The 60,948-nt window shown below is 36.2% G+C and overlaps 1 protein-coding gene across 1 annotated transcript; it reads right to left on the reverse strand.

Moving 5' to 3' along the window:
• Window positions 1-18,108: 18,108 nt before the first annotated feature.
• Window positions 18,109-60,654, reverse strand: LOC134543294 (probable ATP-dependent RNA helicase pitchoune). The gene is made up of 12 exons (XM_063388205.1): window positions 60,389-60,654; window positions 53,711-53,812; window positions 47,928-48,086; window positions 46,078-46,338; window positions 45,160-45,309; window positions 44,597-44,761; window positions 43,322-43,462; window positions 26,871-27,031; window positions 26,378-26,530; window positions 23,237-23,407; window positions 20,308-20,485; window positions 18,109-18,334 (listed from the first exon to the last, which is right to left on the reverse strand). The coding sequence occupies exons 1-12, from the start codon at window positions 60,486-60,488 to the stop codon at window positions 18,165-18,167; spliced, it is 1,911 nt and encodes a 636-aa protein (XP_063244275.1). The 5' UTR covers window positions 60,489-60,654; the 3' UTR covers window positions 18,109-18,164.
• Window positions 60,655-60,948: the final 294 nt, after the last annotated feature.

Below are 60,948 nucleotides of genomic sequence, written 5' to 3' on the forward strand. Positions count from 1 at the left end.
AGATATGATAGTTTTTATTTCGATTAATGGTCAATAATTTATAATTAATAATAAACTGATTATCAATGTTGATTGGTGTTTAAGCCCGGGAAACAGTGGGTACTTCGTCTCCATGACAACGTTGCGTGCTCGAGAGTCGGGAAACCATCGGTGCGATTCGTTTTCTCTTCGGTACATTACAAAGTATTGTATTAAGTTTTTGTCAAAATTAATTAATTTTCATTTTATTTCATTTATTATAACTGTAAATAAGAGATTTGGTCTCATTTCTCCCCCCCCCCCCCCAATTAATACAACCGTGCGAAGCCGGGTCGGGCAGCTAGTATATATATATATATATATATATATATATATATATATATATATATATATATATATATATATATATAGGAATGAAAAACCCGGTACAGGTCAAGGGCCTTGAATTACACCTTTATATTCATTTATCCGCCGTGCAATGGTATGTATTCATAGTTGTCTTAAGCAAGATGAGATGACTGAGCGCCAGTTAAGAACCTTGCGCTTAGAGGTGATACCGCGCTAGAAACACCAGCGAGCGTCACCCCTATCATCCCGGCTCAATAACACAAGTACACCCCTGACTGGGCGGTAGCGGCGACATGCAAAGCACGGGTGGTCATACTCTGTAATAAACAATTTGAAAGAAAAAAAAATTGCATCCTATAGGAGCGCAACGATTAATAACAGCACGCTACAAACCTACCTACACTAAAATAATGCGTTAATACTCACTAAACGAAAAACATCCAAATTACAGTTTATAAACAAGAAAGACCACTTAAGTGTGAGTCACGTTTAAGACTTGGGACACGAGCACCAGCAATTAACCGGTTTGGCATACAATTTGTAGGTACTGATTTTGACAAACTGCTTCATTTGCACGAAACCAAATTGGATTGATTAAAGCTTAAATGTAATCCTGTTGGTACCATGTTTTAATTTCTTGTCTGGCGAATTTATTCATGACGTTTAAGATTGTAAGATTTATCTCTCGTTGAAGACCGTCTTGTAGCTTGTCTCGAATTGGACTGTCCCCAAAAGTAGAAACAATGGACTACGTATCATTCTGCTACGGTGGTTGCCATTAGTGTTCGTTAAACAACTTCGTGTGATTTGTTTCGTCAGGGCTCTTAAACAAATATATTTTGCCTTGCAAATGATAGTAGGGGAATGGATAGCTTAACACTGGTGCTAGGTACTTTGAGAACTAATTTGAGACACGTTACATGACACAGAATTTAATTAACTGTTCTGATGACCAGTAGCGGCCATAGACTTTGCGGGGTTCCTGGGCTATTAACCTTTTTTTTGGAGGCCCTCTCCCGGAAAATTGATAAAACTTACTCTTTCAAACATTTTTAACCCACCCTGGAACTTAATTTTCGTCGAAGGCTTTGTTAATTTATATTAAGATATTTTGATAAATTTTTTGTCTGATAAATTATCCTCGGGTCAGTTTTATAAATGCTTAAGAAAATATTTACGGTATAATCACATTACAGCATTTTTGAAAGTTTTTTTTCTAATACGAAATCATGAATTTAAATCGGTATTGACCAGTACATTAAGTTACAAGATAATAAAAATTAAATAATCCTTTCCCCACGATTGTCCGTATTTTAAACAAGCACTAGACAAACAAAAATAAATAATTAAAAGCACCGGCGCGGGCCCCGGGTGACTTCCCGGCTTTCCCTGCCCTGGAATGCTACTTCAGTATTATTGCAAAAGCTAGAGTTAAACACTAATTTCCAGCAATTCCAAAACAATTGTGAAAGTTTACATAATAATGTTTTTTTCCTCTATGAATTATGAAACTCTGTGTGATGTTTTTTTTTTTAAGGTTTTGTTTTGTTTTTTTAATTAATTGAATACACGTTTTCAATCTATGATTTTAAGGAAGTGATACAAAATAATTTGTAACTATGTGTTTACTTAAAGAACAAAATTTAAAGCAAAGTCAATATTTTGATTATCTTATTATTTTGTTGTTGTGAGAACTGAAGTTTGGTCGTCGAGGTGAATAATAAACAAGAAAACATTCTAGAAAAAGAACAACAATCTGTATTGAACCATCCTAAAAGCAAGAAGCTTTTCTACTATTGTGAATAGTTTAGTATAAAGTTATTAAAGGATGTGTTATCAAGGGCGGATCCAGAGTAGTGTTCAGGGGGGGGGGGGGGGCAAGTAATTTTTTCTATGACATTTTTAGTACATTTATAATTTAAATACAGACCAGTTAGTTTAATTAGCTTATTGTTGTATTTGACAGTGGAATATAAATAATTATTTTGTAGTTCTTATTTCACTTTCTTTTTGTAGTTCTTTTACACCATGAAACAATTAGGTAGGTACATATACATATATATATATATATATATATATATATATATATACATATATATATATATATATATATATATATATATATATATATATATATATATATATATACTACAATTTTTACAAACAAAGAAGAATTTTTGACAGTTATTTACATTTTGATGACAAGTAGTCAAAGTTAAATGCATAATTTAAATATTTCACTTGAAATGTACAATTTTTCCACTTAGATTTTATAGCAAAAAGACATAATTTTATTTACAATCTCAGTAATAAGGTAACATTTAATGGTTAATTTCTACTCAATGATAGAGTTTTATGCTAAAAAAAAGTAACTTTAACTTCAAAAACATGTTTTCTTTAATAGTTATACTCATGCTACTTGCATGTAAACTATATCAAAAAAGGAATTCTTCGGTTTCCTGTTTTCGCAAATCTGTCAATAACACTGTCTACATTCACTGGAATGTCTCGATGCACATGTAAAAGAGCAAGGCCTGTGAGCCGATCTTCTGACATTCGTGACCGCAGCCAAGTTTTCAGTCTTCGAAGGGCTGAAAAACTCCTCTCAGAACTGGCGTTGCTGATTGGAAGAGTAGCAAGGATATGAAGCAGCTTATGAATCAAGGGATATACATCCTTGTCACAGGCATTCAAAGCTTTCATCACACTCTGTGGAACCTCAGTTGATTCAGAAACCACACTCCATTTCCTTTTCCACAGAAAAAATTCGCCCTTAAGAAGGATAGGTGCAGCGTCCTTATCTACCTCCATAAAAGGTAGAAAAAGCTTAGTAATGGCATGAATATTTCCGTCGTGGAATTCGGTCTTTACTTGACTGTTAATTGCACTTGGTGTCAGGAAAGATAAATGAAAAACATCAAGGGTGGCAGGTGGAAACCTTCCTTGAAGATCATTTAGAATATAGTCCAATAATGGCCTGAAATAACTTTCTTTGCTTGTATCTCCTGTCTGATAATTTGAACGATTTTTCTGGCGACCACAAAAACGGGGAAGAACTATTTCGGTGCCGAGATCATTTACAAGGGCCTCAATTCTAGACCACACTTGATGGAAATGATGCTCTGCTTCTTCTCTACGAGATGACAAAATACTAATTGTGTTTGAAATTGCTTCTGACGCACCAACCAGATCGAATGACGGTTTTTGCAGCAGCCTGCTGAGTGGAAGTGTAATGGATAATATGTCGCTCAGAGAAGACATAGATACTATGAACTGGCTGTCACAAAGTGCTGTTGAAAGTGCATATGCTTTTCCAGCAGTAGCAGGGTCACGCCATTCGCAAATGGTGTCCAACGCAGATATTATTTTAGGCAGATCAACAGAGAACTGCACTACCCCGTCATGACGTTCCACCCATCTTGTTTCACAAAGACCGGATAACTGACCCCCTAACTTCCGTAGAATGACAATGTTTCTTTTCCCAGAAGAAGAAAAAAACGAAATTGTTTCTTTCATAGTTCCAATCGAATTTCTTATGGCAGGCACCTCACTGCATTTTGAAATAGAGTTGTTGAGAGCATGATTAAAGCATGGGGTTCTTAAAGCATTTTTAGCTTCTTTCTGTATTTCAGCGACTGCCCCTCTTGTTTCTGATAGCATTACTGAGCATCCATCTGTGCCAATACCAACACACTGTTGTAGAGAAAGACCCATACCTTTCAACAGCCGCACAACTATACCTCCCAAATCTTTTCCTGTGAGTGAAAGCTCTTTATTGCCAGTCATATGTGTTTTTATTTGTGTGATTTGATGTGATTTATCCTCCACTGTTTTTCTTTCGCTGCATAAGTCTCCACTATCTTTAACTTGAACTCTTTCAAGATCTTGGAAAGCATCTACAAAACCAATAAAGTCTTCTCTTAACTCACCCTTGTGTACATACCGCAAAACCAGACTAAGCTGAGATTTGTGTGATAAGTCTGTAGTTTCGTCAAATATAATAGAATAAATTCCTGCCTGCAATACATTTTTCAGAATTTGGCTTGAAATCTCTTTACCACAACAGTCAATTAGATTGTTTTGAGTGGTTTTGCTAATGTATGTAGCTCTGGAGGAAGTATGTTTGAAATGATGTTCAAGCATTGTATCTCCTGCAGCTACTCGAAAACGCAAGAGCTCCCTGAAATTACCTTCATTGCAAATGCTTTCATTTGTCTCTGACTCTGACATCATGAGCTGACCATCATCTCGATGTCCACGAAATGGAATATTTTGTCGTCCCAAAAAAAATAGTGGACTCCACAATGGGCTTCAGTCTCAGCCTGTTATCCTGAATTTCTTGTAGGTGCTGCTTGTTCACTTTATTGAGAATATTGTCTTCAGGCGAATGGTAGTTTTTGAGAAAATATTTACCTGCTTGCACAGCTTCCTTGTGGTATCTAGTATTATTGTGTTCCTCTAAATCACCTTTTTGCCCTAGCAACTTAGAAAATGTTGTTAGAGGTTTCGTAACAAGTTTTTGCAGTTTTACTGTTTTTTGGCCTCCTGCAACATTCCCTACAGTAAACCATGGACAGTACTTGCAATAAAGTCCCTGTTTAGATGGGGAGAAAACTAGCCAGTTATATTTACTGAGGTGGTTGTGGCCCAGAAATCTTCTCACTTCTTTCCCATTCTTGTTGTGTGTCGAATGTGGAAATTTGTAATTTGGAGGAGCTTGCCAAGGATTGGCTAATAACTCCCTCTTTTGAATGTCATCTATAGTCTGCCCAATGAAAATTCCAATGTCATTGACAGCTGTTTCTGATAAAAATGTATCAGCTTTGGTATTTTCATTAGAGGTTGAAGATCCAAGATCTTGTACTGAAGAACTTTCAGAATTCACTAAGGTAGGGTCTGCTATTGAAAGTTTACAGGTATCTGTGAAATCGCCCGTCACTAATGGTGTCAGTTCCATCGAAAGTAGTGGAAGATTGTTTGAAATAATGCTAGAAGAAGTAGGGTCATCCTTTAAACAATTCACTCCTAATGGCACTGATAAATCCACTTCAGAATATGATGATGGCTTAAGAGGTGGTGCCGCCAAAGAAGTTTGCACTAATGAATCCGCAACAGAAGACTTAGGAAGTGTTGGCAAGAAAAATGAATTAATTGTTTTCCTCCGTTTCTTCGCCGATCCTTGTCTTTCCTCGAATGCCTGTAAAACCAAGCAAAGAAGTAAAATAAAGTCTTAAATTGGGTGAAATGAAATGGTTCCTTAGTATTAGTTAGACTTGTGTAAGCTAGTCACATCCAAATTAATTTAATATTAACTTTTATCATTACGACAAAGGCTTTATCCACAATAATGCTATAAGCTTAATGAGACTGGGCAATCAGTTTTTGTAGCAACCTTGATTTAAGCTTGTCACAGTAATAGCAAGCTTGCAGCAATCGGTATGCGCGGAGATGTGCAAGCCTGAGTCAAGTATAGCCAGGCAGCTGCAAGCTTAATATGCTATCAGAGATTATTAAAAACGTTATTTCATAATATTACAGTGTAAACTAATATTAAACTTCAGCTGTAAATAAGCAAACTTTTTTTATTTGTATGAGCATTAGTGTTATTAGAGATGAATTAATTCAACACAGTTCAAGGAAATTGTGGATGGACTCAGCCATGACCTGTAGCAATAAAAGTTTTTAGCATTTGCCTGGAGTGATTTAGGCAAAACATAAAAAGTATTAAGATGCCCCTAACGGGGTACTGAACCCGGGTACTCCAAAATACAAGTTCAGAATCTTACTTCCCCTTATTTGTTGCCAGTATTACCAAAATTATATAGAAGTCTGAGATCTGAATTGGGTTTAATATCGTATAATCCTTATCTTTTTTTTTGTTGCATAATTGTACTATCCAGGTACAAATCCGTGATCGCAAGAAATTATATTCATCACAATTTTAGAAACTGGTGTAATAATTCCAAGTTTTGATACAAATATATAATTTTAATGTAGAATATTCTATTAAGAAGCTAAATTATAAAGTGTCATTTCCTGATTCATTCTAGAACTATGCACGGGAACAACAGTTTAAAAAAGTAAATTATACAGTTTTTAGTTTGAACACAATTATCGTGGTCAGGGCGGTCAGGCTGTGTTTAAATTCTTACATTTAATTTTCCCAGCAGTCATAAGATTCTATTTCGCATAAAAATATGAGTATATATTTTAATGTATTATATGATCTAGGTACGTAACAAATTTTACCAAAACTGACGAATTCGCATAACAAAGAAAATTATTTTTGTTGTAATTAACTACAATTTAGTGTGTTGGTAATAAACAGCACTGAAATTAATATGTGTATATAGGTACCACGTCTCTAGAGGTGCATCAAAATAGTTCCCAAGTATTGCCCCTTCTCGTGCGTATTTTTCGAAAATAAAAATTTGAACATGGCATATAGGATGATACTGTAATTATTTTTAGGTGAATTACGGACGTTCTTTATAATGTTAGCTGATTTTTATTGAACCAATCCACTAAAAAGTGTGCTTCAATCGCAAACCATAGCCAATAAAATAAATCACTATCTTTATCCCTAACAAAAAAAAAATATAAAGTAGGCATTTGAAACACGAACACATTTGCATATTATATACATTTTTATATATTCTGTACTCACCATTGTTCGCCCTTTATAACAATGCACATCTGCAAACAATAACTACGAGAAATCCATTGGTTTACTTTCATTTTACGAATTATCAACAGCCCACAGCGCTCTCAAAATGTAAACACGATAGCCATAGTAGGTAGTACTATCATATGCCAGAGGAACGCTGGCATTGCTGTTTTTGAAAGGTGGTGCTTTCGTCCGCCGCTAGATGGCTATAGTACCATATTTTCTTCGACGGGCTTTACAGCGTGTTCATTTTGCAATACACTTACAACACTGACACTTTGGCTAACTAACTAATTACAATTAAGTTGTTACTAACACATTTGTTGTGCGTTATTTCTGATTCATAAATGTAATATTATTTAGAGCATGCAGTAAAACAATACTTTTGTAAGTTTGGAAAACTATGATTAGGAATTAAGAGAAAAAACAGAAAATTATTCAGAGTTCAGGGGGGGGCCATGCCGCCATGGCCCCCCCTCTGGATCCGCCACTGTGTGTTATTGATTCGTAAAATATTATTCCGGACTGAATTGAAGTGTCCACGCATAACAGTACAAATCTAATGTCAATTTAGAATAAACACGACATGCCAGTTAAACTTAGCTGCACAGTTCTGAAGAGGTGGCGAATTCAAGACGATGGGTTCACCAGTTCCGAGCGAGTTCAGGACCTAGAAGGAAGGAAGAAAGGAAGGGTGGAAGGAAGGGAGGAAGAAAGAAAGGAAGGGAGAAAGGAAGGATGAAAGGAAGGAGGAACGTCGGTTGGTGTGATCGTCCCAATAATCCACCCAACCCAGCTGAAGTCAACGTTGGACCACTGCATCGTCCAAACCTTGGATTCCAGGAACAATCAGATGACCCAGCTTGTGACGTGGATTACCGTCATGTGGAAAGCTGTTTAACACGCTGATGTAGGCAAGGAAATATCAAGTTAGTCTGATACTATAATGTAATACTAGAATGAGATACCATAATTTTCCTGAAATTCGCTGTCTATTTAACAGAGAGAATTTTGTATCACTGTCCGAAATTCAAATGAAAATTCACTCTAAAGACTTATATTCCAGCAATTGTAATTTTGTTAAAATATTGTTTGAACGCTGTTACTTTAATTCAAACCGTTGCATGTAAAGACATTCAACTAATTAACTTTGTGATCTTACAGTTTCTAACATATTTTATTTACTCACTTGTTAAGTTTGGTTTAATCATGAATTTGGGTTAATTTGATCACAGAGGTATAGCTCTTAAAGCACTGAGTTCAAGTCAGAGGAATGTCTTCGTCAACAATTTCGTAGGATGTTTCTAACACCCCCCTCGATTCGGTTTACCCAGTCTGGCCGGGCGCACGAGCTCACAAAGCGGAAGAGGGCACTAAGGTCGACACTGGCTCGCGCATAACATGCCTTTACACCTCTACGCGCCGGTCACCGGACTGGCGTGCGGTATTTGTGTCAGTAACGCGCATCTCATGTATTTCAAACGGTTATCCTATCATTGTTGTAAGGTGAAATATTAACAAGGTACTTGTCCTACTTAAAATACTGTGTACCAAACTGTTATGTTTAAATACGCCAGTGAAAACACCTGTTTTAGTTTCTTTCTTTTTTTTTGACGTGACGTCTAATAAATCGATGAACGCCGGCTGCACGCACGAAAAAGTGTCCCGTTACGCACATTGTCCCGTTACGCACATTGTCCCGTTTCGCTCATTTTATATTGCTCTTTGCTAACCTGAACCTCCTAGCATTGTGACCGAGTCCGTGGCGTGATTCTGTTTTCATGCATTTCAATGTAACATTTTCATTGCTCTTTGCTAACCCGTTCCTCCTAGCATTGCTGCAGAGTCCGTGGCGCAAATATATTATTTTTGACTGCATCTTGGTGTTGGGTGAGCCATTTTCCTTCACATCATCCTTGAAACACTCCCATTCGTTTCCTACTTATCCTATCATCGCCCTATCCTTAAAAGAATAACACAGATTGGAAGAAGTTAAATAGCAAACATGTATAAAAGTTATAGTTAAAATAATCTCTTCGTTAAAGTAATAAACACATTTGAATTAATGAGTGCAAATAAAAGTAAATGTATCAATTAAATTGTAGATTTCAATTCACTCCTTCTTTGTATCCATACAAAATAGTGATAATTCAATAAAAATTATTCAATTTTATTCATAAAAGTATGCAATCATTTCATCAATCTTTTGTTATGACGTCACGTTAAACTATCGTCCGTAAACCGACTTTACAGTCAACCAATTGTTTTTTTTTTTTTTTTTTTTTTTTTTGCTGTTTAAAAACGAAACCACAGAACAAAACTACCACAAAATAGCGCAATCAGTAGTTACCTGCAAAATTCACGTTATCTTCCGGCGCCATGTTAGAATCCACGATGTTGTACATTGCAGGGCAGTTTTCGCTTGCTGACTGACTGCTTCCACACTTGTACCTTCTGTCCTGGTTCCTCGTGACTACAGGTGACTTGCTTATTGCAAGTTTGTCAGTCTACATGCTTGCGAACGGCGTGGTAAGGGGAGATCACTCGGGTAGAGTACAAGGGATAGCAACTAGAGCAAGTGAGCAAGGTCGCGCTACTATCCTCTTGCGGTCAGTTCGGCAAGCACTACAGCTGCTAGCTGTCGGAAGATTCGAGTGGGACAGCACACGTGGACAGTAGCACGCAAACTCCACTCCCCCCACCCCTGCACGCTCACCAGCCCGGGTACTACAACGGTACATTGACGGTGTACATCACAGAAACAGGAACATGGAACAGGCAGCACATGAGGATATTGTTTTCACCCTTACATATATCCTCTTTTAATATTCCGGTACCTCTTGCAACGACGGTTAGTACATCTTTTTTGACGTGACAACGTCTAATAAATCGATGAACGCCGGCTGCACGCACGAAAAAGGATGACTCATTGTCCCGTTAAGCTTTGTCCCGTTACGCTCATTGTACGCTTGCGCCGCATCTATATCTCTTCTACTCGATTGGAACAACCATCGATTTGACTTTTTCGAGGCACATTAAACTTGATAACACTCCCGTTAGTTTCCTACTTTTCCTATCATCGTCATATCATTAACAGAATAACACAGATTGGAAGAAGTTAAATAGCAAACATGTATAAAAGTTATATTTAAAATAATATGTTCGTTAAAGTAATAAACATATTTGAATTAATGAGTGCAAATAAAAGTAAATTTATCAATTAAATTGTAGATTTAATTTCACTCCTCCTTGGTATCCATACAAAATAGTGATAATTCAATAAAAATGATTCCATTTTATTCCTAAAAGTATAAAATCATTTCATCATAGTTTTGTTATGACGTTGTCACGTTAAACTATCGTCCGTAAACCGACTTTACAGACAACCAATTTTTCCAAACACGGTTTCTTGGAACACACAAGTTATGATACATACATTTGACCTCCTTCCCCGCACGCGTTAGAAGCTTGTGTTAACACCGACGTAACTATAGAAAGTTAAGAAAGGCCTTTAAGACGAACGAACACTGGAAGAATTGAAATATATGCGTGATCACACGGCGGATGGATATTTCGCAGCCACTCGCTTCCTGTAGATAGGCTCAAAGGTGGCTCGAGCCCACGAGCGAGTTGGCGCAGTGGTAATGCGCTGAGCTCTTCATCTCGGAGGACGTGGAGCTTCGCATACCGGTCCAGTCTCTGTGCATCCGATTCTTCTCCGAGTGTGCCTGGTTGGTCGCCAGTGACGGTGTGTCACTCGTGGGCCCCGCCTATTCGGGCGCACACACAGCGTAGCCAGCTCCAGGAGAAACAACGCGATCAAAAAAACTACTCAAGATATCTGAATTGTTGTGTATGTATGAGAATGTGTATGAATTATTATAATAAAATGTATTACTATTTTTAAAATTGTTTGACTTGATTAATTTTTTTAAATTAAATATTTCTGTTATAAAATATTTTAAAACTGTTAAAACTATAGACAGCATTAGATAGATTAAAAAAAACCTGTCTTTAATATCTTATACTCAAGGTAGGACTAGTTCATGTTTATCTTATGTGCTCTTTTTTTGTTATTTGATATTTGATAGTGATATTTTTTATTCTGCTTGTGAGTACGTTTCATTTTTTTAGCTATAGTTTTTCTTAAGCTTATCTTGCATGTATTTACTTAGTAAAGGTGTATGTGGTTAAGTGTAAGAGAAAGCGGCACGAAGAATTTCGCCACTTAAAATAAGACAATAAAATAAATAAATAAGAACAATAAAAGAGTGCGTATAACTCAGTACACGTGATAGAAATGAAACTTCTTTGACAATTAAAACTTCCACTCGTAAGTACATAGTATGGGGTAAAACGGCAGAGAAACAGAGAGAGAGAGATAGATAGAGAGATAGAGATAGAGAGATAGATAGAGAGAGAGAGAGAGAGAGAGAGAGAGAGAGAGAGAGAGAGAGAGAGAGAGGGAAATACAATTTTATAAATAATGATGAACAATATTATTACTCTCTTCAAAATAAGCTCAAACCCCGTTGTGTTGCCCTCTGCCCAAATACTCCCTAAAGTCGGGGTGGCGTCAGGCGCAGGCGGGTCCCTATCCCTGCAGCATGGCGGGGTTCAACCTGAGCCGCACGCCGCCACGTGGAGCCCGCCCAAGAAAGCGAGGCCCGACATGTTGTAGGATTACAGAAATCTGCCCAAAAAAAAAAGCATTGGCTGAGATAGCAATTTTTTTTCAGCTTATACACTTTTTTATTAGTGCATTCGATGCTGCGTTTTGTGGAATGATTTGGCTTGGAACGGTTTACCGACAGCCAGATCAGAAATCGTCGGGTTAATGTTGCCGTGGTATTGTGATCCTACGCTGGTAAATATGACGTGCTGGAATGCTATACGACGGCTTGTTGGGTTTGTCGTGGCATTGTGACTCTAGCTTAAGGGGCCCGCCTCGTCAGGGGTGTATGTGTGTTAGTGAGGCGGGATGATAAGTGCGACGCTCGATGGTATTTCTAGCGCGGTATCGCCTCTAAGCGCAAGGCTCTGAATTGATGCGTAGTCTTCTCGTCGTCACAGGATAACTGTTCAATTTTAGCGGTGATCGCAACATTATAAATGGCCGATAAATGAAGATAAAGGTGTTATGCAAGGCCCTTAAGTGCTTTCAAGAATCTGTACTGATTGTTTTATGCCTAAAAATTACTCTGAAAACACGCGTTTTAGCCATTTTAACTCTTCTAGAAATGCAGTTTAAAAACATGTTCCAAAATTAAAAGTACTTTCCGGGCCTCAGCGAACTCTTTAAATGCTTTTCGTAAACATACCCCACTCGGATATCTCGAGTAGTTTTGGAATCGCGTTGTTTTTCCTGAAGCTCTGCGCACCGTCTGTGTGACCAGGTAGGCGGAGGAGGGAGCCCTTTAACGTTCTTAAAACATTATTTCACGAAAACGTTGCCTTGACACTTTATCTCCGATCGAGCCCAAAAAAATAAGGTTTCCAATTCAATAAGGAATGCAGGGATACGATGGAAGCCGCCACTTCTGTGCCCGTGTGTGCTGAGTGTAGCGCGCCGTCCTTGGCGGGAGATACTCGCGGAGCGCGGCGACAGGTTGCCTCACCGCGGGGCAGCGGGGCGGAGGCGGCGGGCAAGGCGCGGCCCTCGACCCACGCGGGGAGGCGCCCCGAACAGCTCTGCGCCGCTGCTCGCACGCGGTGCACGAGGTCGGTGCTCTCTCAGAAACTCGCCATCCAACCTCGGCAACTGACACATTCCTGTGTTTTCATGTCGCAAATACGAAACTCACAAACGCGAAATTTAACGTGGAATTCTTTAAAACAACGCCGGGCGTCATAAATACACGAAAAATTACGCTGTCAAGTACATTTGTCGACGTAGTTTCCGCACTCGCCAACTAGAATTCGTTGCCGGAGCAACTACGTCGACTAACGAATCATTTGATTTGCAGTCCGAATTTTTGAAATATACAACGAAACGGCTCCGATAGAAGCGAAAATAACGTGGTAAAATGACGTAGCTCCTGCTTTGGATTTTATTTTCGATAAGGAATTTGATTAAAATGCTACCCGTCTTGGTCAAATTAATAATATGAAGTTTCCCTTTGGCTCGCTACATACGCTACAGATGGCAGCACCGTGGTTACATATTTCGGTTCCATTCACGAAATTACTCCTACCGAGTGTCGTTAAACCGAGAGCTACGATGTTCGCACATCAAGAATAATGCTACGAACAATTTGGGTTCTGGATTTTGCCTCGGAAGAGTCGTCCTAACCGCACGGCGAAACACGCTCGGAGACCTAAAGCGCGCCAGACCTCAGCGGGGAGGCTTTCAAAGCCACGTCATGGGCACCGACCAACTTCTTGTATTCAGATCTGGTGTTCCGACATGCGGGGTGGATTTGACGGGAACTTAACGTTATGCGCCTTGTTTCCTCAAAGACCGTTCAGAGAGAGAGAAGCCTCTAAGATGTACATCAAGTTCTGTCCCTGCCCGAACACGCCCGAATATTCACCTTCGGACAACCTCGGGTTTTGTTTTACTTTTGCGCAGGAAAAATGAATTCAAATATTAAAAGTGGTCGGTTATGTTAGCTACGTTAAAACACTTTAAAACACTATGGACGGTTAGTTAGTTTAGTATAGCTACATTAAAATAAACAGAGAAATATAAATATACAATAAATAAACCCGAGGTTGACCGAAGGTGAATATTCGGGCGTGTTCGGGCGGGGACAGAACTTGATATACATCTTAAGGCTTCCCGTTCAGAGAACACCCACGCGGGCTCTCCCGACACCGCGGATTGACGGTCGCCGATGAGTCAACGGTCCGAAATGAGCACGCAACTACTAGACAGTCTTCCAAAAGTCCAAGTTTCCTTGGAACGCCTAAAAAAAAGCGCGCGAGGTTATTAACATCTCTCTCTCTCTCTCTCTCTCCATTACACGGCTGGATCGAGGGCAGGTGGCAGGCCACGAGGCCACGCGCAGTCTGGGCGCGTCCCCCAGGTCCCCCGCAGGCCCGCTCCACTCCAGGCCGATCCGTTCCCGAAACCTGTTTGGCGCCGGATCGTCCCGCCGGTTCCCGCGCGGCGTCTGCGCTCTGCGGCGCGTTCGCAAGTGGAACAGAAGTGTTCGTGAAAAAATAAAAAAATAAATAAATTGGTTGTCTGTGAAGTCGGTTTACGGACGATAGTTTAACGTGACGACGCCATAACAAAACATTGATGAAATGATTGCATAATTTCATGAATAAAATTGAATCATTTTTATTGAATTATCACTATTTGGTATGGATACAAAGGAGGAGTGAAATGAAATCTACAATTTAATTGATAAATTTACGTTTATTTGCGCTCATTAATTCAAATATGTTTGTTACGTTAACGAAGAGATTATTTTAACTATAACTTTCATACATGTTTGCTATTTAATATCTTCCAATCTGTGTTATTCTGTTAAGGATAGGACGATGATAGGAAAAGTAGGAAACGGATGGGAGTGTTTCAAGTTTAATGTGCCTCGAAAAAGTCAAATCGATGGTTGTTCCAATCGAGTGGAAGAGAGTTAGATGCGGCGCAAGCGTACGAGCGTAACGGGACAATGTGCGTTACGGGACACTTTTTCGTGCGTGCAGCCGGCGTTCATCGATTTATTAGACGTTGTCACGTCAACAACTGCATCACCATTAAATAATGCTCACAGCAATACTGAGTCCGGATTCTGTGGTGTCCCAGTACCTCCGGTAGTTCAAGTTATATGTAAACTGTTCCCTGAATAGCTCTCCAGTATTAACTGTGCGCATTGATAACCACAATGAAACAAGTATTGCATACTTAATTACCTTTTCAATTGTTTAAAAAAAATTATGCTCAAATGAAACATTAATTAAAATATAAAATTATGCGCCATTTTTCGTAAGAAACAAATAGTATTATCTTGAAAACCCTATTTCATATATGCAAAAATTACCATAGCCATGTATTGTACAAATTTACAGTATCTCGCTTGTAGTAGTATAAACTACTTCTTGACAACTGGTTGCCAAAGGAATCTTTTGTAAAAGTACAGAAAATCATTTTTTTCTGTGTGCACGATTGACGTCGGTACAGATATATATATATAATTTTATTGGAGGCCTCTCGTCTCGTCCACTGCGAGGTCATTACAGGCGGTGACACGCGAAGGCACATTCTAGTGAAATTGGCGACAGGAAATGACCCTGGCCTGTAAGTAAGGCATCATCCTAGAATTTGCCTGAGTGATTTCGGAGAATCATGGAAAGCAGAAATCAGAATGGCTGTTACCAGGATCTGAACTCGTATCCTCCAGAATGAGATTCTGGTGTTTAAGGGGCCCAGCTAGTCATCAGGGGTGTATTTTTGTTAGTGATGTGGGATAAGTGTGCTTCTAGCTCGGTATTGCCTCTTAAGAGCATTGGGCACTTTCGACTAATTTCTAAAATTATCTCGTAATGTTGAGACTGATTATAATTTTAAGAAAGTTCTCTCTAAGATATCTAACTAAATGTGTGGTGCAATAAAAATAGGTAATAAATGTTGATTATCTATAAAATCTGATTTTTATGCATTAAATTGTAACAAAGTGCCCATTCCTCCCCTACACATGTGCATGTTGTAATGTTCGTAATAGTGAAATCAGCCAGCATATACAATGGCAAGTAAAATAGGTATAAAACCGTGAACCGACACATACATTACCTTTCTACTAAGAGGCAGAGAGAGGATCCAAAAGACCAAAACATATTAATTTCAAATGTTTTTGTGCAATAATTTTTTTTTTCCCGTTTAATTTTTGAAAATATTACCTTCTTTAGGGCAAAGATCACGCATTAAGTAATTTTTCAACGAACCATAACATAACATCTATCGACAGTATTATCACAGTGGTAATCTTTCACAAAACAATGAATTCAAAACTTAACACCAATGACTTTACAAGGAAAACTATTTGTGGCAATGTAATACCTTTAGGGATTGCACTGAATTATATACTATGCTTTAATGAAGCCAAATTTTTAAAATTATACAATACAAAATTGTTATGATCCAAAAAACTATATAAACCAAGATGGCATCTTATGGTTCATATCACTCCCTATATTTATTCATTCAGTCCACAATTTCAACTTCAGGTCACTACGGTACCGGTACATATTTTATGGCTTAAATTTTTATGTAATTATATTTCCATTCAGTTATTCAGTATAGTAAATTCCAGCTAATCTGAACCCTGACCCACATTACAAGACAATTTGCTAAAAAAAGTCTGGCTTATACCGGTTTCAAAAGAATTTTAGTGTCCCATAAATAAAAAAAACACCAACAATTTTACAGTACCAAGTTTATTACATTATTAGGGTTGTGCTATAAGAAATATTGCTTTCTAAATAATATCAAATACCAGGGTACCTATAAATACCTAGTAAACCAATTTAAATTTTCCTTAATTTTTTTTACATCACACGTAAATACATAATGTATATAAAAAAATAAAACATGAGCAAATGTAATGCAAACTACATCTACGTAATGTGGCAACATGTCAATTTTATGTTAGAAAGCTAAAACCTTTTTTAAAAAGTACATTTCACATGATCAAATGGACAGTCTCTGCTACTTATATATAATATGTAGGGATGTGCGAGTATCCAATATTTTCGGGTACGGTTCGAATCCACAATTACTCGAACCCGGAATTGTTGTACGTACATGGATTCGAACAGTATTACGAATATTCACAAAAGCTATAAATTAATTTAATACGGCTCAAAAATACTAGCAGTGAAAAATAAAATTAGGCTACTATTATGTAAGTATTTATAATATGATGTATCAAAGTAAGATATGTAAATTAAATAATTAACACAGTGACATTAAAAGAATTTCGAGATTTTGAGAGCTTAAACTATAATTACGAATTTCGTCGTATAGCAAACTATAAACTAAAAACAATTACATAACTACAAGAAAAAAATGTCTTGGCTATTTATTGGAGAAAAAATGGTTTTGTTTGCTGAAATGTTTATAAAACTTGAGATTTCCCTGTGGCGTGCAGTTTATTACGATTGAGTTGGAGAATCGAATATGTTTTGGTTTTCATATTTTAAAGTGTTTATTATTAAGTTTACATAATTATAAACATTTCAATCTCAGTGTAGTAAATAATTGCCAGTAGTTACAGTTAGAAAAGAGAGAACACACATTATTTCTAAATTAATCAGTTATTTTTAATTATTTTGTGCTTAATATTCGGAATCTGATTTATATCTCCAATACTGCCAGGGATTCGAATCGGATTTGAACCGAACTGAAAATCAAGGATTCGCACATCCCTAATAATATGTGGAACTATCAACTGAAGTGAACACCGATAGTATGCGAAAAATAACAGTTTTTAAATATTTGACCATATGCATGTATGTATGTATCTTTCAATACAAACAATTCAGTTCATCTGCCCTCCAACATTTTGTTGTGTTCTAACACTATGATATTCAAGTAATACTCATATATAGTAAAAATTACTCTGCCAAATTAATCCCCCCCCCCTAACCCAAGGCCCTGTCTGCCCTCCTCTAATTACAGCCCTGGTATTCCTCCACTGTTAGGATTCATTATTATTTCAAGTCATCAATCTAAGAACCCTGCAGTAATCTTATTTTTCCCAAATAACCAACCCATATTACATAAACTATCTTGATCATGTCTCTCACATAAATACTATCCTACCAAGATAATCAATTTTAGATGTCTTAAAATATTTCAACAAAATATTTCAATGCACTCATTTTGATACCATAAATACTTACTGATTGAATTTGTACAAGTAGATAATATTAAAATTATGTAGTTTAGAAGCAATTCTAATGTTAGGTCTTGTATACTCCAAAACTAAATTGGTGTGTGTGGGGGGGGGGGGGGGGGGGGGAAGAAGGCAATATCTTATGAATGTAGAACAATGGAATAACTGTAAATAAACAAATTTAATTTAATGGACTAAAAAAAAATCTCAGGTAGTCCAACAATTTTTAAATTTAGCTCATTTTACAGGATATTAATCAAGAATCAGCAATTCCACAACAGACCATTTACTTTAAAACACGTGTACAAAATGTTAATAAAACAGTTTCATCTGCTAAACTGCCTGTTGTCACCCATCTTCTTCTTCTTCTTCGTTGGCTGGCGGTAGATCGTGGTTTTTTGGTCCTGTTTTCTTGTCGCATTGAGGGTGTTGAAGTACCCGTAACCTCCTCCGCCTTGCCTCTTCCTCGGGCGAGCACTCTTACTGCTCTCTAAAGCTGTTTGTATCTGTTAAGGAATCACTCAACCACACTGCAAATGTTTACGAAGCTATATCAAGTGTATCACAATCAAATCGTACAGTAAAACCTCAGTATAACAAAACCGAAGGGACTGATTTTGGGTGTGTTTGTCATCGTGAGGTTTTTTTTATGAGGTGAATTCAAAACTAACAAGTAATACGTACTAAAAAAATAAATAACTGTATAGTTAATAGTTGAATTTGGGATGCTAAGGGCATCAGAGTCAGGTAAGTAAAATCCAAACACAAATTTGGTGACACTTGTATGAAAAAAAAATGCTGAGAAAGATGGCATCTTTTGGTTTTTCTCTCTCTACCCTTTAAACTTTAATGTATTATGCATGTGATAAGTCTTAAATGAAGTTGTAACATAAATAAACAATGGATTACTGTTTATTGATATGAGTTACTAAACCAGTGAAACAAATTCCTGTAAATATCTTGTCTTCATGCATGTTTGGCAATGCTAGTTTTACTACAAATGAAATTTTTTGGAAAGGGAGCTGGCTGCATTGAATTTCAAAAATTTGCAGTGGACATTTTTTTAAACTTTTTTTGTTGGATTTATTTAATAGGACTGTTTCAGGCAAAAATTTTGAATTAATTAAATGTTAAATGCAGTTATACACAAAGTCAATAAAATATTGTGTTGGAAAATCTCTTCATAAAAAAGTGGACATTTTGAGATGCTTAAATATGTAAGTCTCTTACCCAGGAAATGAAGATTTCATGTTGAATTTTAAACACAATTGTGAAGATCCGCAAGACTGGATGGATTTATTGGTTTCACTGTGTGAGATAATTAAGTTATAGTTATTGTATATAAAAATGTTAACATATTTCATATTTTATTTAAAGAGGTGCATATTTGCTTATATTGATTTCATCATAGTAAGATATTTTTTTTTCACTTCCTTTTTTTTGTTTTCCCATATTTAAATACTTTTGTCTTGGTCCCTTGAAATATGTAAAAAAAAGAGGTTATATATTTTTTTAAGTGGCATAATCTGTCGTGATTAAAATGTGACACACTCCAAATGTTTTAGAACACAAGACCCAAATTTTACAGCTGCATCTAAATAAAAACCCTTATACCTCCACAACCACTTAACAATGTGCCACAACATTCAAGCGAAAGCACCTTTTCCTGAACAGCCTAACTTCTTCACCAGTCTGTTTGTGCCTAAGGACAGGAATAGATCTCAGTTCCCGAAACATTGCAACTGTTTTGTCTTCGGAAGCACATTGTGTTCATCTGGGCTGTCATCATTATGGTGTCCAAACTATCTGTTTAGTCACATCGCTGAGTTTAGCCTTTGCACCTCTGTGTTGTCATTATGTTGTCCAGATGATCTTTTCAGTATCAACCTTGGGTTCATCTGTTCGCCACCGTGTTAGTGTGTGCTGCAAATTTTTTTTCTAATTCCTTTTACACAATTCTCTGTGCCGTCTGACTATGCACATAACTTTTGACATCGGATGATTTTTTTTCCCCTGTGTGCTTGCATATTCATAATTTTTTTTTGTCAGTTATTGAGGTTTCTCTAGGGAATACAGTGCAACCGGCAATGGCATGTGTGAAAAATAATCTTTTCCATTGCATGAATTATTCAAAAAGGTAACTTATTTTGCTATTCTCATTTCTACAGCATTATAAAAATGAGTACATAATAAAAGCTGGAGTGCCTACGGCTACACGAACTGAGCAGTAGCATGTAACTAGCAAGCTGTTTCATACAACTGTAGAACTCTCCATGCATGCTGTTGGACCAGGTGGACATGCTTTCTGAGGCAATGAAGACTAATAAAAATGCAAGTGTATTACACATTCAGCTTACCTAAGTTGCAGCTTATTTAGCTTCTTTTTTTTTTTTTAAATTAAAAAAAATTCCTGTTTTGGGCTCACAAGAGAAAAGTAACGTATACATAACCTCAGTTCCCAAAGGATACGCAAGTCCATTGCAGGTGGTACACGGAATCCAAAAGACAGTGCCACTTTGGCCAAGTCCAAACTCTCAGCGTCGAAGATCAGTTTGAGGTGGTGAGAAAAGTACGCACGCACATATGCTTTGAAAGCATCCTTGGCCGACTGGTGCAGAAAATAGTTTTTGCCGATCAGCTTTTCCAACTGGAACAAAAAACAAAGTCATCATTAACTGTTTGCTGAATTACTGGAGAACTTACATGTCCATAGAACATTTAATTGAATCAATTGGGAGCGATTCTGAACCAGGACAGCAAAAATTTGGGTCACAGAGAATTTGGAGAAAACCAATGCAGAACCAACAACTTACAGGAAATTCATTTTAAATTTATTTTTAACTTAAGCAAGGTCATTAGCAATTATAACACACAACTTCACACAACAGGAATATAGTAGTGTAGGGAACCATGCCCGCATTGGCCTGAAAGTGAGCTTTCTGGAAACCGCTGTGAACAGTGAGCATGTTAACAGTATTTTATCATCATCATTTTTAATTAATCTATGTTGTGATGATATATGTATGTAAGTGAACTAGAGCAACAAGCACATGCAGCTAGTCTCATTAATTTGGTTATATTTTAATATTTGTTGAGTCTCAACTACATATTTGTTCAGTTGAATATCCTGTTTTATTATTTTCATGCATCAAGCACAGTTTATCCGATGGTTGTTTATTCAATGGTTTCATTCCTCCAAGTTGTTATAAATTCAATCTTGTCATTTCTCTTAGTAGCCTTGTCCCTTGGTTGCCACAACAAAATGAACGATAAAAGTGTAAAAAAGGGGTTCTACTGTATACAAAATAAATCTGTATTTATTTCAGGCAAACATGCACAGAGCCTGTACAATGAAGGACTAATGGTAATGGCTGGCTACAAAACTGTACCTATGGAACAGAATGGCTTTGTTCATCACCGTCTGGCAATTTGGTGAACGGCCTGCACAGATTCCTGTGTCATAGCGGGATGTATGGGCCAGTGGAAAGGGTAGGTTGGCCATCTTTATTTTTCATCACACACATCCAAAATATTAGAGCCATGTCTTGCGCTCCCATTTTTTACAGGCGTAAGAAAAATTATAATGCAGAAACTCTTTTTATAACAGTTGTGTTATCCTTCGATAGCCATTATGCATGTATTCAAGAATTATTCAATTTGTAAGCAGTACAGCGCTTGGATACAAGTGCAAATACAGGCTATTCAAGAAGTACCAACCCTGCTTGTTCATAATTTGTGACGATGAAATGTCCGCAGTAACGAGTCTGTCGTTAGCCAAAGTAAAGGCAACCAAATACGGCGCCCGTTATAACAAATATCCATTAATTTAGGACTTACCGTAGTTTTATTAACTGTGAGACACTAAATGGAAATGAGGCAACGAAATACAAAATGTAAATTACGAAATCACAGCTGGAAATTTAAGTTTCACTACTTCCATCGCCATTACTGTTTGTTTTTAACTCGTCATTGGTCGCGCTATGAGCATTTTGCTCACCCTCAGAAATATTGTTTTACTGTTATTGTTTTTATTGCTGCTTGGGGGTGTCCTTTTTTCTAGCTGAGTTTTGAACCTTCCTTATTAAGTCACTAGGTGGCTGACAGGATGTAACTGATACTTGGCCTTGATATAAGATATCGCTTACAGGCATGCACGTTGCATGAGCAGTTTGCTCACAGTGCGACCAGTCGCGTTGCTACACTTGTGACGACTGTTCGGTTTGCAAAGTGCTGTGTTTAGTCGTGGAATATATTCTCGTGAGACTAAATCAAATGTTTCATGGTATTACTTATTGAAATGAATCGGGGGAAGAAAATTGTGGCTTTGGCTCTTCAACAAATCACTGAATGTTCCATAACAGGTAAGTTGTGTTATAATTATCAATATTTTTTTGAAAATACAAAAAAAAAAAAAAAAACATATATTACATAAAACATCAATTAACATCAATTATAGTAAATATTAACATTTTGTCACAAAATTGTTGATTTTCGTATAAAATAAGAAATTAATTTGGAATACAGAAGCTGAAAAGCAGAATTTGGATAGAAGTGAGAAAAGATTTTATAATTTTGGAAAAGCACTTAGGAATTCCAGAGGAAGATATGTAATTGTAGTCTTTCCATAGTTCTATGTTTCTATTTTATTTTTTACTAGAATTTTCAGTAATGTAATATATTTTCTGTGCTTTGTATTTACAGTGGTTCCACCATGGTTGCCGGAGAGCCCACCTGATAACAAAGCAGCCGCCAATGATCAAAATATTGACCAAGATAATGTTGAAAAATCCTAATAAAGTTAGGTGTTAGAAAATGTAAATTTCCATGAAAGCAGTTAATTTTGATGTAGAAATTCTCTATTGCATAATGTGTGTTCTATTAGTCATAGTCTCAAATGTATAACATAAATTAGTGTGCCCTCGAAAGACTCAGTAGATTTAATAATTTTTGTGCTAGAAAATTTTGAAATTGTGAAAAAAATGTGTGATTTTCTGTTGCTTCCAACACATCTGCATTTATTGTTGATGTATTCGTAGGCCGGAATAAGGAAACTCACTATACAGCCAAGTAGTTTATTGTGATGATTATTGTAAAACTTTTTTTAAAAAATTATGTGATAATAAGATAAAATATCATTTAAACAAGCAGAGTTGTTTCATTTGCAATAAGAAAAATATTTGGCCTTTTAAAAGTGGTTAAGCACGACTCTAATCATAAAATTAAGTCTGTGAGCAAAATGCTCATGCGCGACCACTGGTGTAATATTTTACAATGCGACCAATGACGGGTTAAATTCGTTCCGAGGCCAGCCCTTCAGTTTGCTTACTTTTTTTTTTTTTTTTTTTGTAATTTTCGCGACCTGCAGAGACAGGGAAAGTTGCAGGGACCCGTGACTCACCTGCATCTGGATGTCTGCTATCTTGCTCCAGGAGAACTCAAACTCGTTGAGGGGGACCCGCGCCTGCTTCAGGTAGCGCAGGAAGCCCAGCTCCTCTGGCCGCAGGATGAGGAGCGCATGCCCCCGACCCCCCTCCCCCCTGGCCGTCCGCCCCACTCGGTGGATGTACTCCTGTGGAGAGCACCATGCGACAACATTACTGGCCACCTACATACACCATGTTCAAAATAACATTCTCAATCTCCAAAATATGAGATATTTTTTGAAATTTTTTTTATTATTATAAAAATTATTAAATATAATTACACTAATATAAAAACAAAAACATTTATTAACATAGCTATAAAGGATTATGTCTACTAGAACGTACATCATGACCCACACATTCAAATTTTGTACATATTATGATTAAAATACATTAATCATTGATAAAATATTGACAGTAAAAAAAAAAAATCCTTTTTGGCACAGCCTACAGGCTTAGGTAGATTTCAAAGTACCTACTTATTTTGGAAACGTTCTATAAACTTCTGGAACATCTCCTTGCACTAATGGTTGGTTACATAAAAATTTACTTTAGACAAAAGTTATAGGCCAAATTTAGGAAGTTAAAATAGATAAGAACAGATTCAATAGTGTACATGGTATGTAAGTTTTATTTATATATTCATTCAACCCCTGCTTTTTTTCAACCCCTTGTATTTATGGTTTGTTTTAATCAGAAATAGTTTCAGACCAACATTTTAGATAATTTTTGGAAGATTTACAATCAATTGTTATAAATTCTATAGTTCACCTAATAATGCAGTTATGAATATTATTTTGTCCTTTATCCCCTGTTTACCACCCTTCGCAACAATGTTTGGTTGTATCAAAACTGTCTTCAGACAAAAGTTTTGGATAACATTTATAAGGTTTATAAACAATTTGAACGGATTTGATAGTTTTCCTACTAAGGGAGTTTAGATTTATTTTGTCACTAGCTGCACTACCCAGCGTTGCCCGGGCTGAACACAGGGTGAAGAGGAACTGTTTAGAGATCAGATGTAGTTAGTAATTGTCTTCTTAATTTGAATGTCAAGTGTGCAAAATTATTTATATCACTTTCAGATCCCGACAGACGTTGTTCTGCCAGTTTATAGTTATTTACCTGGTCTGTATGTAATCTAGACTCTATAAAGCAATATAGAAAAAAGAACTGAAAAATAAGGGCTTACTAATATTGAAAAGATTCCATTATCTAGCTAATGCTCGGCATGCATTGCAATGCCTCATTCAGTTTTGTTTTGTAATATGTTTGAAGTAGTTACACATATACAAATAATCTATCCATGTCTCTAAATATATATTTATCTCTATCTACATCTATAGTCCTATATATCTATGTATCTCTCTATCTGTATTTATCTCTTTATATCTACATATACATATACCTCACACTATCTCTATGTATTCTATATGAGGGTACTGATTGCTTCATTGTTAATATCACACGGATTTTTTTACTTGTATGGGAAAATTAAGAATGATAAGGCATTTAGTACGTGGCAACAATGTTAATAGGCAATAGGAAATAAACTTCTAGCGCCTGCGGCATTGTCAACACACACTTTGTACGTGTACTGCATGTTGTATCTAACCCCCTCCAACGCATTTGATTATAAATTGGACTTTTAGTAAGGATCCCTAATGTTACTGATAATATAATATAGCCTATAGCCTTCCTCGATAAATATATATCCCACACTGAAAGAATTTTTCAAATCGGACCAGTGGTTCCTGAGATTAGCACGGTCAAACAAACAAACAAATAAACAAACTCTTCAGCTTTATAATATTAGTATAGATTCAATACCTTTTTTTCCACCCGTTGCAGTAACAGTTAGTCGTATAAAAAATTATTTCAGGCAAACATTGACACATTGTAGATAATATTTTTAGGTTTCATAATAAATAAAACAGATTAAATAGTGTACATGGTAAAGAAATTATTTTTTTCTTTCTAACCCTTTTTATTTCAATGCAGGAATGGTTAGTTTTATCAAAAATTGTTTCAGACCAATGATTTTGATTAAAATTAATATTTAAAAACCATCTGAACAGATATGTTGATATTTTACTACGGGAGTAATGAATTTTTTTGGTTCCTTAACCCCTGTTTATTCCACCCTTGTAACAAGAAGGAAAGATTCTATGATTTGTGTAGGGCACATTAACCCATTTGCATCTAAAGCGTACTAGAATGCAGCTGTTTTTCTGGCCGATAACACCATAGGCGTACTGGTACGCAAAATGGCTAATCTGCCCGAAAAACTTGAAAAAATCCCTTTAGAATGAAAATAACCCCTCAGAGTAGCTAGTATTGTTATAACAAAGGTATATTATCGTGAAACTTAAACTATTTTTAAAATTTTATTTAAAGAATAAAAATATAATGAAAATAGAAAATAACTTTAATAATAGTAATATATAAAAAAGTTTATGGATTCCATGGTATGTCTAACATTAAAGTGAGTGGATGCAAATGGGTTAAATGGCCTTGCACCGGAAATAGTCTTGACGAATCATTTACCGACTGGAACCTTGTGCATGCCACATTAATATCCCTAAAAGATACTCCTCGTGCCACCCGCGACTCTGCCGTGCCTTCTACGATCCTGCGATCGTTCTCCTTGTGGCGAGGTGGCCACTGAGACCCCGACGAGCATCTCCACCCTTTCCGAGGAAGGAAGCTCCGGAGTACAAGGGCCAGCATTTAAGGAAGGCAACACGTCTTAAGAATCAAACCATCCTTCGCTGAACCAAGGAGATATCATCAGTATTATTTTAGTTTCAACTTTTAATCCTGTGATGTTAGTACTAAAAGTTCTCTAAAGCATGTAATCGATTCTTTGTGAGATAAAAACTTTGTATTACATAATATCAGTAATCACCATATTTTGATTTAGACAAACTGCTTAACATTGTAAATCCTTTGTCATTTCCAGGAACTGCAAAAAAACACTTTTTATTACTGAGAGTTTCGTATTAACAGAGTTTTTACTAACCAGGTTTCTCTTTATTGTGCTTTAAACTACAGTAAAAATGTACTTTATTTACACATCCACTCCAACAATTTTACCAGCAAAATCTAAAAATTACCTTAGGGTCGTCTGGAGGATCGTACTGCACTATCCAGTCTACGTCAGGGATGTCCAGACCCCTGGCGGCTACGTCTGTACACAGCAGAATCCCAGTGTCTGCGTTGCAGAATTGGAAGAAAGTTGTGGTGCGTTTTGTTTGCTTTTGCTTCCCCTGAAATATCAATCAACAACTCAATCTGATATTGTTCCATACATACATAGGTACTGCTTTAAAATCACTAAATAAATACAAGAAAAAAATATAAACAAAAGTTAAATCATTTCCTACCAATTCTCACATTTTAAAATGAAACATATTTGATTCTACCTCAATTATCTGTTCCAAAAAACCCAGTTAATATGGATAAATGTATTTTAACGTATTGCTCCCCAATCAATTTTACAATATTATTTTAAATTATTTTTTAAAAAGAATAACAATAGTAGTTGCAGACCTCTACAATGCAATGCAACTAATACTGAATTGGCCCAGATACATATATACTACTCACATGAATACTCATAACAGGTAGATCGATGTAATTAAGTAGCTCGTGGTGAAACTTGACAGACATGCAAGAGCTGAAGAAGACCATCACTTTCTTCTTGCGGTTCTTCTTCAAAAATGTGAAAAGCAGCAGAAATCTCTTCTCAGAAGGACAAACTACATAGCCTGTTGAGCAATTAAAATTATAAGTGAATGAAAATAAAGCATAGTTTTGAAATCTTACTACATAACTGTTCACTCTTTATCAGATATCATAACTGCTCTAACAAATAATTTTGATCCTGAACAAAACAATGTGTTTTCTTTTTATAGGGTGAGTTTGTCAGCAAGTTTCAACCTGCGAGTACACATCAATTTGTTCACCTGCCTTGTGCAATGTTGAGAATACACTGGCATTACCACCAACATACCCTTTCGTGACAGGACAAGTTACTCATGTCTCCTTGTGGCATAGGCGTACCCAGGAATTTTTTTCGGGGCGTGTTCTTCCAGATTTTTAAGAAAAAGTGCATAAACACCAAAAATTAATTATTTCTTGAGTAAATTAATAGAATAGTCTCAAATTTCATTTTTTAACCTGGGCTATTGTTGATATGTAATATGTACGTAATTTTTTTTTTCAATTATCTTAAGTAAGTTCACATTAAAATATTAAAATACCTACAAAACCCCCCAAAAAGATATATATTTAACAAAAATATAAAAATAATTAGTTAACTTAACGAATTTACGTACTCACTTTAGAAACTTATTCCTAATAAGTTGACGTCAGGACAATAGAATAATTGCTGTATAATTTGATTGTAAGGGTGTTAGCAACTAAGGCCGGAATTACAATAGCCCGTCCATCCGTCATCCATCTGTCAATTATGTGACCTGCACCCAATAAGATGGACTGAAAAATGTCATCCACTCGTCCGTCTAAAGCTTGGTAACTTTATACTTTTGACGGGTGAACGGATGAATAATAAATATTAATATTAAATATTAAAATATAAATAAATATTAAATATTATATTAAAATGTATTAAAGTTTGTTTAATTGTTTAGCTGATTCCAAAATCATTTCTTAGCTTACGTTTAGACACATTTCGAAAGCTCTTTTTTGAAACAAAAATGGTCTAATACACGGAAGTATTATAATTACGTATGTATAGGTTCTGGGTTCGAGTACCGGGTAAGGCATGGGAGTAAAATTGAGACTTATTCAAAATATACACTTGCGATAAAAGATGATGAAAAAGAATAATGAAATTGATATTTCTGGCTAAACGGATACCGCTCAAGGCCAAAATCCAAGCAGTGAAGCGATAGAAGTTGTATATTGCTTGGCGGCTGACGGACGAACGGATGACGGACGGATTCGACGGGCTGTTGTAATACAGGCTTTACAATTCAAGTGTAGCAAAACAGAATTAAATCTTTATATATAAAAATCTCGTGTCACGATGTTTGTCTGGGCTAATTTCCGAAACTACTGCATTGATTTGAATGAAATTTCGCACAAATATTTGTAACTTTGTCCAACTTTATGTATAGGCTATATTTCATTTCGATTAATGACAGCGTTTTCCAAAAATCAGCCTCCAAGGGTGGTTAAGCACTGGCAACAGTGGGTACTCCATCTCCATGACAACGGGATTTTGCATTGTTTATGCCTTCTGCGTCTTCATGGCAACAGGCATCGCTTTGATCGATTTTTTTTTCAATTCCAGGCATATTTCTGTATATATTTAATTATTATTTTATATAAAATTATTTAAATTTAAAAATATATTTGTGCGAAATACCACTGACTGACTCATTACGATTGACTTGAAATCTTTCAACTGATTGAAAATTAGCATAGTTACTCATTTTGTGATGTATGTAGACGCTCACTAAGATATGATTTTCCGAAGGGAGTTTTGGGAGTTTTGGGGGTGTAAAATATCAAAATTCCAGTTTTTGGTAGAAAATCACCATGGCAATGGTTGTTGCTTTGTTGATGCTTCATTCGTCTCTACGGCAACAACTAATTCCCTGTTAGTGCAGTCCTCATCACCGTTGAAATTTTACGGGGACTTTAAATATCAAAAATTGCCCTTTTTTTTCAATTTTATATCCTACAGACTTGAACTTGACAGTAATGTTCCTCATGTTATGCAGGATGGCGTTTTCCGAAAATCAACTCCCAAGGGTGGTTAAGCCCGGGCAACAGTGGGACAGTGGGATTTTGCATTGTTTATGCCTTCTGCATCTCCATGGCAACGAGCATTGCTTTGATTTTTTTTTCCATTCGAGGTGCGGCTGTGGCGTACCCACAAGGAGGGGCATGTATAATGAGCGGCGCAAGTGTTCTGCCTGTAGACTGCCGTAGCGAAGTACGGGTACATCAGTTATACGTTGCGTGCTCGATAATCGGGAAACCATCGGTGCTACTCGTTTTCTCTCCGGTACATTACAAAGCATTGTAATAAATTTTTATCGAAATTAATTCAATTTTATTTCATTTATTATTACTGCAAATGGGATATTTTGTCTCATTTTTTCCCCATTAGTACGCCGTGCGAAGCTGGGTCGGGCAGCTAGTATAATATATATATTAAATTATATTTTTCTATTACAATATTCGCTAAAAACACTTACACATTGAGTTGAGGCCATTAAGCTACTGACTCAAACACAACTTCACACCACGTTGCACTCAACGAGGTCCCTTTCATCTGAGCTTTTCAATGTTTATAACAGTCGTTTAAAATTACGCACCTTGCGATATTCAAAATTTTTTCTTCGTGTTTTTTTTTTTAGATGTACAGTATTTAAATGAAAGTACCTGACTTGACAAAGTGACCAAAACACGTCTCACCCCCCCCCCGCCATGTTTTAATAGTTTTATAGAGTTTTGTATGAAATTAGGTCGCAATCACTAATGTTACTCAACGCTCAATTCTACTAAGCAATTCTAAAACATAATCAAAGTAGAGTTGAACTGATTATTCCATAGACCAATCACAGCGATTTGAGAATTTAGACTGACCAACCACTGCAATTCAAATTTGTTTACGTTTACTTAAGAATTGGGCTGCTTGGTGACGTTATTTCTCTCGTTGCTCTGTATTTAGAAATTGAGCTCGAATGACATGAGTGTTCATAATTTTCTTGCCTTATTTTGGGGGGGGGGGGGGGGGGGGGTTTGAACCCCCAAAACACCCCCCCTGGGTACGCCTATGCCTTGTGGCACTATCTTTAAGTAAAAAAGGTAACTATAGTGTATTGCTTGGTCAACCAACTGCTGTCTAGACCCTTATGTTTATCTACTCATTTCAATAGATTACTTTGAATGAGTAAAAATAAGCAAAAAAAAAAGTCTGTGAAAAGTACATTTTATACACAAGGTTGTGTTGGCATCAAAAGAATTCTGATATCCTTACGTAGTCTCTCACTGAATGCAGCCTTGAAATAAAAGCATCCATTGGTTACGGCTGCATAGGTAAGGGAACTATCCTTACTATTTGGAAACAGCAAATGAATTTATTTCCAATGTAATTTATCATAATACAGTAGAATCCCACTGATGCGACCCCTCACGGTTTCCGGAAAAACGGACTTATAAACGGAATGGTCGCAATAGAGAATTAGGGGTGTCACCGCATCGTCGGATACATACACGTGAATGCCGCTCGGGCAGTGTCTAACCGAGCTCGGCGCGTCCACTATCGCACGAAAAGCCGTCTCAGCTGTCATGTTATCTTACCCGCCCGCACGAAAATGCCGCTGTGGTAGGTAGCTTCTGCGAGAGCGTAAGAAACTAGTCCGGCCAGGCTGGCGGTAGCGGCGGCTCGACGTCATACGTGACGTGACGCTTACCTCTCCATCCCCTGCTAATTCTTCAAGGCTCATCCCTCCCAGAGCCACAAACCATGTAAAAAAAAACCCATCCCCCTTTTCCGACTAACATTTCAACACATTCCCTCCCTTATTTCAACCTTCTGCGTGAGAAACTGTCAGCAACCTCCTCCCCTCCCACACCGCGTGCGACAAAAGCCAGGTTGTTATAAAGTCAACGTTTGTACTTTATAGAAATATTTATATTGATCAATTTTGGTGGTTGCAGAAGTCGAAACAAAAAAATTGTTTGTTTATGATATGCAAATCTTTACAAATTTTAAATAAGCTAAAACGTTATTTTGTCTCTGGAAGTATGCTTATCTTTGGTTTTTTTTAAAAAAAAGGTAATAAATTTGTTGTTTATTACTATATTTGTAAAGAATAGGAGATTCATTTTGATTATATTTTGCCTGCGTTAAAGCATTGATTTTTTTTTGTTTTTAAAGAAAAATTGTAGAATCGCGTGTTACAAACAAGGACAAGTAAAAATATTCTTTTAGAATATTCGTTTTGTTCCATTTTTTCGGTCATTGATAATATGTGTCCGTAATTTTAGCAGCAAACTGGAAACTTCGTATGATTTGAATTAATACTTAAAAGAGATATCGAAGAGCTGTTTTAGTAACGATTTAAACACTAAAATTCACGGAAGAACATTCAACGAAACTTTTATACTAGAACGAAGATCTGCATAATTATGTTACCTTAATCGACGCAAAGAAGAACGGTTAAAAATATCTTGAGGATTTGAGAGAGAGACAATTCAATTATTCAATCGACGACGACTGAACCACGTTAAAATAGGAAAGGCGCTGCAGTTTTGACGACACGAGCTAATAAGAAGACGTCTCGGGAGCCTAGCAGGAGGACAACCCAGCAGTCCGGTACGAGAGGAGGACTGAGTCAACGACCTACCAGCTATCCAGAGCAGGAGAGCCAGCTACACGCGGATCGTCGCAGAGTCCTGGTCATCGAGGAAGTCAATACGTCTGTAGAGGCTATAACTGTCACTGAGGTCGGTTTTTTTTTTAGTCCCGTCCAGTCGTCGATTTGGAACGTTTCCCGTTTGTTGAATTTCACGAACATTATTTTTTTATAAAAACATTGATTTCCGCCTGAAAGACTTACCAGCGTCATAATTTAAATCCAAATCTGAATCTCTTGTTCTATAATTATTAGAATAACCAAACTAATTAATTTAAATTAACTCTCGGGATCCCAAGACTATTGAATAGTAAATATCTGTTTGGAATTCTTTCAGGGCATTAAATTGGATATAAACGTTAGTCTCTGATGTAGTAATGTTTCACCAACACTCAGTGGTCCACGCTCACCGAGTGCTTTCAATCCTGGCTTAATACATAATTTTTACTTAATTTGAACTTACCACAACTTAACTTTCAACAGAAACATATAGAATTATTGAATCGTTTACATGATATAAAACAAATTGTTGATATATTTACACTACACTAACTTTGAATGAGTTTTTTTTTTTGTTTTGTTTTGAACTGGATAAACTTGTTACATACATACACAAAGAATTCCAAGCATTCTAGAATAAGTTAATAGTCTAGTAGGATAAAAATGTGATCAATGTATGTATAATAATAATTGTACCCTGCAACGGCTCTGCCGCACTCACATTAGGTCTAAAATACACCTACTTTCGTTACAGACGCAATTTACTTTTATTTACGACACATAAACTAGTTACATTGATTTACCTTGATAATTTTAGCTGTTTGAACCAAGAACATCTAATTCATTTTTTTTTAAACTGACGAAACTCGACGGTTGTGAAAATTTGTTAAAGAAATATAATCAATTTTTTTTAGCTTCACACACCCGTTGGTACGTCAGTTCTGGCGCCCAACGTTTAGGCCCGCATTTAGGTGAAACACACTGACTACTACACTGAGACGTGGAGAATATGAACGTTAGGACACATTCAGTCTGGAAATCGAAAAATATGCCATTTTAAGAAAATAGAGAACCATACTTCCTCAGAGGAAATGCGCTAGAAGAGAACAGTAGCACACATTCAGAAACGAATGCGGAAGAAAGGCTAGAAACGGGAGAAATAGGAGCAGAGACGATGTCGGAACTCCATGACAATACGAACGTCCCGAATAACCAACAGTTACAACGAGGTGAGGAAACGACTCGAACAGAAAATGAACACCAAACCGTGACACTGGAACAAATGTTTCGAGTGCTACAAGAGGAAAAACAGGAACGTGAACGCGAAAGACAGGAACGGGAACGCGAAAAACAGGAGAATGCCAATAGACTAGACAATATTGTACGAATCTTGAATACGACGTTAAATAATTTGACTGCAGAAACGGAACAAATTAGGACGGAGGTTACACAAACACAACGGACCATGGAACAAAACTTTTTTGTTGTACACGAGCGGATTGAAACCCTAGAGAATACGGTACCGCTGTTAAAAGAAAATGTCAGTCAAGTACAGAAGGATTTAGAAAGTAAAGTAAACCGAGTAGAAATACGAGTAGAAGAAATCGAGAGGAAATTTACACAAAACACTGCGTTGAATATTACTAAATCAACTGTCCCCAATGAAAATAATAACAACAGAAGCGAAAACATTAGTGTAGCTAGTTCAACTGGGATAAGTGTAGAACCAGTCACTATAGTTAGAAATAATGTTCCGTTAGTTACTGATTCCATGTTGACCCTGCATCATCCTGCTCGAAAATGGCTAGATAACGTACCTAGTTTTGCCGGAAAAAGGAAAGAAAATCCCAGAAAATTTATTAACCAGTTCGAAGAGTATTGTAATACGTTTAACCTATCCGAGACAGACAAGATGAAAAGCATTGGCCATTGTCTAAAAGACACCGCATTCTATTGGTGGGAATTACTGAAAGATTCTATCACTGAATATAGTACATTCCGTAAGGCATTTATACAACAATTCTGGAGCACCAGAATACAAAGCAATTTACGTATTCAGTTGCATTCTGATAAGTTTGACCCTAAAAGAAGCCAGAATCTAGAAGCACACATCAACAACATGTATGAGAGAACTCGCTATTTGAACTGCAACATGGAAGACGAGGAATTTATAGCGATGATACTATCACAGCTACCCGTTAGATATCAGTTACAGTTAAGCGGACAAAATTACAACGGAATAGTAGATTTTAAGGAACAGTTACTGAACTACGACAGGCTAGAAAAACTAGACCGAACTAGCGTGAATAAGGAGACGTTCGAGCGGAAGAACAATAATCCACCCGCACCATTGTACCAAAATTGGCGAAATAAACCTACAGCCACGAATAACGAACCGAGATCACCTCGCATAAACGCTTTTAACGTAGAACAACCTAGACAGCAATGGTATCATAAAGGATACAGGGGACGATACAGAAACTTTAATTATTGGAATCAACCGAACCATACTAATGGGAACCAAAGACAACAGGGTAATTACAACCGGGAACAATACCCTAACCAACGACGGGAAGGGGCCGTTTGGAGTTCAGGTCCAAAAACTAATACGTATCCGATAGAAGAAGGATTCGCATGTGACCGGAATGCATCACACGGACAATATCGAGTAGAAGCACAGATTTTTCAGCCGACAGAGAAAGCAATAACGACTACAAACCACACCGAGCAAGGAACATCGCGAGTTGAAAATAATCGACAATTTATTTCTCCAAGTAACTGTGATAATGACACGAAATGGCAGTGTAACCGAAATAATGATGGTGTTAATTTTAGTCAAAGAGTGGACTCAAATCATACTACTTCAGAGAGGTCTGGTCGAATTACACCAACATGGCAACCTGACCAGATACCTGGACTTGTTAACCGCAGGGAAAACTAAGCAGGGAGGGTGTATCACAGCTCCTATCACCACTCCCTAATACGAATTTGGAAGGGGCTAAACATCACCGTGAACCTTGTCTAGAAAACCAATCGAACACAGTCATCACGAAAAGAATAAATACCGTAATATTCAGAGAAAACGAACGCGACTTTCTGTTAAGCGAACCGTGCATCGAAGCCGGGAATGCAAAAGAAGCCTTGTGTCCTGAAATAACACTTAGCATAAATGGGGTCAAATCACCGGTTCTACTAGACAGCGGAGCAGAAGTTTCATGTATTAGCGAAGATTGTATAGAAATTATAGAAAGTACAGGAATCAAATTACCACGTATGCCTGTCCCGACCATTAAAATTTTAGGAGTAACGTCAAGGGCTAGTCCCATTATTAATAAACAGACTTTGCTAGAAATTGAAGGATTAGGTAGCGTAAAGCGCGTACCTGTTTTGATAGTGAAAGGTTTGGCAAAACCAATTATACTTGGAATCGATTTTTTGACCACATACAAAATTATCATGGATTTCGGAGGATGGATGATTACGGCTATGGATAGCTTAGAGAACCCGACCACCACGGAAAAATGGGAAGTGACGGACAACTGCGTATCACTCCTTCGTGACGTAAATTCGTATGCTATGATATGCTCTACCATGGCAAGTAATTTAAATGCGACCGATGACGATTTGCGTAATGCCATGAGTGAAATTACTCTGATTAGCGACAAGGAGAAAACGGAACTATTTCAAGTTTTAAAGCATTTCCAAGACGTATTTTCCGACAAACCTGGACTAAACAAATTATACCAAGCTAGCATAGAGGTGAAACCAGGCGCGCCATTTCATAGAAAATCCTACCCGATTCCAGCCAAATTTTTGAGTGAAGCTGAAGAATACTTACAATTGATGTTAGACTGGAAGGTAGTTGAATGAGCTCCTAGCCCATACACCAATGCTATCCTGTGCGTCAGAAAGAAGGACGGTTCCGTACGCCTATGTCTGGATGCGCGGGAAATTAACAAGATTACCATACGAGACCGAGAAAGCCCACGGCCGACAAATGACATTCTACGCTTATATCAAGGAGTAAAATTTCTAACAACTTTAGATTTGTCAGCCGGGTATTGGCAAATTCCATTGAAGAAGGAATCACGGAAATACACGTCCTTTTTATTTAAAAATTTCCAGTACATATTTCGAGTCATGCCTTTTGGGTTATGCAATGCCGTGGCTGAATTCACGAGATGTCTAGACCAAACATTAGGACCGGAATGCAAAAACTTCACTCGTGCTTATGTCGATGACATACTTATAACTTCGACATCCCTGGAAGAACACTTTATCCATATCGGCATTGTTTTGACCAAGCTACGTGACGCTGGCATGACGGCAAAATTGAAGAAATCTGTGTTTTGTCGCCAAGAATTACCTTTCTTAGGCCATATTTTGACACCAACCGGCATTAAAACATCACCCGAAAAATTACAAAGTATTACTAATTTTCCAACACCAAAGAACGTCAAACAATTGAGAACTTTTCTTGGCGTGATCGGATTTTATCGTAATTATAGTGATAAGATAGCTAAAATAGCTGTACCACTTTTCGGTTTATTAAAGAAGGGACAAACATGGAAGTGGTGCGATGAAGAAAAGAAAGCATTCGAGGACTTGAAGAAAATTTTCATTGAAGAACAAGTATTGCATCACCCTATTCTAGGTAGAGTTTTTTTGTTGTATACAGATGCTTCCGCTTATGCGCTAGGTGCAAAATTAGCGCAAATCGATGATGAAGATATAGAAAGAACAGTCGCAATGGCAAGCCGAACACTAAATAGTGCCGAAAAAAATTATACAGTCACAGAACGAGAAACTTTAGCAATTGTATGGGCCTTACAAAAATTTAGGGACTTATTGTTGGGTGAACATGTAAAACTGCTTACTGATCCTCAATCATTATTATTTCTTAAAACTGGCAAAATTTTCGGTAGTAGGCTAACTCGATGGTGTCTACTTATACAAGAATATGACATTGAGATTTGCCATATTAAAGGCAAAGAAAATGTGGCAGCGGATTACCTTAGCCGGGTACCGGATGTCGTGGAAAACGAAAAACCGAATCATCGTAACCCGAAAGAATTCTTAGTTGCTCATCTAGTGGCGGAACAAATGGCCAACAACGATGTTATCAGGAATGCTTTCCTAAATTTAGCTCAACTTCAAAATGGGGATGAATTTTGCCAAAATATTAAGGGAAAACTTCAAAACATAGTACCAGAACATAAACTCAATACTAAATATTGCATTTCTAACGAAGGTATTTTATTTTACCAAAAGAAACTATGTTCCCGATTCGAGGATTTATGGAAACCGGTCGTACCTAAAGAATTATTAAAGAATATTGCATGGGAAATACATCATAACTGTGCCCACATTGGTTCCAAGAAATTGACCGCTACCTTAAGTAGAAAATTATACTGTCCGAACTTACCCAAAATTGTAGTGAAAATTACGAGATCGTGCGACCTATGCCAAAAAGCAAAACATTCACAACGCAACTTAGTTGGAGAAACACAACCGATAATTCCTAGAGGACCTTTGCAATTGTTGTCGGTAGATTTACTGGGACCATTACCTCGCTCAACTGCAGGAGTAAAATATGTATTTGTAGTCTTAGATGTTTTCTCTAAGTACGCCAAGCTCTACCCAATAGTACATGCTTCCGGCAAGGTCGTCCTTCAGAAAATGAAGAGATTCGAGGCTGAAGTGGGTCACCCCGAAGCGGTTATTTCAGATCACGGTACACAATTTACCAGTTCGATATGGCAAGAAGGATTAAAGGAGATGCATATTACACCCACCATGTCTTCGGTTAGACATCCCCAAAGTAACCCGGTAGAACGACTAATGCGCACGCTAGGCAACATGCTACGCACGTTTTGTTATGATGCACAACAAAGTTGGATGACTAAATTACCACTTATTGAATGTGTTATTAATCATACCATCCATAGTTCTACCAACACCACGCCATACGAAGTGCTTACCGGAAAACCGTCCAATATCATTCCAGAAACAATGGTACCAAAATTACAACATGATGTCGCTGAGGAAGAGCAAGACGAACTGAATGAAATACGACGGGAAACCGAGGAGTTAGTTAGGGCGAAACTAACCTCCGCTGCTGACATGAGAAAGAAGCATCAGAAATTATCCGGAAAAACTACTTTCGATTGCGGAGACCTGGTACTAAAAAGAACCAATCCAACCAGCCAGTTCTGGCAATACGTTACCCGAAAGTTATTTCTACTATTCGACGGACCATACCTCATAACTAAAGTCATTCGGAATAATTGTTATGAACTCTCAGACCTTAACACCAGGCAGATTATAGGACATTACAACATTACCCAACTGAAAGAATATCACAAACCTGTTGTGACCGAAAATATTGAATGATTTATACATATGTTTAAAATATCCTTACGTTGACCTAGATTTCTTTGTATGTTTTTTTTATTTATTGCAACATGTATGTAATATATTCTTGTTAGGATATTATGAGTTTAGTCATTAGTCTTAAGTAAATGTAGGAATATGACAACCTCGTTTGGTGGACGATAAATAATAATGAAGATGTAGATTCTGTTATATATGTGTATTAGAAATGTCATTCTGTTTGTTCTATGTATGTTTAAACTGCACATAATAGACATTTCTAAGAAGGGGCAATCTATAAAGTCAACGTTTGTACTTTATAGAAATATTTATATTGATCAATTTTGGTGGTTGCAGAAGTCGAAACAAAAAAATTGTTTGTTTATGATATGCAAATCTTTACAAATTTTAAATAAGCTAAAACGTTATTTTGTCTCTGGAAGTATGCTTATCTTTGGTTTTTTTTTAAAAAAAAGGTAATAAATTTGTTGTTTATTACTATATTTGTAAAGAATAGGAGATTCATTTTGATTATATTTTGCCTGCGTTAAAGCATTGATTTTTTTTTTGTTTTTAAAGAAAAATTGTAGAATCGCGTGTTACAAACAAGGACAAGTAAAAATATTCTTTTAGAATATTCGTTTTGTTCCATTTTTTCGGTCATTGATAATATGTGTCCGTAATTTTAGCAGCAAACTGGAAACTTCGTATGATTTGAATTAATACTTAAAAGAGATATCGAAGAGCTGTTTTAGTAACGATTTAAACACTAAAATTCACGGAAGAACATTCAACGAAACTTTTATACTAGAACGAAGATCTGCATAATTATGTTACCTTAATTGACGCAAAGAAGAACGGTTAAAAATATCTTGAGGATTTGAGAGAGAGACAATTCAATTATTCAATCGACGACGACTGAACCACGTTAAAATAGGAAAGGCGCTGCAGTTTTGACGACACGAGCTAATAAGAAGACGTCTCGGGAGCCTAGCAGGAGGACAACCCAGCAGTCCGGTACGAGAGGAGGACTGAGTCAACGACCTACCAGCTATCCAGAGCAGGAGAGCCAGCTACACGCGGATCGTCGCAGAGTCCTGGTCATCGAGGAAGTCAATACGTCTGTAGAGGCTATAACTGTCACTGAGGTCGGTTTTTTTTTAGTCCCGTCCAGTCGTCGATTTGGAACGTTTCCCGTTTGTTGAATTTCACGAACATTATTTTTTTATAAAAACATTGATTTCCGCCTGAAAGACTTACCAGCGTCATAATTTAAATCCAAATCTGAATCTCTTGTTCTATAATTATTAGAATAACCAAACTAATTAATTTAAATTAACTCTTGGGATCCCAAGACTATTGAATAGTAAATATCTGTTTGGAATTCTTTCAGGGCATTAAATTGGATATAAACGTTAGTCTCTGATGTAGTAATGTTTCACCAACACTCAGTGGTCCACGCTCACCGAGTGCTTTCAATCCTGGCTTAATACATAATTTTTACTTAATTTGAACTTACCACAACTTAACTTTCAACAGAAACATATAGAATTATTGAATCGTTTACATGATATAAAACAAATTGTTGATATATTTACACTACACTAACTTTGAATGAGTTTTTTTTTTGTTTTGTTTTGAACTGGATAAACTTGTTACATACATACACAAAGAATTCCAAGCATTCTAGAATAAGTTAATAGTCTAGTAGGATAAAAATGTGATCAATGTATGTATAATAATAATTGTACCCTGCAACGGCTCTGCCGCACTCACATTAGGTCTAAAATACACCTTCTTTCGTTACAGACGCAATTTACTTTTATTTACGACACATAAACTAGTTACATTGATTTACCTTGATAATTTTAGCTGTTTGAACCAAGAACATCTAATTCATTTTTTTTTTAAACTGACGAAACTCGACGGTTGTGAAAATTTGTTAAAGAAATATAATCAATTTTTTTTTAGCTTCACACACCCGTTGGTACGTCATTGTATAGTCCGTTCTCGGTAAAATAAATATTTTAATGGGCTTATGACTGTCCTTCGCCGTTAATAAATACTTTATAAGTTATTATGATACAATTTGTTTATTAGTCACACAGCAGTTTCTGCTGAAAAAAACTAATACCTCGAATTTTATTGAATAGAAAAATTTAGCAGGGCCGTAAATATATTGTAGAACCTCGATGATACGTTCCCGTTTCATACATTTTCCCGTGTCATACGCCGATTAATTTTGGTCCCGCCGAAAGTACTATATTTACAATGGTTTACTTTCCCGGAACATACACTTATAAAATCACGAATTTCCCGTTTCATACGTTTTTACAAAGCGGAAAAGTCTTAAAATTCACAATTTTTTTTATTATATTCCTCCTGAAAAAATACGTTTTAATGCTTTTATTTTGAAAAACGTTCATTGTTTACCTTTGCAAACGTAAGAAAATAACTTTATCGCACCATAGATATGGATGGTATCAGGAAGACTGTGCACCTCGCTACTAGCATCTATGGCCAGCACCAAGCGAGACTAGTGGCGCAAACTAGCAATGATTATGAAAATGGTCAACGCGCTTTACCAAGGCATGGATCTCATATTTTGTGCATTCATTAATCTTTGAACTGAATATAGCCGTTTGTTATTGTTTTCTTACGATCGGATTGTTTTGTATTGTACGTTTCTCAAGTTAACATTTTATTGAAAATTGTTCTGTTGCATAAAGTTGTTTGTAAAATGAAACAAACAAGCAAAAATTTCTGATTTTCTTTTTACAATAGCCTAATTTTTTTTAATTTCTATTTTAGGCTTGGTGACCTTTCCCCCACTCCAAGAAAGGACTGCTTTACTTGGTTATGGTCTGTATTTTACATTTCTGGTGGTTTTATTATATGTATATATAATGATGAATTCATAGCTTTCATTAATATAATGAAATTATTTACACATTATGTATTTAAGTTTAATCAGATATTGTGCTGGTATGCTAGATTGAAAAAAAATGTTATTATTGCCATTCCCTTTTCATACACTTTCCCGCATCATACACCATTTTTGTGCCCTCCGTTGAAAAGTGTATGATAGGGGTTCTACTGTATTTTACTGCATAGTTACTTTTCCATCTGCATTCCAACGTGTTTTTTTTTACGCTGTGAAGGGAAGTGGAAAAGATAATTGCTTGAGCTGTCAAAATAAACATCGTTGACGGCAAGCGCGGGAGCGCATCCTGTCGGTCCGTCGTTGTTATGATCTACTCCAAAAACATGTCACAGCATTTCAGGATAGCATTGTTCTTATATCTTTCGTTTATAGCCAAATGTTTTCTACCTGATCCACACAAGTTCCTTCAACTCGTTTTGAACGAAAATAACCACCAGCCGGCTAGCATAGCCGAACTCGCGTGACGCGAGTTCACTTAGCGCGAGTATTTATCGGAACCCATTGTTCGGGGCATGCGAGTCCGAGGTGTATAGCATAATTCCACGCCATTTTTTTTTTGTTTATCTGCGTATGTGCGAAGTCAGCGATGTTATAGAAAAATAGCCGAGAACCAAACACCTGGCGACGTCGTTAACACAGTGAACACAGCTTTGTGTGGCCAGTGACACCTGAGATGCAGCTGGCAAGATCACACTAACCAGTCGCCAGACAAAGGCACGGGACCGGGACGGCACTAGACGCGTGCGTAGATGCTATCAGGTGATGCGCACAGTTTACCGGTACTGGCTAGCGTGGACAGTCTAGAGGGGTGGTATCTATTTTTAGCCGTCTTTTGTATGCCTGCCTGCTTACAGTACAGCGCTCGCCACGATAAACATGAACACATAGCGCCCAACAAAGTGTAACAGACTTGTTTTTCAGCCGATTTTACTCAAATTTTCGACTTTCTCTGCTCAAATTTTTCACGGTTTCTCAAAAAACGGTCGTATAAACGGAATGGACGCATCAGAGGGGGGTCGCATCGGCGGGATTCTACTGTACATATTTCCCTCCTTGACTTAATCCTCTGGTAGGTAGTTTCAGGGTCAACAGTTTTGATCCATGAGTCACATGCTTAGTGTTTGCCACTGTTCACATCTGCCTGGGAAAATTCTGTAACTGTGCAAGGCACAAATTTTTTTTTTTTTTAAAAGTTCTACCATAAAGTATTCAACTGTGTGCACTTGTGTAGACTGAAGTTAAATTTTGAGAGAGGTTGTGAGCCATGATGATTTTCAGAAGCAATATCCCAGTATGTATTTTGATTAGACAGCTTGCACTATGATCTAAGCCATGCAATAAAGCATTTTCATAAAGGGCAGGCTCAGCCTCATCACAATGATGCTGCGGCAAGTCTCAAACGCTCTCTACTAGGAATTGTAGGCAAATCTGTACACATCTAGCTTAGATGCAACACATTATGACATTGGTGATGAGCCATGAAAAACAATCGATCAAGCATGGGTCTGGTGCGCACATAAAGTGAGATTTGGCAGGTTCTGACCCTGCATGTCATTTTATGACACAAATAAATTCTTTATTTCGAACACCCAAAAGAATTTTGGTGTGTACCACAGTACGGCAACATGGTTCGTAGCTTTGTACCCTCTTGTGCAAATAACAATTAAGGAGATTTTAAGAATCCCTTTACTTCATTGCCTTGAACACTATCACAAAATACCCCCAGAAAATAATAATGTTAAACAGTTAGTGCACAAAATATAATTTTATTGAATAGTTCAATTCTTACAGAGAAGCCCATATTATCCAGAATTATCTCTGGAACACATATATAACCCAAGTATAGTGTCTTATCTGAAATTTATAGTCCTAAGATTTAATTTTATCACTGATTACATTTATTTATAAGTTGAAAGTAAAACAGTAAACACACCTTTTTATATGAAAGGTGAGATACTGGTTATTAAAACAAATTCAAAATGTTTCTTATTTATAAAATCTAATCATGCGAACATAAATTAATCAAATATACTGTGCATGCGCAAAGCATTGTTTGCTTCCAAGTCGGAAACAAAAGAACGTTGAAATACACTCGTTTGTCCATTACTTGCACACTACCAGTCTTTATTAAGGAGTTATAAGGATTATTAGTGAAATTTAAGGACTTTTAAGGGCACTTATTTAATTTAAAGACATATCACGGACTTTTTAAGGATATTAAGGAGTCGTACGAATCCTGGATAAAATACACTTCAAAAAACACCCGTGACAAAAAAATCACAAAAATAACAAATAAATCATCATGACAGCCACATGAAGAACACATGAAATCATTAGGGTATTACCTTGTTCAAGACCTTCAACTGTCGCCTTATCTTTCTGGTCGTCCACACCAACATACACTGGCTCTTTTTTCAGTGCAAGCTTTGTGAGCGCTTCCGTTTTCGCAGTGGACGTCGCACTGAACAACATAGTTTGTCTGCGTTCTGAATAAACATATGCAAAAAAAAATTCAACAAACATGAGTGCAGTAAATTGAGAGTTTATTTCTTTCATAAATTTTAAGGAGTAATAATTTAAGAAACTTAAAATGTATTTTGGAACCCAGCTAGCGAGAGGTCTGGAATGTTACACGGTAAAATAAGAAATCACCAGAAAAATAGCCCAGCACCATATTCCAGTTCGTGAGGAGAAGGACCAGCAGATCCGGTTTGGAATTCAAGAGCACAGGGTTTGAGAATACAAGATTTGGGACTACGAGAATCGAGGTCATCAAACAGTCAAAATGCCCACTTTAAGACTAGCCCCTTGTTGTCCATGGGGTATGCTGCCAGTAGGCGATGCAGAAGCATCAAAATAAATGCAGCTTTATATCAATGCCCTTCTTTGTAAACAATCACTATTGATTTACCTAAAACTATTCGAAGTAGACTACCAAAACCTTTAAGTATACATGTAGGATTATGTTATCTTTGCTAAACACTGTATCTACAGCAAAAAGACTCCAATTTCATGAAAAGGTCAACAAAACTACTTTATTTTTCACGCTTTACCTTTTTATTTTTAGGTGCCAATACAGTGAAAGCAGTTTTATTAAAACACACCAAAAATTCAAGAATTTTTTTTTAACTATTTTACTAACTTCTACCTGTAGCAACCATGTTTTGGCAGACCATTTTTGTAATTTCCTTAATATCTGACAGGCACTAGCAGTAGTGAAATTTGGTAACTATGTCTGTTATGTTCAGTAATTATACAGATATTTGTTACTGGAGCAGAGATGGTATGGCTATGTGCAGAGAATGAGTGAAAAGAGAGGCTCCCTAGGAAAATGATGGATTTGAAGTACACAGGAAGAAGGTCCCGAGGAAGACCAAAAGAGGAGAAGGGAAGAGCAGATGTTAAGGGAGTGCAGGAGAGAGGAGAAGAACGGAATAGAGTAAAGGAGAAGGAAAGGCAGAGGGACATAGGAAGATGGAGGCATATTTCTTGCCTGACCCAGTCATAGGCTGAAAGCAATTGATGATGATTGATGATGATGATGACAGAGCTTCTCTATCTCTGCATTTTTAAAAACAACACCTTTAAACAAGATATGAGATGACGCTCATTCCACTAACTTGGCAGCAGATTCACTATCTGCTTGAGTTCTTCCTCGAATCCAATGTCCAAAATCCTGTCTGCCTCGTCTATGACCAGGCACTGCAGGTTCTTGTACAGGAAGTCCGGAGTGTTCTGCAGGTGATCCAGGAGTCGGCCGGGAGTCGCCACCAAGATGTTGATGCCTGTCGAGCATCCCACCAGAGGCAAATAAAGCAAAACGAAATATTTAATGCTATCACGGTCAACTATAATTCTGATACTGAACAATCTTTAGCTATTCTTTAGGTGCTTAGTATTGCAAGCTATGGTTTTTTTTAGGGATGGGCCAATCAAACCCTCAAATACAATCAAATCCTTTTTGCGTTGTCCATAATACCTATTTGGGTACATAGTTGGGTTTATCCGTTTTACATAGTTGATTTAGCCTTGTTCTCAGTGGGTTTATGTTTTAATTTTATTTGCATTCGTGGAATTTTTTTCCATGAAAAAAAAAAGTGCAAAACTTCAATGGTGTATGGCCAAGAAATTGAATTAAACCCTTTGAAATTTCTGCCACGTCACCAACGAATGGTTCTTTCACCTTTCCCGAGTTTCTGTGCTTCCATCTGGCGGTTGGTACCACCCATGAGAAGGCCGTACGTGTGGTGGTGGTACTTCATCAGCTCCTTGAGCACGCCAAACGTCTGCATTGCGAGCTCCCGCGTGGGGGACACCACGATGCAGCCCGTGCCTGCAGCAAAAACCGAGAGTGCAGCTTAGTATCCTCAATGCAAACAACTGTACATTTACGAAGAACAAATATGCAAATATCCGCCACAAAAAAAAAAAAGCTCGTAATTTATAATCAGAACACCAATTTTCTGACAAGGATTTTCATGTGAATAATGCTCCATAATTCACTACTCCATAGAAGGAAGAATGAAAGACCTATAAGTGAACTACTTATTCATAATGAGAGTTATCTTACGCTCACCTTACTCAGGAAGAGATACACCTTACATGGTTCAGACCTTTTTACAGTAATAAAAATGAAGTTTTAAGGAGCCCTTTAAGGAATTAAAATTCTTCAGATGTACACGAATATCAATAGATTTCTTTTTTACTCATAGTATACCATACGTGAAACTATAATTACATACTATTATGCAGGTAAAAAAATCTGCCGCTTCACCATTGACAAGATAAACGCAGGGATAAAGAATATTTGAGGAGTTAAATATCATTGTGGAACACATAGTCTTTTGTGTGAAATACTGCTTTGCTGCCAGAGTCCAAAATGAAATAATAAATATTACACACAACACAGTGGGTTTCTAATTTTTACGTGAATTGAATAACACGTTTATTAAGGAGTGTTATAAGATCCAATGGCAATATTTATGGACGATTAAAGGCCCTTAACAATGAAAATCAAATTAAGGACGTGTTAAGGAAATTAAGGTGTACGATCGGTGTCTTAGGTTCACTTTAATAAGTAAGAGAGATATCTCATGCCCACCATTCCTTGGCATGAACTTGAGCTTGTAGATGAGTTCGACGGCAGGGATGAGGAATGCCAGGGTCTTGCCGGAGCCCGTCTTGGCTGAGCCGACAATGTCCCTCCCTTCCAGCAGGGGGGGGATGGAGCGGGCCTGGATCTCCGTCATGGTGGTGAAGCCCATGTCCGCGACCCCCTTCAGGGTGTGCTCGCACACCTTATCCGCCAGGGACTCGAACGTCGCACTGCTGAGGATCTCCAGAGCCAGCGACGAGCCAGGCACTTGAGTAGTGACAGGTAGACACATGCGTAAGTGTTTAGCATGTTTCGTAAATTCTGACAACCTTATCCGAAGATACACATACAGATTGATATTACCTGGGTTGTTAAAATTAAAAAGTCTTATTTTTTTATACCATCATTAATCATAATAACTTTTACTATATTTTTTTAACTATACTATTTCTTGATTTTTATAAGATCATAAAACAGTGTCTACTGACAGTATTATTACAGCTGTAGACATTCTGACAAGAAAAAAAATAATTAAATGCTAAACACCAATTATTATTTCACAGGATAAACTATTTGTAACAGTCAGTCACTGTTAATAAGAAGGCATTCCATGAAAGTGTAGAACCTCGATTATACATGACCCGATTAACCGGATATTATTAGGTTAACCAGGTTCTCAATTTAAAATTAAACTTTGCGGGGGGGGGGGGGGGGGGGGGGGGCAAAGCCCGCAAAGTGTAATTCATTAGGAAAGGGACAAGAAAGGAATGAAACTAAAATCTACGAATGGACAAAAAAAGGACAAAGAAACGGACTATCATTGCCCGTGAGAAGAAATACTAGTCCGGGTTAAGCTGGATTACAAGTACGGAACAACTGCCATTCCTAGGCATATCAAATTGCAAATATAATTTATATTTTTCATTGAAACTGTGTCTTTTAGATCATTACAAATAATTTCATTCAAACAGATATTTAAAAACTTATAATTTGTGTCAGTAATACTTGTACATTGTTTCGTATAAATTACTTATGAAATTTTGCTGTACTGTATAACCTAAATACATTTGAATTTGATTATCCGTGATTTTTGCTTATCTGTGCTGACCTTCCCCCTTATTACCCCTGTTAATCAAGGTTCTATTTAATTTGCAATGCTGAAAAAAGAGCCAAAATATCTTAAAATTAAATTATATACACAAAAAGGTTAACAAAAATGGTTGAAACCAAGGTGGCATCTTTTATTACATCTCCTTAGAAATAAAAAAAAAAATGGAAATAAACAGATGAAATTAACTAGGAATATGTATTTTTCACAATTTACAACAAAATTTTTCCCTACAAAATATAATTCTTCCAATATATTAAATAAATTTACATTACAAAGTCATTGCTGAAACTTTTGCACTCTATGGCATGCAACTGGTAACAGAATACACTGTAACAAGGATAGCGCTAATGGCAGAGATCGTGCATTGGAAAGAGAAAGTAAATGCCTATTTAAATGTACGCTGCAATCTAAGAATTAAATACGTTATAGCTTTTTTCTTACACTTTTGTCTCAAATCAAAACCAAAGCACACACAACCATAATATGCAAAAAAACAAATTACATACAGAATGCACCCACTGCATCACCTCATACAAGCATATCTCGACTGAAATGTACTTTCATAAGTAGTAGGCTGATTCTGTTCTTGTCACATGTTTTTAAATGATACGGTCTTGACACAAAATATCCTTCTAACTACACTAAGAAAGGCTTATGAACACCAAAAAAATCAAATGGTTAACTACTATGCAACATAAAAATTTTTTTATTAATAAAATTACAGATTGAAAAAACACATCCTTACATTTGTTTTCTAAGTCGTTGGCTTCGATTATGTTACTTTCCTGAACGTCAGAACTCTGAACGTCACCATTTTCCTGGCTGTTGCCGTTTACTTCTTCTTCATCTTCTTCTTCTTCTTCTTCATCAATATCGCTACGTTTGACTTTCTTTTTTTTCTTTCCTGTACAAGCAAAAACATCACTATTGTGTAAATACAACAGACGTTCCAATAAAAGGTTAAATATTGAAGATGAATGTAGATCAATTGGAGCTTAAATGTTATTAAAGGGTAACTTGGTCTCCATGACATAACTGAAAATGAACTGCTTCTCTGCCTTGTACGCTTGTACACATCATCACTTGCACAGTGGATACTGCTACGGCTGTACAAGCACAAAGTCAAATCATTCATCACTGTTGGTCAGATGTGTGGCAAAGGGCTTCTGGTGTAGAATGAATATATATTTTTTTCTTTTTATCAAAAATTATAAAATTGCCACCAAAATAGTCTTTTCAAACCTAACAAGCAGGCACTACATACAAAAAAAGATGACACCCACAGACTACAGAACAAAATGACAACTACAGGCTGGCTAGCAAACTTGTGATAAAACATTCCCTGATATTTCCCTGATATTATTTAGTTAACAATAACTATCACAAGTTCAAACTAAAAATCACAACTCGTGACCATACCACACTTCACTATTTCAACCGGCAACTATCAATTATTTTATTGCTCTACTGTAGATACAATGAAGTCAATGTGCATCATCGAAGTACTGATATACTAATGAGCAAAAACAAATGGAAGAAAAACTTTTTTTAAAACATTTTAATAACTTTAATTTCTTTATAACCTAATGATTAAATACATTTCCTGACTACCTAAGGAATTCCATGACTTTTCCCAGTTACTGGAAATTACCCAAATTTTTCATGTTGTTAGCCACCTTGAAATAAGACAAACACTAATTATGATGCACAAAAGATAACAATGAATTAACAAAAGATTAAATATGAGTCGTATAGTTCCAAAACCTGCCTTCTCCCCAAAAATCACAAAATGAGTTGGTGGTACTGGCACCTTCTGTTTTTGAATTCGCATCCTTTGATGTTGTCAGATTATACCAAAAAAAATCTATTCCTATTTTAAACACCATAGCAAATCTAAGTTTTTTTTCCAAAAACTGCCTTCTCCTTTCTAAATTAGTTCCAATACATGCCTACTTCAATTTATTCCAAATGCTGCTTTATCCTCATTTTTAGAAGTCTGCCATATCCATTTCTGTTCCAAAACATGCCTATTTAAAGATTATTATTATGAAACTACCAATGGTTCAGAACAATTGTATTTTTAATAATTTTTCTTTTCTAGGCTGTACATTCTGGCTGTATTCGAATTTATCACATTCATTTGTTGCAGAAAAGAAATCATGTGTTCCTGTGCTCCTGAGTTATATCTGAAAGAAGTTTGTGCTGTGATGTAGATTAAATAGTGTTTTTCTTCATAAATCTCACATAATGGACACACATTCTGAACTAGATGTTTCTGTCATCAAAACTACAGAACGGGGGAGGAAGAGAACAAGAGATCCTGCAAAGTGGATAAAAAACATAAAGAAAGTAGAAAGGTAAGTATTGTCACCACCAATGGGTGAAATATTATTTGCAAGCTTTTGTTTTGAAAAATCACATTATAAAACATTAATATAAATATAACTATAAAGAATATAAATACTTATTACATTTGCAATTGTACAACTCTAAAAATGTCATTTATTTTCAGATACACGTCCAAGTGTCCACCAAAGCAGCCCGAATGTGGTCACAAATCAAACGCATACAAGTGCTGCACATTGACAAAAAGGGATGTAAATCATTTCAATGCTCTTTTCTACAAGACACCAAATAAACTTGTACAGGATTATATTATTATTAAGTACTGCAGTGCATCGTTGCCGAAAAGAAAAAGGGCAGTAAAAGAAGGAAGTTCACGTAAAGGTATATCAATAACGTATTACGTTAAGAAGGCAACATTGAGACCAGGAGAACCTGGTAAGATTCCTGTCTGCCAAAAGACATTTTTAGGCATTTTAGGAGTTAAAAAGACAAGAGTACAAAACATTTGTAAGAAGCATTTCATGAAATGTGAGGTGTTGAATGAACGCCGAGGTGGGGACACCAGGTCGAAAGCTTATGAACCAAAGCGCAAATCTATTGCACAATTTATTGAGCAATTAAAACCACTTGAATCCCACTACTGCAGAGGTAAAAGCAATAGGCATTATTTACCAAGCGATTTGTCGATCAATAAACTGTGGAGAATGTACCCAGTGCACTGAAGTAAGTTTGAAAGTAACAAAATCTTTTTTCAGGAATTATGTTAATAGAAACTTCAATATAGGTTTTGGCCAGCCGGCAATGGACGTTTGCTCTCAGTGTCTTCAGTTAACAGAGCAAATTAAACGTTGCCACAACAGTGAAAAGAAATCTGAGCTGATAATTAAGAAGCGAGTACATTCAATGCGAGCTAAAGCATTTTTTCAGCTTTTGAAAGAGAAAAATGAGGAAACGCTTGTTCTGTCATGACTGCCAGAAAAATCATGTTTTGCCTAAAGTACCAGACCATTCAGCGTACTATAGTCGACAAATATTTATATTTAATTTTACTGTTTGCAGAGGATCATCTCGAGACACACTGGATAAAGGGAATGTATTTGTTTATTGTTGGACTGAAAAGGATCATCTTAAAGGTGCGAATGAAATAGCAAGTGCTGTATATCATAATTTATGTTCATATCCTGTGGATCCTTCTGTAAATAAGGTTAGGTTATTTGCAGATGGGTGCGGGGGACAAAACAAGAATGGTATTATCGTCGGAATGCTTTCAAAGTGGCTTCTTTCTAAGGCACCAAAAAATGTGAATACCATTGAACTTATATTTCCAGTGACAGGTCATTCTTTCATGCCTGCAGATCGAGTGTTTGCTCGTATTGAGAAAGTGATTAAACGGAAGGATACGATAATTGAACCATGTGAATACATGCAGATATTTTCTGACCATGGAACTTTACATTGCCTAGGTTCTGCCGAATGCCCAGTCTATGATTGGAAAACAGCTGTGAGTGACGTCCAACTACCACCTGGGAAATGGCACTTCAAATTCAAACCTAGTAAACGTATTATCCTCAGTAAGTCTAAGAAAAGCTCTTTAGTGCTTGTCAGGGGAGAAGAAGCATACAGAAGTGACATTTTATGTGTTAATAGGTCCATTGTTAAGAAACATAATTCAGTACAAGAAATTAGCGCCTCAGTGCTCCCATTCTGCAAAAACAGAATAAAAAAGGAGAAGGTAAAAGATGTTTATAAGTTGCTTGAAAAACATTTTGGAGATTTGTGGCAAAACCTGCCAGTGCTTTCATTTTACAAGAATTTAGATAGTGGTAATAATGAGTTTGAGGATTGTTCATACCAGGAGCACGAGTTTTGTGAAGGTGGCTATGAAGAAAACGATTTGAGAATATAAATATTTTTTAAATATGTATATTCTTTACAATGAAAGTGTAACATTGAAAGTGCTTTTATTTTAAGCTACATTTGTTTGACAGATTGTAACTGTATTTTATAGTAATATTTATGTATAAGATATTTAATTGCATGTAATTGTAACATCGTCATGTCTATAGAGATACGTATTTCTTGATTACAACTTCAAATTTTGTATTTTCAAAACACCTCAAAACCTAAATCTGAAAATTTAAGTTTTCTTGTTATTTTCAAAAGCTGTCATATCCATGTGTGTTTATTCCAAAAGTTTCCTAACACCACTGTTAATTCCAAAACATGCCTTCTTCAATTTTGATTTCATTATAATGCTCACAATTAACATTTTTTGAACATTTAGCTTTGAAAAAACTGCCCTTTGATTCATTTTATTTTGATATAAACACAAATCTTGCTAAATTTATTGTGTGATCAATATGAATACGTTTTCCTTGATTATTGTAAAAACACCAAAAGTGGAAAAGGCAGGTTTTGGAACTATACGACTCATATATTATTCGACCAAGTCATAGGAACAAAAGTATTTAAAATTTGTATTAAAAGATCCCCAAAGAAATTTTGAATCATCTAGAAAAAGGATAAAAATCTATACCAAAACACATAAACGTGAAATAAACTTATCACTGGATAGTAACTAACATCTACACTTAAAAAATTTCTGTTTTTAATGCAAAATAAAATTTACTATAAAATTATAAAATCCACTATGAAACTATAAAATCCACCAATGCATTTTATGTTGACATATTAGTTACATTATTATACCTCGTATAGGTGTACACATAATTCTCTATGTGTATATGTGATAGTGACAATAATAATAAATTTTATATTGTATACTATTTTCAAACCATAACAGAATGAGTATTAATAACCAAATATAACAAAAAATATATGAATTATATTCTTTAATAGCAAGAAAGAGTTGTTATTCAGATTCCACACTTTCACTGATACAAAAATTAAAAAAATATAAATGTCTTTTAAATGGTATCAATATGTATCTCAAACTTTTAATTACTCTCTCTCAAAGTCCATAACCATAAAAGAATAAAATTCTGACAAACATAGTATAATTATAATGTAAATAAACAGTTCTGAATTTACTGCTGTAATTTGTTTTGTTACATAGGTCACAAACTAAACACAATTATGTGAAAAGGTCCTTAGATATACCTCTGTTGTGTGTTTGTCTCCTCATAATGTTTTAGAAGAGGAGATCATTGAATAAAAATTGTAGAGGAATGATAATTGTGACTTAAGTTTGTACATGGAAACTAGTCAGTCGCTCAAATTTGTGCAGTTTTGATTGTACCTGATCTTTTATTCTCGTTAAATGAACATGTTGGAATGTATGGAGTATGGGTTTTTTGCAGTGGAAATTTCTTTTGTTATTATCAACTATCAAGCATTGTTACAGTGAGTTTCTACTGTACTTCTTCCTTGTTTGCTTCTCCACAAAATGAGCAGTTTTTCAAAACATAAATGTTTACATATGGACCACAGACACGAGATCATAACACACTTCATTCAACTAAGAATAAAAAATTTTTTTTGCAAAGTAGTATGAGTTGGAAGTTAAACTTAAATTTTTATGAATTTCAAAACCATTTGTTTTTAATTATTTCTTAATTTTTTTTGGCATTTATACATGTTTTAAATTTGTTAAATAATGATTTAACCCCACAATTTCTCTAGAATATCCACTATCAAGTTCTTTAGACTACAATGGGAATTGGAAAAAATGCTGCTTTTCAAGACAATCAAGCAACATTAGTAATACTAAAACATTATTTTCAAAAAATTTATTTTTGAAAAAGCCCCAATAAAATTTATGGTAATATTGTATACATGAGCAAAAGGTGTTGTGAATTTTAAGTTTTATATTCATGTATGTACATCAAAATAAACTTCTGAAAGTGTTACTATTCGTTGCTGGAAAATAATCAGTGATCATTTAAAATGTTAAAATAATTTAAATTTTTGGTTAGTTCATGTAAAAAGTAAAGCCGAGACTAATTACTTACCTTTAAACCCATATGGAATGCAACAAAATATATTGATATCTTTTTAATTTTCATTTCACAATATTTTTTTTTAAATTTAAATATATAACATGCACAAATACTCTCATACACAGAACAAGGTGAAAAACACAAAAAAAAAAAAAACACACACACACACACACACCTCAACAATAACTGTAATGAAATACTAAAAATGGTACATAAAACTTACTTTTCACTGGGGTGTCAGGAACAGTGTCTGCATTTCGTTTTAGACTGCCCGACGAACCAGAGACTGCTATCTCTTTACCACTTGTGTCCGCGTCTTCAGAAACTGGGAAGGAAAAAAAAAGTAGTTTATTGCACCTACATGAAAAAGTTGTTTAGTTTATTGCACACAAGAAGATATTTTATGTAAACACAGTTTGACAAAATATGTTAGGCATATCTTTATGCATCGATACAATCCAATAATTTAACTTAACAAAATATTTATCTTTCGATTTCTGAAACTGCCACTGGCTCTGTAGACACATTAGGACTTATTTTAAGACTCAAAATGATAACATTCCACTATGCCAATAGAGGCTGGGTTAAAATATTGACATGTGAATAATAATAGTGATACGCACTTACACAACACGAGGTAATGTTGACAAACCAGTGTTATCGAAGGTAGGAAAATTAACTTATTAAATACTGTTTTAAGTACACATTTACAATTTACTTTATGTTATTTCCCAGAGTGGCACTGTGATTTTACAAGCAGTTTAATTTTTGCTGTACACAATATTCTTTTCTGATATAATGTTTATAATTTCAATTCATACCGTTTGCACCATACCTAAGTCCATAAATGACTTTCAGGTATGTAATTTACATTTATATTGTGGGAATCAAAAAAGAGAGAGTTGTAATAGTTACCAACTATTTAATAACAATAAAATCTAATATATTATTTGGGTTAATAAAATATCTGTTTCTACTAATTTTTATGTACGGTATTAATATTTTTTATTTTAATTATGTTTTTTAAGTAAAATTCATTCTTGATAGTGTATTAGGTGGTATAAATTTCCGGTTCTAAATTTTTATAAATTTTGTCAGTTGTCATAGAGTCGCAGTGCTCGCATGTGCGTGCGGAAAGATGAATTTTTTTTGTTACGTAGAAAATGTAAAAAAATTTTTTAGAAATTTTTTTTAAACATATTCAGGGCGTACACAAAAAATCTGCAATAAAAATGTTTTAACAATTTACAATATTTTTTTAAAAATAATTTACCTACATACTGGTAAATCACACTTAATTTTAAACTAAATTCATGTAACATGAAGAATAAAAATCAAAAAAAGAACTTTGTATACGCCATTTTAGTGTATATAAATAAAAAAAAACTCTCTCTTAAAAAAAATTGCTTTCACAGTCTGGGTGAGATGACTGGAGCATGACATGTTCTCCTCAATTTACTATCACTAGAAAACTTCCATTGCTTTTCCAGGATTTCAAGTAAATTCCATTACCAATTTCAAATTCCCTGAATGTGGATACCTTGTGATTAGTTATTTAAGAGGCCCTCCTAGTCAGGGGTATATCTGTGTGAGACGATAAGTGCGACACTCAATGTTTCTAGCACGGTATCTCCTTCAAGCATAAGACTCTGAACTGGCGTGCAGTCTTCTTGTCGTGCATAGGACAAATATGAAATTTGAGCAGTAACCATAACATTAGATGGTGAAGAAATGAATATAATGGTGTAATGCAAGGCCCTTGGGTACTTTCAAGAACCTTTACTGAGCGTTTCAAGTATAAAAATTATTCTGAAAACACATGTTTTAGCCCTTTTGACATACCTGAAAAAACAGTTTAAAAATGTGATACAGAAACATAACTGCTCATCCACCCTCAGTGCATTCTTAAATGCTTTTAGTATTGTGTGGTTTCTTCTGAAGCTCTGCACACCATATGTGTGCCTAGGTTGGCAGGCACCTTAATGGATGAATTTGTGTAATATCCCCCCCTACTTATTTAAATATTTTATCTAATTTATGGTGCTTAACTTATTTTTCCAGACAAAAATAAAATAAAAATAACCCAACTAAAATGAAAAAAAAAAAAATATTTGTTAATACTTAATTCACTTAAATAATCTCATTTCTACGGAAACATGATGCACTTACAAAATAAAATCATGCCTAGAACAACACTACTTAGAAAAATAAAAATAAATTAGCAGATTTTTGTTGTAATGAGTGTGCAAGCCACGCTATTTAAGTATTATTCGTAATGACACTGTGGTTTTGTGTTGTTTTCACTTTTATACACTGCCATCGACTGTGTGGTTTTTCCAGGAAGGGTAGGTTTCTTCTGAGAAGGCTCAGTTTTTCTAGAGGTTTAGATGATCATAAAATTTAGAATTTTTTCTTGACCTTTTCAAGACATTTAATAAAAATAAACAAGCCAAATTACTTTACAGGTCACAGGCTTTCATGGGCATTGTATGACGTTGCTTGGCTTATGGGTTACAGCATTGAATGGTTACAGCCACGTCAAAGGCGAAGATTTCACAGACGTTTAGTTAGCCATCAAACGGGTAGCAGTTACCCACTCAGTAGCATTGAATGCTCAGTAGCCAAGCAACTCTCTAACCACATAATGTTCACAAAGTACATGTAGGCCTAAATGAAATTGAGATCAACACAGAAGGTTGGGGCAATGAGAATAAAGCAGAGACGAGTTAACACTTTCGTACGGTAATACTAAGAACAAAAATAACACACAGGATTAAAAAGTACCATATAGCTATTTAAACCATTAATAAGTATACCAAATCAAATGTATCACAATCTAGTCAGAATAGAAAACCACTCTTCTGAAATATAATTAGGCAACAATAGTAGTATAAAAAAATAGGCCTACTATTTAGGAAATTTTTCCCATGATAGCCACACTTGATATCAGTCACACAACATGAATGGTTAAGGGGCCTGGTTACAGTAGACCTAAACTTAAAACACATAACTTTGCTCATTTTAGCTTTTGTTTTGGACTGCTGTAGTTACTGTTGCAGTAGTTAGTAGTTTGTAATCAGATGGAAAAAGTTTGCATTTGCCTATTGATATTGAAATCCATTTCAGGGAAGGACTTTCAAAATTATACGCAGAAATAATATTTCTCCTTCAGAAAGTGCACCACGATGTTTGTTGCATTGCAATATATATATGTGTGTGTGTGTGTGTATATGTGTATATACATATATATACACACACACACATATATATATATATATACACACACACACACAAAATAATATTTTGTTCAATCTAGTTAATACACATATTTTATTAATTAAGGTCTCTTTTAATTAATTAAATAAAGTTCTTACATGACAACACAGTAATACATCAAAGCTTCCAAATGGATGAGAAAGTAACATAATACTAGAAATAACAGAATAAGTACAGTGATAATTCTTTAATTCAAATTTCTATGGTGTGGCACATTCTGTAATCCGGCACCAATCAAGCCATTGGCCCTCTGTTCTAGCGGGTTACATTTCACATTTGTAATATTTGTTGAAACTGTTTGACGTTAGATAATCCTGCGAAATCTCTAATCCATCACTTCCACTATCACAAATTTGTCATATCAAAAGACATTTCACTGTATTAAAATTGTGTCCCAATTCAAAAAGCTGATCAGTCTTAACTCAACTTCTCCCTTTGAAACACACTTGATCACTAATCAGTGATTCCAGACGTCTGCCCTCAGCTGTGCCCTTGGCCCAATCAAAGCTTACACATTCTTGCTGAAGAAACAGAAAAATTAAATAACAAATCACCACACACAAACCAAGAATAAGAAATGATTTATGACTGTAAATATTTAGGAAACATCCCCATATAAAAAGAAGCCAATAAAAAACAATTTTTTTTTTACTTCCTGATATTTTTATAAGCATTTTGAAAAAGGACAAAGCTAGAGATGTATTATTTCAATACCTCAAACAGAATTATTTTCCGGTAGCATGTAGATGGAAGAATACGATTAAAAAATTTGATCAACACATTTACATGCAGTGACCGGATTTAATTGGTGGCAAAGGTGAGTTAATTAATTATTTTTTTCTTCGTATTTAGTAGTACTGGTGATTAATTTCATTAATATATGTTTTTGAGGTTAGATTTTCGCATATGTTAATAATTCTTGCAAAAATTAAAGGTTTGTTGGCTTACATCAGCTACATTAATAAAACGTATTTAATACATGACTATGTATCATGTTATTAATATATCTAAACCAACCTAACCAAATGTTCATATATTTTACAGGATTTATGTAACTAACCTAATGTAATCATTTAATAAAACTTTAAATTACCCATAAATCACTCCACTTATCACAATGCAGTTAACCAATGACGTCCCTCGGCTTTAGGTCCCTGTTTCCCCGTTTGCGTAATTGCCCTGTCTTGCCCGTGCAGCTCTCGTCGGTGAGGTGTGGGTCCAGGCCAACATGGCCAGGACCGGGAAATACGGGACCTGGAGGGAATTTTAGGTGAGGAGGAAGAACGGTAGGCAGTTGCAAGGATAACTCGGTGTTGAATGTTCCACGAGCCCCTTTTATTGTCACTTAGAGAGCCTGCCGCAGCCTGGCGGATCCGTCGCGGAACGAGCGCCCTCCCCGCTACGACCCGGACTCCCGGAAGAAAGTCTCGTCCGTAAACACGTCCCGACACAAACTGGGAAGTTACTCCCGTAACAATGGCCCCGATTAAGATTGCTCCGCAATGATGCGCAACGCGAGCGCGTTCCGTCACGTAAAAGTCTCGTACCGACGGCGAGGTTCGGCGGTTCGTAACAGCGCGTACACGGCCTATTACGGTCGTCTGGTGACGTCCCGGAAAACTCGTAAAACTCAACAGGGTGAGCGATTCAACGGATGCAGCTCTGCTGCCGCGACAACCCGTGAAGTTACACTGTCGTCAGACCACGAGCTCAGAAGACGCGCCTCACGAGCAGCGTGGAGCGGCGTGCACGTCTGTCTTCGATCGCGCCCTGAACACCACTGTCCTTCCCCGCCCGCCAGCGGACCTAGGCCCGCGGGCCGCGGAGGAGGGGAGGAGAAATCGGCCGGCGTGGGAGAGGCCCGCCCCGCGACGCGCCAGACTGCGATTACATTACTAGCACGGCGAAACACATGAGAAAAATTACAGAATTATTTACACAACTTAGCGAGACATTAATCAAAAAGCGAATTTACACATCAGTTGATTAGTTACGATTACAAAATATACACAATTATCGAGGCTCGTGACCATTTAAAAAATATATAAAACACAGAATTATTTATCACACAAAAGAAGCTCACTGGCATGCTAGGGTGCACGCGGGTGCGTCCCTGACCGTCGCACTTCACAGGTGGTGCACTGGGGGGACAAAACTCCCTCAGGCCCACGTCGGTGGCCAGGTACGACCTCTGCATCTGGGAGGGTACGACGACTGTCGTCACCATAATGATTAGAAATTAGAAAATATATCAGAAAGTAAGAATGCATTTTTCTGATTTGAATTGACTTTTTTTTTTGGATAGGCCTCTCTTATAGATATTAATTATGTTTATGATATAAGAAAAAAACTTACATGAAGTGTGTAATTTCTCATCACAAAATGTTAAGTAATTGTTCATGTAGGCCTAGTTGAGTAAATGCAAAATCAGACTGATTTTAAACTGATGATGTTATTGCCAAATAGGGTTACGAGGGACAGAATAGCACGTAAACATTGGCTGCATCCAAATACTGGCCTAATGGATCCCTTAGCTAAGGGATCCACTAAAAGTGCATCGTAGTGGATGCGGCCATCTTTGTGTTGAATCCGAATTATCACAAGGGATGCCGATGCATCCCTTCACGCATCCACTAATTCGAGATTTCTAGGGATGCGACACTCGCATCCACTAACACGTCCCTACATCCATTAGCTTCGGAATCGGGTTTTATTTTGTTTGTGTATAATATTACTTCAGATTTTCAGCATAAGATTTGTTTAAAACATTATAAGCGAAAGTGATAACTTCAACAGAGAAAAATGAAGACGTTAATAAATATAATCAAAATACGAATTTAAACTTAAAGGATAATTTAAAACTCATAAGTATTTTTAAAGTTTACAATTTATAAAATGTATTTTATTTGGATCGCTAACATTACATTTTTTTTAATTGGTAGGTATTTATTATTTACGTTTTGCTGAATATTCGTAGATATCCCTACACAAAATGGCTGCGTGAACATTAGTACGACTGACAGTCAACAGGTGGTGCTAGCAGTAAAAGTATTTGGATACTATCCATCCATTAGAAATGCGTCCTCTACATTGTGGCTGCATTTGCTAAGGGATGTAGGGATGTGTGTGCTAAGGACGCATCCTTATGTATTCGGATACAGCCATTGTTGATCACTCTCCCTCTAGTTCAGACAGACAGACAGCTCACTCACAGACATCAAACGTGAGCATGAGAGTATCCTCTCTGCAAATACTGAAACAGCCTAAGCAAAAGTTAAACCAAAACAAAATCTAACTGAAACCATACAGTGCTTGAGTAAATACTTATCCACAATGTGCAAGTGTAAACCATTGCTTTTGTTATTTAGAAAGTGTAGCTTTGTAATGTAAAATATATTAAGAATTTAATTTAGTTAAGTTTATGAAAACATTAAATCTTTAAGAGCGAACAAGCTTTCACACAAATATTGGCCTATGTTTAAGTTGTTAGTTCCTGACCTTAACTAATTACTACGACATAAAAAAGTTTAAGAAATTATGTACATACCAGCATAAAAGTAGGCAATCAGTTAAGCAAAACATGAGTAGAGAAAGATATGTTATTTTTATAGTTTAGGTTATGTACCTTTGTTTTTATTTTCACTTTCTTTGAGCTGAAGGATTTTCAGTTTTTTCTTTTCCCGTTTCTTAATCTTGCGCATCAATACTTTTTCAGGTATAGGCATTTTGAGGGCAAATTAGTTTAAAAATAACAGTTTTTCCTTAACAATATTAGACACGTGCAACGTAGAAATTCAACAGTCAACTCAAAACGTAAATATAACTAATAATCATAGAGTGAATATACACAGTATTCGATGACATTGTGTAGGATAAAGAATACGCACTATATTGCTGGAAAACAAAAGTAACCTAAAACGCAGACCGAATTACAGAACGTGTCCAAACCCTTTTTTGATAGGAAACGAAAAAGCGACAGTTTTAATCAATTGTACCCTGCACGAGGGTAGAAACATTTCAACGCATTCTAGCGAATATTTGGAAACCATTGATACATTTGTTATGACGAATATACTAGTTAGCTGAAATATCGCACGAATTAAATTGTGTAAATTTAATTGTTTACAGTAGGTACTTTTAAAGTTTTATTTTTAAAACCATTTAAGTGTACAAAAAGTATTTCAG

This window comes from Bacillus rossius (genome assembly GCF_032445375.1).
Source record: "Bacillus rossius redtenbacheri isolate Brsri chromosome 9 unlocalized genomic scaffold, Brsri_v3 Brsri_v3_scf9_2, whole genome shotgun sequence".
In the NCBI taxonomy this organism is placed as follows: Eukaryota; Metazoa; Arthropoda; class Insecta; order Phasmatodea; family Bacillidae; genus Bacillus; species Bacillus rossius.

What these genes read in the sequence shown, in the direction of transcription:
- LOC134543294 (XM_063388205.1), bottom strand. Translation starts at nt 60,488, where the DNA reads ATGCCTATACCTGAAAAAGTATTGATGCGCAAGATTAAGAAACGGGAA. An exon ending in TCCTGACACCCCAGTGAAAA is followed by an intron (nt 48,087 to 53,710) that starts GTAAGTTTTATG and finishes TTGCTTGTACAG; the next exon opens with GAAAGAAAAAAAAGAAAGTC. An exon ending in AGTTGAAGGTCTTGAACAAG is followed by an intron (nt 27,032 to 43,321) that starts GTAATACCCTAA and finishes ATTGCTCAACAG; the next exon opens with GCTATGTAGTTTGTCCTTCT.